Raw genomic sequence first — 72089 nt, 5'->3', positions numbered from 1 at the left:
TATCCTGACTCAGCATGATTAGAACCAGAGAACACAGCACACTACAAGCACATAGCCATGTGCCATGTGCCATTGCTGAGTCAGTGTCTCCCACACCCATCTAAGAAAGCTAAGGGATCTCTAGGACTAACTGATAAAGAAGAAATAAAGTTGCACCTGGTTCAGAGATAAGCTACCTTGGAATGTGGGTACAAGTTGAAAATGGATGACAGCTGCACAACAAGCCCACTCAGAGGTCACCTCTAAAGGCAGTGCTGAAGACAAGTTTTCCCAATGGACAGATCTAAGTAGTATATCTAGTGCACTTTGCATGACAAAAGAGGTGACCTGAGTTTACTCTTCATAAGAATTCATAGGCCATGGGAAATATATTGGCTAGAGAGCCTTGGAGGAGAATAATTGGAAAACTGGGAACAAGGAGGTCTCAGATAGAGGCATTTAGCTTGATGGATGGTAATTATCACAATGTGTGAAGATCTTTCCATTGCATGTTAATGCTTGGTAGAAAGCATTTGCAATGAAACAAGAGCTAAACTGCTAAAAGGCCAATATTAAACAGTTAGTAATGGCAGTAGTTACAGACTTGGTCAGTAGGAACCCCCATAGCATCCACTGTAAGACAAAAATTTACTGTACAACACAGGAAAGGGTGGGACAGACCCAAGAAAATGGGATTCACTAGCATTATCACAAACTGCAACCACAGAAGCTGCCACACTTCATAGTGTTAGAACTGCCCGCCGCAGGCACATCTGAAGTATAAGCTTGGAAGAAATATTTTATGTTAATGAGGTATCATCATTAAGGATACATTATATACTTTAAATTGTATACCTTTATATGATGTTATGTCTACAAAACGTAGACTACATGGGTCAGGGAAACAAGGATAGAAGTGGGAGAAGCCTAGCTTACCATTGCTTGCAGTGGTATGCTTGGGGATGCCGTGTTTCCTGTCACCCCAACACTGTGCTCTGTGGGCATGATGCTCATTTCCTAGTAGAAAATGTTTCCACCAGGGAACACAGCAAAACTCCGATTGAACATTTTAGAATATTGGTGTCAAGGGCAAAAATAGAGATCACCAGACTGTCAGAGTAATTAACCCCGGTCTTTAGGAGGAAGTAAAGATGCTGTTAAACAATGGGTAGTAGGATGAATATATTTTGCATAATGCAATTCACTTGGGTACCAATTAGGTACCAATTCTTTGTTTAATTTTAATAATAAATGGGCAGCCTCTCTGAACTAAGAAAGACCTATGATTAAGGACTTAGCAATCTCCAGGATGAGAATCTGGGTCACATCCCCAGGTAAGCAACCAAGACCTGCAGAAGTGATAGCTGTGGCTGGAGAAAATTGAGAATTGATAGGAGAGGGAATGAGATGATGAATATCAGTTGTATCTCTCAGGCTGTGCAGCAGTAAGAGCATTAGTTTTTCCCACTAACATTTTAAATTTCCCCCAGGAAGAAAAGCTCACCAGATCGGGGCTGCTCACAGAGCTTACGCAAAAATAGTAGGCTGGGCAGCACCAGGGATGGACCATGATGGATGCTGCAAGGTGCTGTCCAAATTCCATTTTAGGAATAAACACTTATTACTCCAGCTCCTGGCTGTGCTATAGGCAGACACTCTCAGCTTTCAACTTTTTCAGGGATTAACTGGGCTGAGAAGCTTCTATTTAAGGTCACACAGATTGATGCAGGTAAAAGAGCTCAGACCTTTCAGCAGAAATCATGAGATTTCCAAAGTGTTATCCCTTCTTTAAAACTCCCCTCTGTGTTGCTGAGCCTCTCTGTAAGACTGCGTCACAGCTCGGCCTCTGCCAAATCCTGATTTCTTCCCTTCCTTTTCATGATGATTTTCATTTAAGAGTTTGCTTTCTAAGCAAACAAACCTGCAATAGTTCAAGGAAGTAAAAGAACAGACTATATGAGTCAGGGGGCTATAATATAATACAGGGTCTTTAGGAAGGATCTACTTTGATTTTGGTGAATGTAAAATTTAAAAATTTTTTAATTTGATCAAAAAATAACTAAACTATAAAAATAGTGGAGGAAATCTCGGGATTTTTTTAAAATTAATTTTTATTTTATTTGAACAGAAAGATATGCCCTTACACAAAGTCTAAAAGCCATCAAATATTGATAAAATCGATGGCATAAAAATAAAAAAGAAAGTGAAATAGTCATAGAAAAACAGCTCTGCCAATTGGATAAAGTACAAATATTAAAAGGAAAAAATCCTCCCATATCACAGAGAAATTCGTTTAGGTTATACAGAAGTAGTTCTGACAGTTTAATAAAATAGGATAAAGATGATTGATTTGAGAAATCCTGGGAGTTTGTCTTGTAAATCTTGTTGGAAGAGAGAGACAAAAGAAAAGGCTAAGAATAAGCCTACAGCCTGTGACTCTTGCCCTAAGTTAGAGACGAAAGGGAGAATATACTGGCATGCTCTTTTTGATAGACACATGATAGATAGTTGAGAGTAGATTTCTAGCAAACAATTAAATGTACAGTTTTGAAGCTTAAGAAAGAAGTATGAACAATGTAGCAGTAGAACTATGGTCCTGGAACCATATGTGGGCACCAACAATCCACAGTACAAGTTACTTCTCTATGGCTCAGAATCCTTATGCTTACTATGGAAATATTAATGATTACCTCAAATTGTTATGACAATTATGATTTAATAGATACAAAACACTGAAAGAAGTACCCAACATATAGTCAGTACAAAATGCACATTAACTGTTATTAGTCTTAGTAATATAGATACTGGAATTATCAAAATATAGGCATTTGATGATTGAAGGCACTGGTAAGAATAGGGTAGAATAAAAAGAGAATAATCTTGGTTATGGAGACGAAGAAATGTGTGGATTACATGGCACTCTTAAATATTATGACCTAATCAGTAAGAAAAAATTTTGAAAAATGGAATACAACAAGTGTGAGTAAAGAAGGAGCAAATACTTAAGTGCCAAAGCCTTGGAGTCTACAAGTAAGGTGAGTACTAAAATGCATTTATAGGATTGAGTACTTATATTTATTTTCAGTATCATAACTATACATAATCTCCATTTAGATCACTTTTAATAATACCACAGAACAGTGTATTTGAACAATAATTGGGTTTCTGAATTATGCTTTAGGTTTCCAACCCAACCATACCAAGATATTCATACTCCTAATTTTCAAAACCACACATGAAGATTAGTAGAAAATGGCAAATTCAAGTAAAGAATATCAATTAATGATATTATTAAAAAATTATTTTAACCACTTTTCAATTTCTAAAGAAAATAATCCACCTCCAAAGATAAGTGAACATTTCTCTTAATCCAATTGCAAGATGTTAAAAATCATTTCCTGTATGTCTTCATGAAAGTTCAGTACTTAAAACTGCAGATGTAATGCCTACACTTATTTACAGATAATGAAGTGTAGTGACTGTATGGCTTACAAATATCTACTGCTTCATTCTCTCCAAGAGTCCCTTTTAAAATTAAGAACAAATACTGTATCAAAATTGTATGTAAAATTATATGAAAATTTCCAGTAAAAAGAGTAAGTCTGTCCTGTGAATAAACCATACGAAATCTTCTTTAAAGATATTTTAATTAGTTTGGTATTTCTAAATTTATGCTAAAAGGAAACTTTTTATAGGAAATAAAATTCCCGATAAAACATTTTCTTGATTTTTATGTATATATGATTATTTACTTGAATAATCATATATATTATATATACATACATAACTATATATCCATGTGTATAATCACATAAACTATAACCACACACATACACAGACATATATAAAATGTATAATTATTTAGTTTTGGGGTAATTGTAGCTTTATATATTTTATCAGTTTCTTCTCTGCTCTCTGAATTTTAGCTCCCCCTCTTTTTAAATGAATTTTTCAGAGTTGAAAGCCTAATTCATTTCTATTTCTAATTTATTAATAAACCTCTAAACCAGGAACTATTGGCAAATATTTATATGTAACATTTTCATTGAAAAATAGTTCTAAAATAACTTGTAATTTACATTTTTATTTTCCCTTTACTACTGTGGAAGATGAAAGATTACCTTCCCTGTTCTTCCCATCCTGAACTAAATTCGTTTTTCTTTACTTTATCCTCTCTATAGAAGGGTATTTTTTTTACTAAATCATTATGCAAATTGCACATAATTATTACTTTTCAATATTATTTACAGGTAAAATGAATTAATCTTCAAAGGTTCACATAAGAACTGGAAAACTTTAGTCAATACAGCCAACGTGTTGCATAATTTGCCATATTCATTTTTATTTATTTTTGGAAATGCTCTTCTACGACACACACATTGCTCTCCTTCAATATAAATTATTGCTTTCTGAGTCTGCTGCAATTCATGGGCAATGTCATTGGCAATTGAATTTGAAAGTACTATGAAAATTCCCTTTCACTCGCTCATTTTTTGCTACTCTGTTTCGGGTTCTCATATATTCTTTTTATAATTTGGTCCCCCACTTTGGTGGAGCATAGCCTGCAGCAACTTTTAGAAAATGTTATATGGGAATATCCTACACAGTTGAAAGTGTCTTTATTCCACCAACACACTTGATTGAAAATTTGGTCATGTATTTAGTTCTAGGCTAAAATCTTTTTTTCCCACTGTTAGAATTTTAAAGGACTATATCTACTGACTTCTATGTTTACATATGACCTCCTTCTTTCCTCCTCTCTGCATAAATTTAGACTCTTCTGAAAATTGCCATCTGCCCATGATCCTCTGAAATTTCATGATGATTTCTGCCTGTCCCCTTTGGTGTGTATCTTTAGTGTGTAAAATCTGTATTTTGCTGTTTACCATTCAGTCATGGCATCTAGTTAATAGTCTAGAATACTTGGATAGTGAACAGTCCTTTCCGTTTTATTTGTATATGACTATTATAATCCATCAATCTATAAACCAATATATAAAGGATATACTTCTCTACATCTATTTACAATAGTGGAGTCATAACTGGATAATTACAAAGGAAAGCTCCCAGTCCAAGAGGGGAAGACAGAAAACACAGCAGATACTGGTCTCTAACACGGTCCAATCCCTGACTTGGAAGTTCAGTAATTCCCTTACTAAATCCTTATCAGAGGCAGAAGCTCGGCCCTCAGGAAGGGATTATTTTGTCCACTGTCCTCCACAGGCTCTAGGTATGACCTTGTCTTAAATCAAAGATAAGTCACAGCTTCTGCTAGGCCTTCAGGTAAGCATCTCACCGCTTACATTTCAAGGGTCACTCAGGAGGAAATCACTATAGGGAGTTTGGATAACTAGTGAATGAGATTTGAAAAGCATATTGGTGTCACTAGATAGAACTATCAGACGGGAAAAAAAAAAGTATAGCACCTAGTTGAACTGTCATAATCCTTCAACTAAAATTCAGATATTATAGCAATTTAAGAAATATAAACAAAACAAAATTCAGTCAACTGAAAATAGGACCCCAATTTAATCCTCTGATCAGTACTATAGTAGTGAGAGATTTAAATCAAACATGAATTATGCCCAATAACATGCTAGCATGAATCCAGTTGACTGATTTTTTTCCCCTTTGTCTGGTTTGGCACATTTAAGCACTGCCTAAATTCTTTTAGCCAGCTATCCTCAAGAGAGTTTAAAAATATATGAGCAGCTAAATACCATTCTTAAGTTCAAATTCTTAATGATACGTTTCTTAAGAAATATTTTTTAGGGTCATTCTGATTAGAACAAAGCTACCTAAGAGGCATCTCCGTATAAGATTCATGATACAATTCATTTTAAATTCCATCATGGTATTAATACTTTATCCTGCTATAGGCAGTATGTGTTGAAATTGCACAGAGACATTATCTTGGTACAGGAGAAGAAGAATGAATACTAGTAATGAAATACATGAAACCGAAGAAGTTAGACATGGAAAAGTCTCATGGACCATTGCTGCTATGTCCTCCCAAGTCACACAACCAAGATTAAGGAAAACTATGAAATATCAAAAGCTTAATAAAGTGTGTTTCATACAAATAGTTACGAAAAACAACTTTCTGATAGAATTTAAGGGATAAAAAAGCTCAGATCATGACTTTAAGTAGAGTATAGTAATATTTGCACTTAAAGCTTCTCAGGCATTTGGAAAGGCATTCTCAGACAATGATTTAGATTACAGTGAGGTTGTCTAAGGCCACTATGTGAAATTTATTAGCCTACATAGGACATTTTTCTACATAGACAATTTCTGTAAAGTTTTTTTATTCTCTGATTGTCATTTTCCCATATGAAGAACGTCTTTATCTGTAAGAAACTAAAGGAACTGGTTCGTTGCTAGAAAGAACTAAGGGAATGTTATAGTAGGATTAATATTCTTTCTATCTGGCATTTCACTGTTTGAAACATATTACAAATAATATTATTTAATAACAAATAAGAGTATGAGGGGTCATTAGTTTAAGTATAATATTTTAAAGACAAAATACAGGGAAAAAGAGCCAAATGAATGTCTCTGAGGATGTAATTAAAATTTAAGAATTTTTCATAGCCTCGAAAAGCTAAATAAGATATAAATAGTAAGTATTAAAGGAATAAGGTAAATTTTTATTTTGCAAATATATGGTATCAAGCATTTCGTTTGAGGGGCATAGGATGTAAGTTTCTCAGAAATAGAAGTAGAATTTAAACACTTCATGCTCATTTTATCTGCCCTAATCTAAACATCAGGGAAACAACCTTTCCTTGAAAAAAAAACTGTTTCTGATAGAATCAAAAAGACATTGCCTCTTGTTAAATATATATATATATGAATGAAAAATATGCCCAGGTACATGGAGAGAATACAAAGACATAGAGACTTAGCATAAAAAAATAATGATAAATAGCATCACATCAAGTTGAAGAAACATGACGAGCACAGCAGCAGGTTTAGACTTGAGTCCACAGATAACAGATTATAGAGCACATTAGTTAGAGTGAACTTTAGACTTCAAAACAAGGTTGCCCACAGACAACAACAAAGTATTTGGCTACAAATATCTTTAAAGATATAAAATGTATACACAGCTTTGATTGCTTAAAAGTATGTTTTTAAAACAAAGCTTTTGAAAATTCTAATAGCTTCCCAAGTACTACACTGAATAAATCAGAAATATATGGGGCGGGGAGCTACCAAATGATTCCAGTTATTTAAACAAAGGGAAAAAACAACAGGTAATCCTATCTTTCTACTCTGCTTATATGATGTAGACAAGTCTTTTTTATTAAGATTCTCCACTGATAAAAATCACACATATCCTAACCTTGTATTTGATTTCTTCTTAAATTAGGAAATTTGGGAAGATCAAAATTTTAATTAATCACCTGTTTTTTGTGAGCAAGGAGTCAGAGAAACCCTCTTCATATTGTGTTATAGTTTGTCATTTGCCCTGGATAAAGGGAGAATAATTGTACATAGGGATGAGCAGGATTTACAGCTGGGATATTTCGTATGTTGTACAAGTGATGCTGTGAGAGTCTCTTTGCAGATGTGGAATGTTACACATGGACACAGGTGCTCACAGCCCTGACCAAATTCCTATTGAGAGATGAAAGCCTGAAAATATAGTTGAGTACTGACAGTAGTGAGGTGCTCTTGGAACAAGTTTAACTTCTGAATGTGCCAATTGATGTGGCAATATGGAGAAACAGGAAATTCTGATTTCATTTCTTGGCCTTAATTTCCCTGTTCATTCTGCTTTATCTGTATACTTTTTTCCTGATGTTCATCAAACGCTGTAAGTATGGAGGTGTAAGCGCTGGAGTTGTTCTTCCAGAGCTGTCCACATGGCTTAGCAACCTCAGGTATCAATTCATTCAGGCTCCTAAACAGCTATTACTTTCTCAAAGAGCCTCAACTTGAACACTTTATTTAAAATAGTGCCCCTGTTATTTTTTTAAAATTTATTTCACAGTCCTCATCCTTTTTTATCTGTTTAGTTTGGTTATTGTCTGTTTTATTCCTCCTGAATACATTCTCCACTGGAGCAAGAACTTTGTTGGCCTTATTCAGTGCATTAATGTGATATTATGGAACTTCCTGATACTTCCAACAAATATTTGTCATTACTTAATCATTCAATGAAAAGCACCACACATGCAAGCAGTTCATCCATTCAGTGGTAAAATGCTTAGTGTTGTTTTTATTATGCGTTGGAGTCCATGCTAGTTTCAACTGAGTATCAAATCTCTCCATGAAACACCCTATTTGTGCAGTATCAATCCATTGATAAATTCAGTGAGGCATATGTTTGGTCATGAACTCCTCACCATATGTTGGCAAAAGTATTTTGAAAATTCCAAAAAATAAGTGTTAATGAAAAATGTTAAATTCCATTTGGACAATATATGACAAATCTGTGAGATACAGAGAGAGAGCTTAGTTTGGGTATGCTGTCATTGGAAGAGCCACTGTTACTGTTCTGAGTCCTCCCTTTACAAGCACAGAATCCCTTGACTTTGTGCTCTGAATACACATTAGAATAAAGATTAAAATGGCAGGTAGGAAAAAGAAGCAAAATCACATATGTAAATTCTATCTAACCAATAATTGCATTAATGTGAATTAGATAACCACTCCAATAGAAAGACAGATACTGAAAAAATGGCTGGAGCCCATTCTGCTAAGTGAAGTATCACAAGAATGGAAAAACAAGCACCCTATGTACTCACCATCAAATTGGTATTAATGGATCAACATTTATGTGCACATACAATAGTAACCTTCATTAGTGTTGGGCAGGTGGGGAGGGAGGAGGAGATGGATATATTCACACCTAATGGGTGTGGGGGATGGACACACTTGAAGCTCTGACTCGGGCAAAGCAAAGGCAATATCGGCAACCTAAACATTTGTATCCCTGTAATATGCTGAAATAAAAAAAGAAAAAGAAAAAAATGGATAAATTATATGATCCAACTTTATGCTGACAAGACATAATTCGCATTCAAAGACCAAACAGGTTGAAAGTATAAGGATGAATGAAAAATGATATTCCATACAGAAATCACTGTATGGAATATCAGTGGAGGACAGTAGGAATAACTATCTTGATTCAACCTGTGCCACTCTGGGGATTCTGGCTGCTTCATGTCATCCCAGGATCTGAAAATATTTCTTCTGGTTTTCTTCCTTTGATTAAAATGGTAGGTATCCTGCGGAAGGAAAAGGTCCATCCCTTGCAGTGTCTTTGCTCAGTTCCCTGAGAGGCAGAAGAGCCAAGCTCATGATCAAATTCTGATCCCTGGGAGAGGCTGAGTCCGTCTACCAGGTATCATGATCCTGTTCACTTGATCTGTGACTTTGCTGTATTGTATGGCATTTTTCCTCCATATTGTAAGCCTCTGATTCACAAATTTCTGAGAAGAAAATATTATCAAACACCATCTCTATAACAGACACTTTCCTAGGTGCTTGGAATTCAACAGTAAACAAAATAGAAAAAAAATCATGCCCTTAAGTTTTTACATTCTAATGGGAAAAATTTGCTATCGCTTGCGCAGGCACTTGGACCCTGGACCTTCAGATTAAAAGTGTGAATGGTCCAGTGTACCTGGTACTCTGTGCATAATTGAACATGGACTATACTTCTCTCCTGAAGAGAGAAAAAGCCTTAAATAAATAAAAATGTACTGATTTGTAATATATGTTTAATGAGGCCCATAGTCAAGAAAACAGGGAGAAAATAATTATACCTAGAATTTAGATTCAAAGGTACAAAGTGACAATGGGGAATTCAGACCAACACTGGAGTAATAGGAAGAAAAAATATTATATTTAGGAAGGAATACATTGAGAAAAATATGTATAATTTTCAGAGAGAAAGCAGATTTCAAAAATAGTCATATCTGCACAGCTTGACATTTTTTGTACAATCCATCTTAAGGAAGCTGCTGTGTTTTGTCATATCCAAGGGCAATTTTGAGCTGGAGGAGCAAGGCATGATAGCACCCCAACTTCACATCTTTTTCTCATTATATATCCAGCTTGATGCAAGTCCTGCCTGAGTGACACGTACATTCCTTCTCTGTCTCTCAGGCCTTGTCTCCACTTCCTCCTAATCTACACCCTCCACCTGATTCATGTTTTGCCCTCACTCAAGCCACCTTACTGCTCTGAGTACATGCTAAATTCATTACTGTTTACATTTAGTTTAACTTCTCCATGAAGTGTACAAACAACAAGAAAGATTCAAAACATTTGTTAAATACTTACAGATTCTACTTAGAAGTTACATTTCAATTCATATTTTTAAGTACAAGAGACTGAAATCACTTAGTATAATATGCTAATTTTTGTTTTTTAAAATTGTATCTTAATAGATATTTTAGTATAGCAAGTAAGAGAGTGCAGGATGAGGTGGGGGCAAAATAATTGTCTAAGTGAAAGAAGGAGGCATATTTTGGTTGTTTCCAGTTTGGGGCTCTTATAAAAGCTGCTATGGACACGTTTGCATGTGTTTTTTAGTGACTATAAGTACTCATTTTGGCTGTAATAGAAAGGTTGTGTCATGGGGTATATGCATGTTAAATTTTAATAATTCTACCAAACATTCTTCTAACATGGGTATATATCATTAGAATTATTGATAATTGGTCTCTTATTTTTAGTTATTATTGGTACATAAGAGTTGTATATCTTTATAGGGTACATGTGATGTTTTGATACAGGCATACAATGTGAATTAATCAAATCAGGGTAATTGTAGTATCATCACATCAGGCATTTAACATTTCTTTGTGTTATTATTGAAGTTTGGTTTCATTCAGATGACAGCACTTTCTCGCATGTACCTCTTACTTACAAATTGAAATCACAACTTTATGCTCCTTATAGATGAGAAAAAGAAGAGAGGTCAACATAATCTTTCTCTCCATCATAAAATGCTTCAAGATCAGGAAACATGCTTTATTCAACGCTCTCGTATAGCACTGGGGCTATCATACTGTGGATCCTTAGTAAATAATTTTGAATGGTGAAATTTTAACCCAGTTTTGCTTCCAGATTCAACACCCCCTCTTCCTTCTATCAGTCTGTCTTGGGGATATAACTAAGATTTAAACACTAAGCTCATGGAATGGACTCTCTATCCCATTTTGATAATCATTTGTGTCATAATCACAACTGTGTAATAAAATATTTGTAATTAATTTAGACAAATGATTTTTCATGTGTAGTCCATCTATGCTATCTATGTCTTGGACTTTGTCACCATTCAAGACTTTGCAATCTACAGATGTTAAAATAAGAAAGTCTAGCTACTTGTCTTTTTGCTCTTCCTGTCCTTTAGAATTTCCTGAATTCATCATGACCTCATGTCAGTCTATCTAGTTCAATGTCATAGCCTTTTATCCTGTGAAATTTTTGCTTTTTTATCTCACAGTTTCTGTAAGGCAGGAGTCCAGGTATGCGTGGCTGGTTTCTTTTGTAAATGAAAATATGCCAAGGAGAAGACAATTTTGTTCAATTTCCTTTTTCTACTTCTATCTCAAGAAACAGTGTTTCATAGTATGTGAAAGCTCTTAGTGTGATTTTTTTAAATGTATAAGAACTTTGACGTATTTGTATACTGATGTGTTTCATTTTGTAAAAGACTTAGTCAAAATGTTGGTGACATATCCAAGGGTTATTACCAGTTCAGTTAAAGATGGGCATACATCTTTGTACTTTTGTCTTTTATTTTATTTTAGTTTATTTAATTTTCTTTTCTGTTTAGTTAATATGTCCTTTATTTTATACTTCATGCTACTGTGTTCCATAGAAAATATATATTCATTTATTTAGCTACATAAAAAGTGCCCTCTTAAATCCTATGTAATAAATTGCTTTTCCATTCAAGTTCTACAATAAAATATTAGAAATAATCACCCTAACATGGTACAAACCTCATACCAAATTCCTTGTTCAATGAGACAGAGGCATTGCATTGTTTTCAAGTGCTGGCAACTTTCCTATACCAACCATAAGTGCCCCAGATGGGTTTCTGATTCTGTCCTTTACAATTTAGTACCCTCTGCTGAAATATATCTGACTTTTATTGAATCTGGTCATATTTTTCTACCATCAGTATTCCATTCATCATTAGCTCCTGCAGCATCCACACCACCTGTTTGCTCCATCTGTGCTCTTTCTGTGTCGGTTGCTTGCATCCTTTCCTTGCTTAGTTTTGTATCTACGCACTGATTAGCTGCAAATGAAGCCTTTTGCTTCCAGTCTGCCAAAAGTGCACTGGGAATCTTTAGCTCATTTTTCTTTCCATGATCTTGCTTTTCATAAAATGAATGAAACCTTTAGTCTTTTCATGCAGTTGTAATGCCTACTGACAGCTTTGTAAATTAATTATTTAGAAGCATGCAGTTGGTTCAAAGTGAGTGCAGATCAGGGTACACTATTTGTGCTTTGAGCAAGCCATGGGTATTTTGAAACTCCTGCCACTGCCATTATTTAGAGATCTCCAGTGGCATAAATACTTCCATAAGTTATTTCAACCACTATTGACAGAAAGTACACATGAACCCACTTTTTTATTTTAATTAGTTATCTTTCACAATCCCGAGATATATCTTTGAGGGCTAATCAATATTTTTTTCTGGGAAAAAGTTTTAAAAATATAGAGACATTGGATTAAATAATTTTTCAAGTACAGTATTAACCACTTTGCTAAATATATTTTACTTAGCCATCTGAAAAGAAGATACAGTTGCTTCATTATGTCATGTATTTATAGAATTATTCATTCGCTTAATTATTTAGTAAATATTTAAGAAGTTTCTGCAATATGGAATGCATTGCATTGGATGCCTACTGTGAAAGAACTCACAGGTTAGTGGAAAACAGAACAGGATGCACAATTCCTCTGATAGAGCTTTAAACATGGAACAATGGCTACTTATAAGAGAGCCTGACCTACACCTGGGAGGAGAATTGTCTATGAATTAAGGGGGTGAAGGAAATTTTACACAAGAGATTCTAGCAATGGAAGTGTAATTAATTGACTTAGTGAGACATTGAACTTCTTTGAAACATAAAGGTGGAAAAAAAAATCCTGTCACTCCTTTAAATGTACTCTTTTTTTTTTTTTTTTTTTGAGACAGAGTCTCACTCTGTTGCCTGGGCTAGAGTGAGTGCCGTGGCGTCAGCCTAGCTCACAGCAACCTCAAAACTCCTGGGCTCAAGCGATCCTTCTGCCTCAGCCTCCCGAGTAGCTGGGACTACAGGCATGCGCCACCATGCCCGGCTAATTTTTTCTATATATATTTTAGTTGGCCAGATAATTTCTTTCTATTTTTTAGTAGAGACGGGGTCTCACTCTTGCTCAGGCTGGTCTCAAACTCCTGACCTCGAGCAATCCTCCCACCTCAGCCTCCCAGAGTGCTAGGATTACAGGCGTGAGCCACCACGCCCGGCCTAAATGTACTCTTTATAATTACCTTTTCCCCGGGAGTTGAGATTCATCTATTCACAACTTGACCAGGTTTCATAATTTATCAGTTATCTACATTTACTATTATAGTCCCATTTCAGTATTTAATTCTTAGTCTTATTTATTGTCTTTTTATTTCATTCTATCTAATACTCTTATCAAAAACCATTTGATGAATTAATGAATTCACACTAAGATGTACATGAAAGTGTGAAAATAACGTAACCACTCTGGTAACCACCACATAACTAAGAGATGACTAAGCCAATCTCCTAGGATCCTCCTGACATTAGATCCTTTCTCATATCTCCCGCCTTAGCATCTCATTCCTCAGAAGTAAGTATGGCTACAATTTTGTATCTAACTACTTCTCATTCTTTAAAATAGATTTACCACATATGGTATGTATGCATCCCAAAACAATATATTTATTTACTTTTGCATGCTTTAAAATTTTATGTAATTAGTGTCACTATATTTTCTGCAGTTTGCTTCCCCCCCCAACTCCGTGTTACATTTAAAAGGCTAGTCAATGTTATGTTCAACTGTAGCTTATTTGGTTTTCACAACTGTGTCGTATCCCACCATTTCTCTATGACAGAGGATTTCAAACTTTCTACCATGATAGGAGGTTACACAATATATTTTACATTTTTCTTTGTAATTGTAACTGATATGTAGGGTGAAATTTTGAGAACATGTGAATATGTTTTTTTTTCTGTTTACCCTTTTTAACTTTGATAATGATTTAGTTTTGCTGTTAATGTTTTTTGTTTTTACTATCTTCCAGTTAGAAGGTAGCTAACTATTTTTTATACTTGTCAAGACTTTTACTTTTAATGGGATATTTATTTGGGAGGTTATAACATACTTAGATTTAATTCTACCAACATCCTTCATGCTTCATTTGTGCAACTTTTATTATGTGTGTTTTCTTCTTTTACAATAATTCATACATTTTTTCTCTTAGACTTTTCAATTTTTCCCTATGTATTTGAAATTATACTTTTTCTATTATTTAGTTAATTTTCAAGCTATTTTAACATTAACAGTTAGCAAAGTCTAAAGTTAATCAGTATCTTTTATCCTCTTCCTTGATATATTCATACAAGGACTATAGAATGCTTAACTTTGGTTAACTTACCAATGTTCACGATATTTTGTCCAAAAATTTTAGTTCATCATGGATTTTAATCCCACAAATTAGACAACTATTACTGTTGTTTATTGAGTGACTGATTATTTTGATTTACTCATGCATTTTCCAGAGTCTTTGATTACCATTCCCTCTTGCAACTCAGATCTTTTTGGGGTTATTTTATTTCTTGGCAAAATAGTACTTTCAGAAATTTATATTGTGCTGTGTATGATACATTCTCTAAGGGTTTATTTGTAAGAAAATGTTATTTCATACATTTTCATGAAAGACAGGTTTACAAATTATAAAATCCTAGGTTGATAATTTTTTTTGTGTGTGTTTTCTGTTTTTGTTTTTGTTTCGAGGATATTGAAAGTGTCACCCTACTGGTGTTGCTTTCAGTCTAAGTTCTTATATGGTAGGTGAACTCTCCTTTCCTTCTAGCTACCATTATTACTGGTGGATTATATTTGTGATCTTAAGGTGCAACAGATTTTATAATCAAGACCTCCAAAGCATACAACCTAAATAAAACTTCTGATAAGTTTTATCACATAAAATCAAGTGTTTATGCTAAAACAACCAACACCACAGCAATGAAGCCACAAAGAGATAAGCTGCAGATGGAAGAATGTGCAAACCAAACCAAACCAAAAAAATATTAGTATTTGGAATACACACAGAATTGCTATGACTCAATAAGAAAAAGACAAAATACTCAGTCAAAATATGGCAAACAATATGAACTAGAACTAGATATTCACAGAAAATGAAGTTCAAATAGCCAATAAATGAACACATTATAAAAGAGTCTACTTCCTAAAGGAATACAAATTAAAACAAGAAGATATTATTAATAAAAATTTTAAAATATATATGAAAATCCATGCATTGACAAGCATGTGAAGAGAAGAAATTCTCATACATTACTATATTATATATTTATATTTATTTATATATTGTTGCTGTTGTGGTAAGAACACTTAACATGAGGTCTACACTCTTAATAAAATGTTAATACAGAATATAGAAGATAGTACTGTTAACCATAGGTACAATGTTGTACAGCAAATCTCTAGAACTTTTTCATCTTGCATAATTAAAACTTTGTATTCATTGGATAGCAACTCCCCACTTCCCCCTTTGCCAAGCCCCTGGCAACTACATTCTACTCTCTGTTTCTATCAGTTTGACTTTTTTGATATCTTATATAAGTGGAATCATGTGGTATTTGTCCCCCTGTGGCTGAATTATTTCACTTAGCCTTATGTCCTCTAGGTTCATCCATATTGTTGCATTTGGCAGGATTTCCTTCTTTTTTAAGACTAATATCCTATTGTATGTATGTAGCATGTTTTGTTTATCCATTCATCCATCAATGGACACGTAAGTAGTTCCCATATCTTGGCATCGTAAATAATGCTGCAATGAACATGAAAATACAGGCATATCTTCAAGATCCTAATTTAATTTTTTTATTGTATACCCAGAAATCGGATTATTAGATCATATGGTAGTTTTTTGGGTTTTTTTTTTCAGTTTTTTGAAAAAACCTCCATACTGTTTTCCCAGCTGGCACTTTCTATTAAACCTTTTTTTGGAAATAATTTTAGATTAACATGCAGTTATAATGCAGACAGACCTTTTGCATCCTTTACCCAGTTTCTCCACAGGTAAACACTTGAAAAACCATAGTACAATATCACAAGCAGAAAAGTGACATTGATGCAATTAACCTCTCTTATTCACCTTTCTCCAGTTGTCCATGTACTCATTTTTGTGTGTAGGTGTGTGTGTGATCACACACACATATGGGTATACAGGTGTATGTTTAGTTATATGCAGTTTTATTGGCGGTACAGATTGGTGTATCCAACATCACTTTCTATCACCACAAAGATTCCTTTTATAAACTCACATATATCCCTCCTACACCTCTACCTCAACTGCCCTGTCATGATCCACTGGCTCCTATCACTCTGTTCTCAATCTTTATACAAAGAAATCATATACAAAAAATCACATGATATGTAATCCACTGGGGTTGGCTTGTATCACTCAGCATAGTTCTCTTGAGAGCCATCCAAGCCGTTATGTGTATCAATGTTTGTTTCTTTTTATTGCTGAAGTAAGTCTTCATATGGATATAGCACAGTTTTTTTTCATTTGATTTTTTTTAATCCAGTCAACAGTTGAAGGACATTGGGATGCTTCCAGTATTTGTTAATATAAATAAAGCTGTCATGAACATTTGTGTATATGTGAACATATGTTTTCATTTCTCTGGGATAAATGCCTGGGAGTGCAATTGCCAGGTTGTATGGTACTTACAGTTTTTATAAAAAAACTGTTAAAATGTTTTTGAGTGCCTGTACTATTTTATTTTTGCATTGGTAATGCATCAGTGATTCTTACCAGCATCTAGGGTTATCACTATTATTTTTAAAATTTTATTTTAGCCATTCAAAGAGGTATATAGTGATATTTAGTTTCCACTTTAATTTGCATTTTCCCAATGTCTAGTGATGGTGACCATCTTTTTATGTGTTCATTTGCCATTTGTATATCCTCTTTGGTGGAATGTTAATGTATTTTTTCCATTTTTTAATTTGATTATTTGTTTTTTAACTGTTACGTTCTGAGAGTACTTTATATATACTAGATACTAGTTCTTTATAAGTCATGTGGTTTGCAGTTATTTTTCCCAATCTGCAGCTTGGCTTTCCTGTTCCTATCAGGGTCATAGGCAGAGAAAAAAACTTAATTTTGATAAGGTCCATTTCATCAGTTTTTCTATTTATGGATTTTGCTTTTGTTGTCAAATATAAGAAATATTTTATAAGCTATAGGTCCTGAGGATTTGTTTTTAAAAGCTTTGTTGTTTTGTATTTTACATTTTTCATTTAAGTTCATGGCCCGTTTTGACTTAATTTGAGAATAGGATATAAAGATTAAGTTGAGGTTCATATTTGTGCCCAGGCATGTCCATTTGCCCCAGCACTATTTAGTGATAAATCCATCCTTCCTTCATTCAGTTGTTTACACATTTTTGTAAAAAATCAGTTGAACATATTTGTGTGGGTCCATTTCGAAGTTCTCTGTTTTGTTCTGTTAATATGGGCCTGTTCCTTCTCCAATAGCACAGTCTTGAGACCTGTTTTATATAATAAAGTTTAATATTTAATAGAGTAATTCCTCCCATTCCATTCTATTTCCCAGTGTTTTTGCTATTCAAGTTCCTTTGTTTTTCCTTATGCATTTTGAATGATTTGTCTATTTCCAAAAAAACACACCTTTCTAGAATTCTGATAAGGATTGTGTTAAATTTATAAATCAATTTTGAGGTTTTCCTTTTTATCCTCTTGGTTTTGTATACCTCCCTTTATGTATACAGCCATCCCCAGTGCCCAACTAAACCAGTCTTCTGGACCAGGGATTTAGTGGGACCTTGGTGATGTTGCTGGTTGGCCCGTTCTGTACTGGCACACATCAACAACCCTGTGGGTGATGTGTCTGTCTACAGATGCTAGAAGTGATTTCCAGTTTATGGAGCATTTAGACAAAATTACAAAATCTCAAAAAGTTTATCCATTTAGTGGTGAAATTTAAGAAAAAAATATAAAACTTCCCTCACTTGTAGATGTTTCTCATTTCTTTAATTTTCTTAAATGGTGACATTTGAATTTTGTTCAGTCCCAATGTCCAAGTCATCATTTCTAACACTTAAATGTCATTTAATTTGTGGTGACATAGTAGTTTATATAAAAATACAAATTAGATAAATATATAAAGAACTTAGCTTGTGATTATCAAGAGGCACATGCACTATATTCATCATCTTTCTCCTTTTTTTCCCCTCATCTAATAGAGTTCAGTAAAGAAAAAACAGACTCCAAGTTTCATCTTTGAGTCTTTCCAATAAATAACATAGGCCATCCTATGTTAAGGTTTTTGAGAAAAACATTCATTGTAAGATTTTAATATATCATGAAAAATGTAACCTACATAAAAGCAGATTATCAAATAATGAATTATTGTTCTGGCCAGAATAAAACAGGAGTAATCCTAAGGCAAGACTCTTGACAAATATCAGACATTTCTTTGCAAACACCTGTATTTTGCAGGTGTAAGTATAGCATAGCTTGTGGAAACAATCAATCTTTTGGACAGGAGTATCTGTCAGGAGGTTAAGAGACATACAGAAGTACTGAGTACCATGATGAATCATTTCAAAGCAACTAAAAATTAACACAGTTTTATAGGAGCAACTACAGCTAAAGGTAAGAATATTCTTGACATAAATTTATCACACCTCAGAAAAGCATGAATTCATTAATAGTTACTTATAAAAGATGTAGAGTTTGTCAAACTAGCTTTGATGACTTTCAAAGACAGAGAGGATCAGTCATACCAATTCACCCTTTAAAAATCAGGTCAATTGCATGTGTATATTAATGTAATTTAGAGTAAATAATCTTAAATTATTTATTTTCTTTTGTTTATTTGTTTTTGTTTTATTTCAGAATATTATGGGGGTATAAACATGTTGGTTACAAGTAATGCCTTTGCCTCCGCATATTGTCATCTAATCTTCGACAAAGCAGACAAAAATATACATTGGGTAAAAGAATCTCTATTTAATAAATTATTCCTAAAGTGGGATAATATGAGCCATTCTAAGTTCTCTGTTGGAGACATAAGAAAAAAGAAAGACATCAAATAATATTTTAACATGCCCCGTCCTTTAAACACAAAGAGAAGCGTAGTGCTCCTTAAAAGTGTTCCTTACAAATTAAGGAACACTAGGCATGGTGGCGCATGCCTAAAATCCCAGCACTTTGGAAGGACATGGAGGGAGGACCACTTGAGGCCAAGAGTTCAAGACCATCTTGGACAACATAGGAAGACCCCATAGTGACTTTTATAGCTTTTCTCCCCTGCACTGGGTCTAGGCATAGAGGATTTTCTAACTACTGTTGCAAACCTCTACTAAAATAATTTGTCTGCTGACAAGTCTTTTAAGTCTCTTGTGAATTTGCCAAAGTAATTTAGTGACTGCAGACACATTGATTTATCCAATACCTGTTAACCTTTAAAACTATACATTTATTTATAATATGGAATTAATTTTTGGTTTTGAAATATTCTCCTGTTAAATTTAACTTAATTAAAATATATAATTTATTTAACATTCTGCTCATTTTTATCACACAGTCACTTTTTACTTGTGAGCAATATCTAAACAATAACCTATGGGCTCTTTACGAGCAGCTCTAATAAGACAGACACTCTTCTAACATTTATTTATTTATTTTATTATTATTATTTATTTTTTAATTGATAAGTAAAAATTATTTATATTTATGGTGCACAATATGGTGTTTTGATATGTATGTACATTGTGGAATAACTAAAGCAAACTTTTTAAGACGTGCATTATCTCACATGCTTACCATTTTTTTGCGGTGAGAACACTTTTTTTTTATTCTTATTTCAGCATATTGTGGGGATACAAAAGTTTAGGTTACGTATATTTCCCTTGCCCCCCCAGCCCCTGAGTCAGAGCTTCAAACATGTCCATCCCCTAGACAGTGCACATTGCATTCATTATGTATGTATACACCCATCCCCTCTGCCTCCCACATCTGCCCGACACCCCATCAATGTTATTTCTAAATGTGCTCTTAGGTGAGGATCAGTGAAACCAATTTGATGGTGAGTACATGTGGTATGTTCTCACCTTGGCTTTTAAGCATCTTCATGATCTGACACTTAACTAATTCCCCAACTTCATCCCTTGTTTGTGATCTCTGTTTTCCAACTTTAGTGGTATTGTTTTCTTCTCTTAAATACATCAGTTTCTTTAGATTAAGCATCTACATTCCTCTTTTTCCTTGAAAAACTAATAACCATTATTGTAAAATATAAAATAATGTATTTGCTAACTTCACAGTGCTATATTTATTATATTTTAGAGAATAACTAAAGGTATATTCTTTAGTAGGACTTTCACTTTCAGCATGATTTGATATTTGATTAGAGACCTGAAAAATTAGTGCCAACTATATATGGTATAATTTCCTAAGCAATAGGAACAGAGAATGCAAAAACTTATGATGAGAACAAGACAGTCAATCAGGGTGTAGCAACAGGCAAATAATGCACATCTATTTAAACACATAGTTGCTACTAGATAACTATTAGAAATATGCTTCAGTATATTTTTCACAGAAGCCTATGTAAATATTATAGATGTTGTCTGCATAAAAATAGTCATTGAAAAACAATATTGAGAAGTGATGGTCGGGAAATAGGAATAAGTAAAAATGCAATACTTTCTCCTATTTCACACCTAACAGTCAATCCACAAGGTCTAAAATCAAAACATCAATTTAATGAATGACAACAAGCTCTGCATTAGTTTAATTCCCTTTTTTTTAATTAGGAGGAATTTAGGAGAAGTAATATCCTTATTTTCTGAAGAAATATTTATCATAATTTTAACAATTTGTTTTGCCCAATTTTTATTTTTCTGCTCAATTAAAATAAAACTGATTAATTGCTGTCAAATTTTAAATAGTATAATTTCATTTTAGTAAACTCATCTATGCATGTATTTATTTCTCTATCATCGTTCTCTTTCTTCCCTTATTATGCATATAAATATATATATATATTTATCTCAACAATGATGTTACCTTAGTGTTAAAAACAATTATTTGTAAATGATGGGATTTATATTAACATATATGAGGGCTCTAATAATTATTTTTGTATTCCAATTTCTTTTAATGAATAGGTATTATCTATATAAAACATTTAAAACTTTCATTTCATTATTTTAAGGACTATCCATTTTTCAGAAAAAGTATTATGAGTGCCAAATTTATGCTAAGGGTTTTGTTTAGAAAGCAGGACATTCCTTCCACTGGGGTGGTGAGAAAAAGCCTCATAGAAGAGGGAGGACTATCACAGTTCTTGAATAGTATATAAAATTCAGTGATAGACAATAAAGTATTGCAGGCAAAGGGCCAAGCACAAGGGAAAAAAAGATATAACAGATTTTTTAAATATTCTTGAGAAATATGTAGTAAATAAACAATTGAGCTTCAACAGCAGTTTCATTTAAAGAGCTATTGGTTGAACAGGCAGGAAAATGTGGATTGGGACTAACATGCCAACAGCTGAGGCATCAAGAGTTCAAGTCCCCTCCCTCAGGTTTCACATTTAATAGCTGATGAAGACACCAGCAACCCATTTGGTGTCAATCAAGGGCACTCCATGGTATTCTTCAGGAGGCCTGGAGTCACTGAATATCTCTACGTGGGAAAACCAACCAGCATTTTGAAGCACTTTTGTGGGTACTCTCTTGAGAGAGTATGGCAAGGATGAGAAGAAAGAGTATGTATGGGGGCTTAGTCAAGGCTGACATCCATGGAAAAGATGAGAAAACTAAAGCTCTGGCTGTTTTTCAATCTGACCTATTCGCAGATTTCACCAGGTATATATTTCCTCCCACAAATTTAAGTCAATTTAACTTTCTGACACATCATTACATCCTTAAATGGACTAAGACCTGAGTTTCTAATAGCTATCTTATATTCTACTTAAAGGTGGCATGAAGTTTTTGATATATCCCAGGTTTTAATATGCAAAGTGGTTGAAGGGCAGAAGAAAAAGTTGGAGTTGGAAATTTCTAATGCTAAGCTTAACTTTTCTGACACCAAGGTATTTGTATCTAGAGAAAGTCAATTTTCCAAATAATGGCAATTTTTTTCTAGTATGGATGTATGTGCATGTGAATGAGTGTGTGTAATTTTATTAACTATTCATTTTCCAGCTCCATTTTGCTCTTGAAGAAGCAAATTTAAAAATACATACTATTTTATGGTTAGCGATGCACAAAGCAACAGAATCTGTCTTCTAAACTAGTTAGCTTTTATAGTGGATTATTAAACAGATGGTTTTAGTAAAGAGATGATCACTGTGAACCAGTATAATTTACTACAAACAAATAAATCACAGGAAACAAGTCAATTTCCTTTGACAAAAGGGTTGCTAGACTGATTGGCCAATAAAGCATTATAGAGATGGTAAAAAAAAAAAATATTCATATGAGGTTTCATCAATTATACTCTCATTCCCTAGGGCTTTAGTTCCCAGTTTGGAAGCCATATCCCATATCCCTTTGTTCCATCTTTGGGAATCAGAGGAAAAAAGAGAAGAGATGATAGAGATAGAGAGAGAGAGAGATGACAGGAAATGAGGGAGGAACAAAAGAAAGGAGGGGGAGAGAGAAAGAAACTAATTACCTCTGAGTTTAGTGCATATAAAATTGTCCTCAAGCCTCTTTTCTGACTAACTTGGCTTCTAATAATAAGACAGTTTGGAAATGTGGTGCAGCAAAAGATTTAAACATGTGCTTTAAAAGGATTGCACAGCACCTGCAGGAAATGCTAATGAATCAAAATGTAATGCCTTACCCAAATTCCATAGATTCCATATTCAAATCGTACGCAATGAAGATATACATTAGGCCATTCTGGAAAGCTTTTTAAATGGGAAAAGAAACAAAAACCTCAGAAAGTCTAAAGTATCTTTGTGTTTCGTCTCATGATTTTAGATGAAAAATGATGCTTGACATGACTGTCTGAATAAGTCTGAAAGATAACCTTGTAAATCACATCTATTTAGTAATTAAAAGTCATGGTTTTTTGAAATACTGATATTAAATGTGCCGTTTTTACACCTGTTATGCTTTATTCCCAACTCTACAGCTTAGTAATCGCTTTTAATTTGTTTAGTTGAAAGAAGATTGATATGGTTTTTCAGAAATTTTAGTTTAATAATCTCAAACCTTGAGAATTTCTGTTCTTCTATCTGCCTAAAATTTAGAATTATTATTTTACTCACAGATGGCCACTATGTTTTAGAACACTAAAACATTAGGTAAGTGACAACAGCAAATGAGATCATCAGAAAATTAGAATGCATAAATATATTCAGGATGGCATGAACTTATTCACACAGATATATTCAGTACTTCAGCACAAATTACTTTATTTCACACTTTCACAATTTTTTCTTCTAGGTCATTTTTTTCTTCACTGAAATGAGTTTGTCCCCAAAATATGTGTAAGTTCTATCTGCTGGGACAAAGACATTCTAATGTCTTTTTATGCATACTCAGAACTGTGCTTCCAAAGAAATCATCAATTTTTTCATTTTTATTTAGAATAAATCTGAACAAATAAGAGAACATAAGAATGGATGTTGTATGTTTATCCCTTTATAGCTAGAATATATTCTTCCCTCAAGGAGGGAAGAAATGAGATGCATGGCATGGTAAATTATAATCACCAGTGAGCAATTAATAGTTTCCATTTTCCCTTTCCCACAAAGCTGTAATGATCAGCTCATTTGTGTCAGGCAGTAAGCCTAAACTCTGAAGTCTTTAGATTTTTTTACTTTCTGCTATGCTATATTAATGCAGAAAATGGAAAAATAATTAATTTCAAAATCTACTGGGCCCTTATGTAATTGCTTCCTTCAATGGTTATTTTTTAAATACCTATGGCACATGCTTGGGAATTAGATTAAAAGATTGAATGTGTATTTATTTAGCTCTTAAAATTCACATGCAATGCCACACCCTCCATGTAACCTTCCTTGAACTTCACTCCCTCACTCCCATGTTACTGCAGATACAGTAACTCTTTTTTCTCTGAATGCCGGATGATTATACATACTGTTCTTAAGTCCTATTATATAAAATAGATGGAAAGAGAATAAATGAGATGCAGGAAAAAGAAGAGGATAAGAGAGAAAAGAGAAAGTGTATCTTCTACTATTTTTTGAGACTATTAAGGAGTAAGGCCCTGTATTGCACCTTGACTGCTTAACACAGAGCCTATCAGACAGCAGGAGGTAAGGAGCCTCCATAAAGACAAGGATGAAGATTTGAGTGCTTTCTGATATCTATTACAGTGAGAAAGAAAATGTCTCGACAATAATTTCTAACAAAATTCTAAATTATATGTAAATACATTGAGATGTAGTCAGTGTCTCCATGACTTTCCCAAGTTTACATAAGTAATTGGTAGTTCTGGGACTAGAATTCAGGTTTTGGATATGAATTAGACTTTCAACATTACTACCCTGCTCTGTCACTAAAATTAGAGAAAAGTTTTATGATATAAATTTTATAATTATAAAATATCATAAGTTTTTTTCTAATTTTTTCTTAAAATTAACATCTATACAGACCCTGGAGATAAGAGAGGCTCTAGTGTGATAGCTCTAGGAAATGCCATCCTGAAATATCCCATGTGTTTGCTTCATCTGTTATTGCATATGTTTCCAAAAGTTGATGTAGAGTTTCATTAACTCTACAATGCTTTAAAGATCCAACAGCATGAGAAACAGGAGATTGAAAGGTGTTTTGTATTGTAATATGTTCATTGTCAACTGTTTGAATTTGCAAATACCTTTTGAAACTTGGAGGAGAAACATAGACACCTTAGATGTTATAAAAATCAAGTTGATTTGTATTCTCCTTACTTACTACAAAGAAATTTTAAGGGTATTTGGGTACTGAAAATCATAGCATAAGAATGTGTCCCTGTTGCTCAGTTTAGAATAAATTCTATAACAGATTAGTTCAATCTTCACAAGATATTTTTAAATCAGTTTTGGTTGTTCAAAGAGTGCTTAGAAAAAGTTTCTGCTTAAAATGTCTCTTTTGGGGCCATTATTTAAAAAAATGATTCTGTGAAAATAACCTATCAGAAAAATTTTATATTTTAATATATGAATTAACAACACTATGGAACATTATTTATTAATATAAAGGTGAATGGGAAAATATTGCATTGAACAAATTCAATGTTCCCTGTGTCCATATTATTTAGTCATAGTAAATAGGTCAGAAATTTGTGGAAGATTAGTTGGGAAGTCAAAAATTTCATAGGAGTTTGAGAGATATTTCTTCAGTCTAAGAATTATTTTGTACTTTATGATTAAAAGCATTTTTCACTATTTAATATATTCAAAAAGTATCTAAAGAATATCTTTCATATACAGTCATCCCTCAATATCCATGGGGGATTTTTTCCAGGACCTCCAATGGATAGCAAAATCTGAGGATACTCATGTCCCTGATATAAAATAGCATAGTATTTGCATATAACCTACAGACACCCTCATGTATAATTTAAATCATGTCTAGATTACTTATAATACCTAATACAATGTAAATGCTATGTAAATATTGTCATAGTGTATTGTTTAGGGAATGGTGACAAGAAAAAAAATCTATGTATGTTTTCAGAACAACACGGTTTTTTAAAAATATTTTCAATCTGCAGTTGGTTGAATATACAGACACAGAATCCAACTGATACAGAAGGCTGACTGTACTTGTCACTATTTGACATGTTGGGGATATCACAATAAAATAGAAAGTCACAGTCCCTAAGGAAGCTTATATTCTATCCGGTAGTAAGAGACCATAAACATTAAACAAATGAGTAAAAACTAATGAAATGTCAAGAGGGAAATAATACATAGCCTGAAATTACATAGAATGTCTTGGAGGAGATGTGGTTTGGGCTTTCTCAAATAGGATATTCAAGGTACACATCTCTCTGAAAAGGTAACATTTTATATAGGAAATGAAGAATAGGAAGTGACCAGTAATAAGGAGAAATTGGGAAAGAGCATCTTAATCAGATAGAATGAAGAACAGAGGGTAAATATATAAGTGAATTATACAGCTGATGAGTATTTATCACCCTTTCCTCAAGAATGTTCTATGAAATTTTGTGAAAACCACACACATACACACTACAATTACATATATGATCAAAAAAGCTTGGAAAATATTATTGGAGTGGTTATTCTTTTGCATATTAAAGAATCTAAGAAATTTAGCAAGAAAAAACCCCATTAATTTTACCAACATTTTCAACATTTTTTAACTATGAACTTCCCCAATGTTTTTGATAACTATTACAAGTCAATGTCCAAAGAACCAGAAAAAAAATGATATGAGTAAATTGTCATCATAATTATCATCATCATCATCATCATTGTGGGTATGTGGAAGCATCTATGTGTGGGGGGATTTTGAATAGAGGTGAGTTTCAATGAGTTTATAAAGTGCATCACTATGGAGTCATTTTGAATGCCATTATTATTCGTCTGAGTCATTTAGATTTTTTCTCCTACATTTTTAACAGATATTTCCTCACTGATCCATACTTCACTGGTTAAATCCCAGTTCATTCATTCCTTTCTTTTTTCCTAGAGGACTGCAACAGTCCCGGAATAGGAGTCCTTACATTTATAATTTTTTGTTTCTTAAATGTATCCTTTCCCAGCTTACAGCACTATCTGTAAAAATGCAAATCTGACGATATAATTTTTTCTTTAAAACATCTCGTCTCTCACGGTAAATCCTAATGCCTTAACATTTTACGTAAGATCCTGCATGAACTAACTTCCACCGTTAGTTTACACGCCAGGAACTCTAGTTACATCTCACTCTTGTATAAATGCGTCTGTTCCTATGCTCACATCTACTTGAAACACCCTTTGCTATCATTTCCCCTACACCATTTCTTTTTTTTTTTTTTTTGAGACAGAGTCTCACTTTGTTGCCCGGGCTAGAGTGAGTGCCGTGGCATCAGCCTAGCTCACAGCAACCTCAGACTCCTGGGCTTAAGTGATCCTACTGCCTCAGCCTCCCGAGTAGCGGGGACTACAGGCATGAGCCACCATGCCCGGCTAATTTTTTTGTATATATATTTTTAGTTGGCCAGACAATTTCTTTCTATTTTTGGTAGAGAACGGGGTCTCACTCTTGCTCAGGCTGGTCTCGAACTCCTGACCTCGAGCGATCCACCCGCCTCGGCCTCCCTCGGTGAGCCACCGCGCCTGGCCTTCCCCTACACCATTTCTTTGATCTAGGTAATTCCTACTGCTCTATTATCATCATCGTCGTCATCATCATCATCACTGACATGTACATTGGGTATGTGGCAGGTCCTAGAGGGGCAGTAAATTGTTTAAAAAGCAGGCTGCAGTTTTGGACTGTCTTTGTTCAAATCACAAATCTATCTTTTATACCTCCTTTTTACCTCTGTTTCCTGATTTGCAATGTGGGACTAATCATACTTCCTATTTTTAGATATACTGAATGAATTATACAAATTAATCTTGTAAAGAGCTTACATGAGTACTTACCACATAGTAAGTAGCTACTATTATTTTGCTAAGTCCTTCATATGCTTTATTCCATTTAAGCCCCATTATACGCACATGATTTATCAATCTGTGCATATGAGGAAACAGAGGTTTAGTAGTTTGCACTAGATATAGTTATCATAGGGAGTAAATAGTAGAGCTTGGTTATGAGCCCACCTCTGTCTAATATCAAAACTTGTGCCTTTAACTTCTCTAATCTCTCCAGCTAATGCTGTGTTGGGATATTGCCTTTAAAAAAATACTTGCTAATGTGTTTGTTTTCTTAACTTCCAAAAACTTTACCCATATTCCTATTATTATATTTTATTATCTGAGTATGTAACTATCTCCGTCAATGACATTTTGGAGCCTTGAGAATAAAAGCAGTGTCTTTTTTTCCTTTGTACTCCCTTCTCATAACAAGGCAACTTTCATGTAATAAGCAGTCAATTTATGTTTTTATTGACAAATCATGGTTGTATGCATTTATGGGTTACAATGTGATGTTTTGATATATGTATACAATGAGGCATGATTAAATCAAGCTAATTATCATATCCATCACCTCGACTACCTATCATTTTTTATGGTGAGACATAAATGAATAAATGGCTGGCTGGCTGGATGACGTTATCAGAAATCAGCCTTCAGGATAACTGATGAGTTTACTAAGATGTGTGTGCGTGTGTGTATAATTTGAATCTAACAGAGATGTTTCTGTAATAAAATGCTATTTTTCACATTCTTTATGAACAGTTAGTTATAGAAATATAGTTTTTACTAGTTTATTTAGCTTCATTACATCTAAAAAGAAATTATCCCTCACATTTCCTACAGGTGTACAGTAGATAACTAATTTCCATTATACAAAGTGATAATTTATTGAGCATGCTCACACATTTTTTTAAAAAGAAGACTAATTAAGCTTTTTTTTACCTACCTCACCTAATCCAAATACTAATCATTTTATAAGGTTGACAAAACTGCAAATGTTAACAAGCTTAAGAGGGGAAAAGAAAACCTTGATTAAATAATGGAAAACCTAATAGTTATATAAGAAACAAACATACCTTGTAACATAGCTCCCCCAATTATATTAAATTCTTCCTGTGCAGTGAGATGCTCCAATATGTAACATCACCAGTTACATATTATAAGCTTGGTTACACTATGTTTTTGCCTGTTGACACTATTGTCATCAGCTCCCTTACCTTACTATCTTTGTCTGTGTATATACACAACCCTCAACCCCTTCTCATCAATGTATTCATTTCTTTTATAAAACTTAATTTCTTGGATTTCAACTGGAGTGAGCACTAAAGTGAAGGAAATCAGTAATTTCAGTCTGCTTCCTTTATGCCTGATCTTCATAATATAGAAATGAAATCAGAACTTCCCATGTTGGTCAGTTTTAGATGAATTCTTGGTGATTAATTAATACAGACATTTGAAAATACTATAAAACAATGGAAGTCTACAGAAATATCACATTAATTCACTTACTCAAGAAGTAAAACATCTTTTCTCATCAATATTTCATGTAAGACAAGGAGCATTTGGCATAGATGCAACACCCTAAGTGGGCTATCATTGTCAAGGAACTTAGATAAATCTGAGACTTCCCTAATTAGTATAAATAAGTTATGGCATGTGCTCTAATTTCTTTCAGGCATTGCTTCTCATGCTAACAACACTATGATATTAATCTGAATAATGATATTGATGATTTGGTGCCAAATCCAATACAACAAATATTTTAAGCTTAATGTACACAGTGAATCATTTACATATTATCATGAATAATACAGAGATGCATGAAGGAATCAATTTTTTAAATCAAATACTTTATATTCTTTTACAGATTAAATTGATATACCAGTTATAGTGCTCAGTTTCTCTTTACATGTCATACAAATAGTGACTAAGATATACACAAAATGTTTAAAATGTTTACATAGGCAAAAGATGGAATTAAGAAAATGTGCCCTAATGGTACAATAGCATACTTTATAGTAATGAGAATTAGTGATCTATGATTAAACATAACAACATGCATCCACCATAACCAATAAGCAAGACAGGCTACACACAATGGTCAAAAACTTCATGATTCCACTTATTATAATTTAAAAACAGACAAAACTCGTCCTTAGTGTTAGAAATAAGTATAATGTTTTCCTTTGAGAGGGAAATGACTTCAAGGAAACAGGAGGCATTCTGGGTTATTAGAGCGTTTTTTTTTTTTCCTTGACCCAAAAGCTAGTTACACAGGTGTGTTCACTTTGCAGAAATTTATGGATCTGTACATTTCTGATGCTATATTTCAAAAATGTATTACAAAACACATAACTAGCACTAAGTGGAGGCATCAGTTATTTCAATAACATTTACAAGGCACAGAAAATAATTTATTCCAAATTAAGAGAAATAATGTACAATTTTGCAATCATTAAACTTCTTATTTTTTGGAAACTCTTGGTTTGTTTAAAAATAAAGGGAATAATGCTGAGAAAATTAATGTTAACTAAAGCTATTATTTGGAACAGAAGAAAAACTATCAGTTTTTATTAAGATTGAATATGATACACTGAATCAAATAGGTAGAAATTAGGGACTATATTATATTTTTTGTTTCACTGATTCTGAATAAGAAAAACAAAAATTGTTTGTCTTCAGATAAATGTGTGGAACTGCAGAGATATGTCTTCCTCATGTTCCACACAATTGATTTCTAGGATAGCAGACTGACCTCATTTTAATTAGAAAATAAATATTTTCATGGTACATTAAATTTAATATTTTGTGAATTTATATATAATTTCTAATTAATTCCTCATAACTTCACTGACCTCCTTTTTCATGATGTGATGAATATATTACTGTTTTACTGAGTAGTGTTTTTATAAACTATAATCTAAAAATCAGTGTTATTGAGTCTATTTCTTAAGTTTTTTCTAAGTAATGGTGAATTTCATTTGAAGTAATGCTTCTTTGGGTACTTTGTAGGTTTTTGTATAGGCTTATTTTACATTTAAATATTGAGTTCAATAAGAATTATTCAGCCTAATACTTCTTTTCTAATTGAATAAGGAAAGCCTGCATAAAAAATATATGAATATGATACATGCATAATACATACACATACATTTTGTAATATGTATACAAAATGCACATTGATAAACCAGGTAAGAAATCAAATCAGTAGAGATGCCCATAACAAAGATAGAATGTTTGTGATTTCATCTCTGGAAAGCTCCAGGTCTCCAGAGAATTTGATTTGCAGAAATCTGGAAAGACGGGGCCAACAGTCTCACAATATCACTCTCCATCTTAAGTAGCAATACAATTGAGTTAATGTTGGTGAAACTATTATTTTTTTCAATTCCATGGTTTTATTTTTAAAAACATTGTGTTATATGCTTGTATCAAAATATAACATGTACTCCATGAATATGTACAATTATTATGTATCAATAAAAAATAAAAAACATTGTTTTTATTTAATGTAGCTGTAATTATCCTTCGTAGTCTATCATTATTCTTTGCATCACATTTCCATCCTCTTGTTTACAAGTGTGACCATTATCCAAAATATTTTGAACTGGATCATTTAATCAAAATCCAGCTAAAGTCAGGAATCATAAAAACTACACAGAGATCTCAAATATTTTCTGTTAACTCAAAACATTTATCTGTGTATTTATTCACCAAAATAACACCATTTTATATAACATGGGGACCTTTTTCATTGTATTAATAATACTACTGCTCTATTTTGGTTCTGACTCATAGCTCTAGCATACATCACACATACATCATCTACAGTTGCCAACTCAGGGTTCTTTAAAGTGTTGTATAACTGTGAGCATTTTACCCTTTAATGGTCGTATAATACAAGTAGTTTAACAATTTTAAATTCAGTGCCATGACTTACTAAGAACTTTCAAGGGATCAGTTTTTTTAATAGAACCATTTATTCTTTTTTAAAAAAAAATTGGTTCATGTAAGACTAAATTATGTAATTGCCATAACAAGAACAGAAGGCACAAACTAGTTTGGGAACAAATGTGACTAATTCTCAATAAACATACAGCTCAACTGCAGAAAGTAGAGGTCACTAGCACATTAGAGAGTGGCCCATGAGCAGTGAAAACACAGCTTGCCAAGGGCACCATTCCATATGCTTCAGAAGAAATGGAGTGGGCAGGTTGATCTAGGGAATCAGTTAAAATAGGTCTGCTAGGACAAGTTTCAACCATACATGACTCATTTTCATTAAAATATGAACATACATTGTCTCTTCTTTTGAATCAGAAAAACATGACTGTTTCGCCTAAGATATATCTCAAAGCCCTAAAAGGATAGCTAAGCCTCTAAAAAATTTTTATGTCAGCTCCTGAGGCTGACAAGTCTGAGAGTGGGGAACATTAGAATCATTATGAGGGCAAGTTCATCACCCAAAGGGCAGATCACTTCAGGGTTTGGATGATTCTATCTCCATACTTAGTATAAATATCATGGCAATGCCACCAAAGCTCCACGTAGGCAATGCCACCAAAGCTCCACGTAGGCAATGCAAAGAGGTCAATATGATCTGGAACATGAACTCCTTATAGAGAGGCAAAGGAGTTCTTCTGCCCTTTATTCCTTTGCAGATAATAATTTAGAAGACAAATATCCAAAAATGCAGTGAGTTGATATTACAAAAGAAATATCACCAGGCAAAACTGCCTGGCAATTAAAAACAAAACAAAACAAAAACAAAAACACTTTAAAATATGTGCACCTTGGAGATATTCTAATTTACCTGATGCCAGAGGGATTGAAATGAATGATGACATAGCTGTCCCTAGACCCTGTGCATGTCTATGTTATTATTCCTTTCATCCTTCAGTATAATTGTTGACTATTCTCTCACCAACTAGAAAGCAACTGCTTGAGAGAGAAAATTGTCTTTTTCTTTGAGTATCCAATATCTTCTTTAATGAATAATAGATGTTGGTTTACAGAAAAAAAATGAAATTGGGATATTTATCAAGCAGTTTGTGTAGACAGAGATTAAAGAATACTATTCCTGAGCTAGAAAACAACTTTTCCTTGATACCTAAGGATAAATTAAAGAAATAACTATCTACAGATAAAGAGATAAAACCTTGGAAATATTGTTATAATATTCCAGAACTCTTAAAATAGAAAATTTTTATGTGAAATCTTATTGTAGACTTGAAAAAAAATTGAAATTAGAATGTTATTTAAAGTATTCACATATGAAAGTTAGCATAAGTTACTCATGATTTAAGCTCTTATATAGTTATAAAGACAAATAATATAAAAAATACAAGTAAAACTACAAAATCAGTTAAATACATTATGCTATGAATATAATTATCAAAATGATAAATTTTAATAAAATTAAAATTAACAGGTTTAATAAAATCATTCATATCATTAATTAAATTAAATATTAGTTAAATAGGGTTCATTGTGTTTTGTCATAATTTAATCAGGAACAACCTGTTGCATACTATGTATATGCACTTAAGCTTTTAAATTTCATTTACCTTTAAGTTTTGATCAAGAGGACAGTCATTTATATGAACACTATTATCATAGTCATTGCATTTTCTTTCCTACAATGTCATGTTTAACCACTAAGCAAATAGTCCACAACCTTTTGGGCACCAGCGACCAGTTTCATAGAAGACAATTTTTCCACAGACCGGGGGTCGGAGGGATGGTTTGGGGATGATACAAGAACATTACATTTATTGTGCAGTCAAATGTCTCTGCTAATGCTAATCTGTATTTGCAGCCACTCCCCAGCCCCAGCGCCAGAGCATCACCACCTCAGTTCCACCTCAGATCACCAGGCATTAGATTCTCATGAAGAGCACATAACCTAGATCCCCTGCATGCAGTTTGTAGTAGGATTCATGTTCCTATGAGAGTCTAATGCCGCCACTGATCTGACAGGAGGAGGAGCATATGTGGTGATACAGTGATACGAGTGATGGCAAGCAGCTGTAAATACAAATGAAGCTTAGCTCACTTGTCAGCTGCTCACCGGGCTGTGCTTCCTAACAGGCCACGGACTGGATTGGTCCACAGCCCAGAGTTTGGAGACTGCAGCACTAAGCCATTTATCAATTCAGTAGTGACTTACAAAATATAATATTGAAAAGTATAATTTCTAATGAAAATCCTCATTTGACACAATAATTTTAGTGTAGTAAAATTGCATATATAAATGACTCAAATTATTTCAAAAATATAACACTTTGTATTCACACATATCTTGAAGAGATAGGCATTACTCTTCCCATTTTACAGACAAGAAAACTGAGGCTCATTAGTGATTTAACTAAGCTAATAAATGCCAGAGAAAAGATTCAAAACCAAATTATTTAACTAAAGATATATATTTTCTTAAGATAATTCTCTGTAATATCTGAATGTTGAACGAGCTTCCTAACACCACACTGCCAATTACAAAGTTAGAATAAGAACCCTTGTCTCTAGACTTTTAAATCAAAACTCTTTTTCCTATACTGTCTTCTGATCTAATTTATTTTACTGCGCATTTATGGCAGTTGAGTTATGAATATGCCCTTTTTATTTGGTCTATTTGTTCTCATGGTACAGGAATTGTTTGCTAATTTTATCTGAAATGACATTTGCAAATAGGATACTTGAGATAGTGGTAAAAAGAATAAAATAATCAGCTTTTGGCAGTAATGGAAAATGTATTTAAATTGCAGAATATGTTTCATTATAAAATGTTAAAGTAAAAGATCACAGCACACCAAAAAATCTTTGTATTTGATTTAGTACTACTGTCATTGGTGGTAGGCATGACTTATTAAAGTAGTAAAATAAATCTGTAAAACTTGATGTGAGGAAATTATGTAGCATTTATTATGCTGAGCCTGTTTCTGTAATAGAAAACATTGTAGACATGTGGTCAAATAGTAGTAGACATTATAAGCACTGGATAATTGTTACTATTTTTATTTAGAGGAATTAAAAGTTACAAAATGAAAATATTATTAGAGGGAAAAATACATTTCTAAACAAGGCCAAATATTAATAAATTATAGTTAAATTTATGTTGGGTGAATCCAGAAAACTTATGGTGGAAGTTTAAGGATAAATAAATTCATTAGTTCCCATTTTACAGATATAGTCCAAAGAAAAAATTTTCAGAGTTTTTCATTAGCTCCTATTGCAAAATAATTCTCAAGAAAAGAATGAGAAATTGGAACAAGTAAGGAGCAGGAAAGGGAACTATTAGGTATCCAAAACAGTATATAAAATGCTTCATTTACATTGTCTTATTTAATGGAATAATTAATAAATATTTTTGCTCTGTAGATTTACCTCACCGAAGATATGTGATTGTGGCTGTTGGTGAAAAATTATAAAACATATTAATCAATAATAAATATAAATAGAATCTCCTAGGGCTTTTTTAATTTATAAAGTATGTTCATGTGCCTTGTTTAGTTAATTCTTATAATAGTCTTGAGAGATAATATTACAGGCTATTTACAGAATAGAAATCAATACTTTGTGAGTCCAATGGAGGCCAGATTTCTGAAGCCAGAGTGTTTCTGTAAGAGAAGCTTGTGAACAAATAAAATCTTTATAACTGGAGAACCTAGGATGCTGGCAGGATAGCAAAGAGACTGAAAATGGGAACTCAATCAGATAACACCAAAGAAAGAAAGGGAAAACCCAGTCAGTAAAGCATAGGACACAATGTTTTTAAAAGGATTTATAAAAAATATTGAAAATATGAAAAAAAATAAAGTCATAAATACTTCTGTTAATGTGAACAAAGGGAAGGAAAAGATCCAGGACAAGATTTCATGCTAAAGTTTTTCTAGAAAGTTGAGCTACTGTCTTGAGTAATGACAGATGAGAGTGTTGAGGGTGTGGTTTACATAAATGGTGTATAAACTTAGAGGATGGGTTGTTAAGACATGGTGATTTAACACCAGTTTGTAAAACAGGAGGAAACAGGAATTTTGCTGAATTTCCCTTGTTATAGCATAAGAAAGAGAAAGTAAGGTAACAATCATGATCTTTGGGACAACTAAAGACACAAATCTTGTCCTTTACCTGGAAATTTCTATAGATCTGTGTCAAAGCCTAAGTACCTCAGAGGGAAAATACTTAAATAAAACCTATTCAGAGAGCTGTCAGTGTTATGCGGATGTCAGATTAAAAAAAAAAAATACCATCAGTTAAGTCAAATTCTAGATATGCCTGAAAATGGGAATAAACATCAAATAACTCCATCATTCTTAACTTATTTCAAATGAAGAGAAAGGAAATAATATAAATTATCATCATTAGAGGAACACCTGGGAATCAAATGTAACTTGGCTCCTTCTGGAGTCTCCATAATGCACACACTATATAGAGTATTTTAAATTTGATTGTCATTGGGAGGTTATTTCAATGGCTGAATTCTGCAAAACTAGTTTCAATTATAAAATTTGATTTAACTTAAATGAAACATAAAACATAATCATTGTTTACTAAAATATATATAGAGAGAAAATGTGTAATTAAAAATCAAAATAGAACCCTTCAGCCTCTATCTCCACTATCTTAAAATCATAAGTACATTGATCATCTCCATGCCATGGTAATTCAATTCATCATGACAGATTCATAGATTTTACAGATTTACAGAGTTACAGATTTGGAGGACTATTACAGCTAGACTTTCAATTTGTAGCCCAGATGTAAGAGAGGAGGAGATGCTAATTATTTCATATCTTTTTCTACTAAAACATCATAGTATAAAAATATTTACAATCACAGCCATACAACCTTTCTATTAATATGAATGAAAGCTAAGAGGATGGCAATACTTTTCTATGCAAATTTTTGGCAAATGGCTACCACAAAGGAGCCAGGAAACAGTGTTTTCAGTGCATTTCATGTCAATTCAACCTTGTTCTTCTTTTGTGGAGCAGTTAATTTACCAACATTGTTAGGTAAGTCTATGTTTAAAGGACTTTCTTAAACTGGTACATCATTCATTTTACAATTCGTATTAGAAATGCATTTAATCTTATAATTGATAATTTAGGGGAAGAAATACTGTATTTTGAAATTAGTGAGCTCTATGCCACAACAATAAATACAAAAACGCTTTTTGTTTTTGAAATTATTACTCAACCCATATGAAGATATACTACTATGATGGACCGAGAAGAAAAATGGTTCTCACTGAAGAAAACAAGTTTGATGCCAGTTTTTGTAAGGCTCGCCTTGTGTGCAAGTAGGCAGATGATTGGATGGATAGGGAAGTAGGTAGATATAGTAGGTATTAAACTATTTGCCATAGTCAAGAGAATACTGTAATTGGTCAAGAGAATACCATGACCTAGGTCTCACTGAATTGATATTAGAGTTTGTCCTCAAGTAGCACAATAAAGACTAATTCCTCTTCTCTTTCCTAAATAATGTGATTCTTTTTCCTTGACTTGCACTTTACCTATACATTGTAACTTCATGAAAGAAGGGTCACACTGATTCAGAAAATGCAGTTTTAAATAACACAATGTCTCAGTATCACAAACTTAATAGACAAAACAATTTTAAAAATACAGACAGAAAAACAATTGCAAAAAGAAATTAGACATACCCCACAAAAATGCCTATGCTTTCACTATATAATATGCAACTCAACAAATTAGAATTTAACTGATTAAAAATTAAATATCAATAGAAATAAACTCTACCTAGAAATTATTCCTAATTTTGCTTCTTTTATATTCTTATAACTAAGATTTACTTCTGAAAAATACTGTAACAAGTGTGACTTTGAATTTTGGGACACAATTGACTATTAAAGAATACAGAATTTTGTAATTAGTAATATTCAAAAGGAAGTCTTTTGTGATTGGATCTTGAATTATTTAATTTTCTTTCTATTGTAATCTTCAATCCACTTCACATTCATCAAGTCCTAAAGGGCATAATTAACGAGGAAAATAAACCATGGCAGGCTATTGCTATAGAATACAAAGCAAATATGGCAAGAAACATGTTAATATGAGGCTACATCAAGGTTTAATAGTGACATATAACACAATGCTGCTATTTAATCATTTTAATCTGCATTCAATATTCTCATTATACACAGGTCACAATGACCTATCTAGGCTTTGGATGGTGTTCAAATTCATCAAATCCGAAAAACTTAGGGAGACCATGTTATCAGGGTTAAGCAAGAGATCAGGACATTTGTACAGGACGTCATTCTTCTTGGCAGTACAGAGGAGCATAAATTCATTAAACCAGAATGTATACTAAAGACTTTCTATATGCAAATTTAGACTCTCGGAGAATCACCATCAGTTTATGTCATTTCTGCACTTAAAGAACAGGAGGAGTAGACTATACATTTCTCAAACACTGTGATCACGCTTTATGTAACTGGATTTACAGCCTGTAACTGCAAATCATAGTATGGATTACTACATATGTGTGAAATCAAATTAGACATCAATGAGGAAGAGAAAATGATACAATACTAGGAAATTCGTATGAGCGTGTTAGGGGGGCGGTAAGAATAAGAGGTAAGTAATAGGTAGTAATTATCTGATGCCTAAATGAAGAGATAATTGACCACCGTGAGCTCTAGATTCAGAAGGAAGGGACATAGGAATGAGAAATAGACTAGTGCATGCACGTAAGGATCTAGCTGTTAGCAGGCTGGCTTCTAAATGGCCAACTGCAGGGAAATGAATTATTATTGAAGCTTATGATCTCAATAGGATTTATGTCTATGCATCCAGAAACAGTACTTCAAGACAGAAACAAAGCTCCTGTCACTTGTTATCAATGCATGTTATAATAATGATAATATAAAGTCTTTGGCATTCAGCCACTATCAGAATGGTGTATGTTGTAAGATGTCTTCTTTTCTCCATTAAGGGTATAGAAATTTTATTGATTTTTCTCTTCTTTGAACTCTTGCTGGATGGCCTATGTTTACCTGATGGCTTGTCAAGGTTGTTGATATGACCTGGGGCCACGCAGTGACGGAAAGCTAACTGAGGTAGGCTGTTAGCAGATTATTCATAGCTAAGGACAAAACAGATGAGATCATTCTCTGAGCAGGGTCCTCTGTAATTTGTGAGACTCAAGAAGAGCCCTGTTTTGTTCAGCAAAAAGACCTCCCTGAAAAATGTTAAAGAAGTTTTATGGGACATTTTGCTAAAAGTGCTGGACAACATCAGGAGATCTACAATTCAAGGTTCAAAAATCCATGAGTCTGAGACCTGTGAACAAAGAGAACATCATGTTTCTCCAATAATGAAATTCAAAATTCCCGTCATATATAAAGGAGTATCTGTCTCTATAACAGCAGGATAGTTGAAAGTATCCTTAAGCCAATTAGTTTCCCTGTGTTGTAGATTTGCACTGCATTGCTGTTTCAACAGCTCATTACTACATTAATGAATACGGCTCCAGAGACAGGCATTTGTACAATTGGTGAAAGTTCGACCTCTCCAAAAGTGAACTCCTAATTACTTCTTCATGCAGAGCATTAATTTAAAGGTTATTGCTCATTCTATAAGCCAGATGTAAAACGCCTTATTGATTCACCCGGATTTAAAATAACAATGAGCGATGTCAGTGCTTAATGACTAGATTCCTTTGTTACCAAAATACATCTGTAATATTAAATTCTGACTGATCTCTAAATAGCAATATTTTATAAATACAAAATCTAATATTTGATCATTTGGCCTCAGAAGCTAAATTGCAATTTTTCAGAGTGTCTGACACATACTAGTCATAATGTAAATATTTCTTAATGAAATTACGAAAGCTAGTTAAGGACAGAACAATTCAAGAAAAATAAATAAATGAGTTATTTTGTTTATTATAAATGTAATTTTAAATATTAGAGGTGTCTACAAAAACAAAAAATTTAATTAGTAATTGTAACAAAAATAGTATTGTTACAACAGTTATTGGATTTCTCAAACTCAATATTGCTTTCACATGTATTTGTTATTGTTGCATTTTCTTTTAATGATTTCATTTTGAACTGTACACGTTCTTGAGTTTTGGTTTAACAATATAAAATACAATGTCTTGTATTGTCAAGAAGAAAATAACAATGTCTTTCTCGGAAACACTCTGTAATAAATTCATTGGCAATAATAAATAAAGTTAAAATACCTTAATTAAATAAAATTTTGTTTTTCATTGTTGGAATTACTGACATTATTAATAAATTGAAAGGGTTCTATATCAATATTCAATCTGTAACTTGTTTCCTGGTATTTCAAATGATCTGTACAGAAGAGGACACTTTTGCTGACCCTTGGTTTACCTCAAAGCCATAGGCTTTAAAGGAATCAAGTGAAATTGCAGATCTCAAGTCAGTGGCCTTGAAACAGCTATAGCTATGCTTATTGCCTGACACATCCATCAGGCACTACATGTGATTGATTGCGCTGTTTCTGAGGCTTTGGAACTGATCACCAGAATGAAGGATTTTTCCGTCTGCATTAAAGCACAAAGTCATTTTAAAGACCAATTTTAGGAAGGTGAGCAATAACTGTCATCAACAACTAAAATTTCACGACCACTTGAAAATTGGCACAGAAGCCCAAAATATGAAAAGAAGAACAGGTTTCAGGTGACTGTCTGACACTTTACTGAGAATTCATGGTGCATTTATTAATACACTTTCAATTAAAGTCTCTTTATAATGACAGCCTTTCTTTCTGTGATTTTGGCCTGATATTTTTGTTCCTTTGTGAAAGTATTGTATATCTTCTTGAGTAAGGAAACTTTTATAAAGCCTGACTTTTGCACTATTGTACAGGGTTTAATATGATCTTTATTCTTTCATTATCTGTCCTCAAAAGCCAGGTCTCTTTACATTTTCAGTTCAAATAAGGCAGGTTTGCACAGCAGATATAACTTGGCACAAAGCATTCAGATTCTCAGATCCCTCTAAGAAAAAATGACTGTATGGATGAAATAAAGTACCATATAGCCTTATGCTTCTGGAACATTCTGCAAGAGCCACCTGTCAATAAACATTGCTGAGTTTACTTTTCTCTTTGCCCTGAAACTTTATTTTTCACTATTCTCATTGCCTCATTCTTCTTGTTTTCCTTTGTCTTTATTCATATACATTTACTTTGGAATTCAATTATACTATATCTGTAATCTTTTTGCCAACCAGATTGAAAGAGTATTCCTACTTTTGTTGATGTTTTAGGTTTTAAGAAGTTTTATGATGTTTACAGAAATAGTGCAGCAATTATTTTATCATAAATGTATAAATAACAAAGAGTAGAATGAAATAGCCCCACTACCCAGATTCATTAAGGTATAAGCATATAAAATGAGTTAAATATATTAAAGTGAAATGACAGTTAATAGGTTACCCAAGCAAATATGGGCTTTATTCCTAGGTTTCATCATTCATTTTGACATCTCAAAACAAGATAATTTGCCTGCCTAAATCTCAGTTCCCCCTCCTTAAATGTGTAAATAATGCCAAATTAATATACTCATGAATATCAAATGTCAAAATATTTGAAATATATGATAAGGGGAGTGGAACATAGTAGGTGCTCAATTATTGCTTCAATTTTAATTTCTCCCATTAGCGTTTGAACAAAGGAGACCTTTGTTCTGATAGAATCTATAATATCAAGTCAATCTTTTCTACAGACTCCATTTATAGTTATTATGAAAAGACTTTGGAATGGGTAAAATTAACAGCAAACTATCATAGTGTTGGAATCATTTTTATATTTTGGATAATCTGTTTTATGCAGGCTAGCATAAGTATGCATGAATAACATATATATTTTATTAAAATTAAATGAGATATACATATCAGACAAAATTGTATATGAATTTATTCAAAAGACTATCATTATATGGTATGTAAGTTTGTGGCCCAATTTAATGCAAACCCTACAAAGAAACAATCACTGAAAAAATATACATACACACAATGAACTTGAGTAACTATGGGAATTCTAAAATTGAGCTTCACAATTGCCACTTATACTAGTTTAAATACAGGAGCTTTGGCCATTCCGATTATCAATCACAGTGTTTATGTTAAAACGATAAGAAGTTCCTGATATATTCAGAGTTAGTAAAGCAATCCAATAATCATGTCTCAAATCATAAATAAATGGGGCAGCATTGTTTAAATTCTCTAGTAAAATATTTATCTAGATTATTTGAAATTCTGTTCATATAGTCAACAATTTCAGGAGAAAATTCTTTATTTTTAAATTTATTTATAAAAAACATAAAAATAAATGATCACAGAATAATTCAGTCTTACATTATTGAATCATTATGCAACTATGATCATAAATATAGACTTATACATTTTTAGAGTGTCTGATTTTAAATGGACAATTCCTTTTGATAGCTGTTTAATAGCAAATATGCACAAATAGGTAGCTACAAAAATTGCTATATATCTTGAAAAGTCAATTTTAAAACTATAATGTGAGGAATGATTGTTCAGTTGTACCTGAATCAGGTTCTTCTACTATTAACAATCAGACATATGTCCTGTGGCTTTTTCCATTTGAATTGCAAGTTGCAGAAAGGATAATATAATTCAAAGAGCTCAAAAGAGACCTAAGTATTCAATTGGGGTTGTTCATTTATTTCTGACAGGATTCAAATGTAGTTCCAGAATTTTGAAAAGGTATTCTAATCATGTATGAAAACTAGTCAAGGAAAAATCACCACACTTTACATCTTATTATGCATTCTGGAAAAAATTTGTTTCAGATATAGGAATACCATAATCAACACAAACAAGTTCACAGAAGTAGAACACAATGATTCTCCTTTGTATCTCTCAAAAAAATCCCCATAGAGAAAAATAATTTAATATGGTATGCTAAAGAAAAAACTATATATACCCATTAAACCCCTGTAGTTCACTTCAGTAAAACAGTGAACTGGGCCGCAGAGCACTGGACTCCAAACCCAAACTTGCCACAAAATCTTTCAAACTGAATATACTAAAGGAAACCTCTCAGTGCTTTTGGATTTCACTTTTTAAATCTATGACAAAGAGTTTTAGAGTTCATTCTTTTTTTGTACATATGAAACAGAATTAAATGATTCCTGCAACCATTTTAATTCTGTAATGATTTAAATTACTAAATTATAAAATGTAGTAATTCAGTTATAGGAAAAGGAAAGTTCTCCGATTTATTTCTAACAAGCACAATTCAAAAGTTTACTTAGATGTTCTTGAATATAAATCGAATATTTCCTTACAAATTAAAGTTTTTATTGTTGTTTATTTGTTTTACCTTTTGAAATGGGGACTTTTGGCCTGGTATTCTCATATCTGCTCAAAAGTAAAATCAGCATACCCTTACATTAGAAAAATGATATTAATACCACATCGTGTTTCTCCTATCTTGGTCTTGGGAGTTCAATCGTGCCCTGTGAAATTCCTACTCTATACAAAAACCTACTAAAACAGTATTAAAATAAATCTGATTTCAAATCCCATGTTACTTCTACTCACTATAATGTTCCCTATTATAACTGCCTCCTTCTAAATTCAACTGGACTGTCATTGCTATCTAAACATTATTAGAATGTCAACTTGATCTCATCCCATTTTGCCTTTTAGGAACTGTTTTTATCAATCTTTGTCATTCATGTTCATCCTTTTCACATTTCTATTTAGCGAATAGCACAGTGACAAGTATATACTAAAACCACAGTAATTAACAGTAGAATTTATTAGAAAAATCCACATTAGTATTTCCCATCACCTACTCTGTCATTTGAAAAGCAATAAAAACCATTAAAAAAAATTCCCCATTTACTTCGATGAAAAAGCCCAAAGAGTGGTCCTTGTTGTTAGAGGTCCCTTCTCTCACATTCCAATTGGTTAACCCCTGGGAATCTAGGTACTCTGCTGCCATCAATCTAGTAAGTCTTGTAATACACCATTGACTTTCAAAAACTCAAGTGAGTGACATGTTCTTCAGGTCTCTTTTTTCATGACCACTCAAAAAATTGTCCTAGTGAATATGCCATCCTTCTTAAAGGGCTCTCATCTGTTGCTTTCACAATGCAACATTGTTGCAACTGGTGTGGATCTCTGCAGATTCTTAAGGAACAGATACCGGACACTCTTCTCTCATTTTTACAAAGTATTACATAATTCTTATTTGTGTGTAGTATAGTGTCTCTCTCCAAAGTTCTGATGTTATTCCCAAGATTCTTCATGCACGCTAAAGGGCTTTGGATATAGTCTTGCTTTAATACATCGACTCTGAAGAAGAGAAGAACTGGAGTGTCTCCTCATTCTGTTGTAGTCCTAACAGTCATCCTAATCTAATGCTTTTACTGCTGGCTTCAAGTCCTTTTCATTCACTCACACTGCTTGTCCATTATTCCCAAAGTTCAAACTGCTGGGGTGGCTAAGTCTGGAGGGACCCTATGAAAATCTACATTCTTAGACTAAGTTTGGGTTCAAATCCTCTTATGGTGTGATTCCTTTGAAATCCCAATATCTGGTTTTTGTTTGTATGTTTTGATTTTTTGGCCATCTGTCCTAAGTCAGGAGCATGCCAATCTCTCTGGGAGTTTTTAGTGTTATTGTATCACAAAATGGAAGGGATACTCTCAAGCCTATTTCTTTCAGGAGACTCCCTAACTTCTGTGCAGATTTCTGCCCCTCCTTCCTCCTGACCAACTTCTCCCAAAAGGTATCAACGTGAGGAAGGGAAATCTCTGTCAGGCCAGTCAAGATCCAATGAAGCGACTGATTACTTAACTGGAATTTGCAAACAAAAAAGGAAACAGTGTCCTGACAGCTCACTTGGGCTTTCTGGATTTAGTTCTGTTCTCAATCGCCATTCAGAAAGAAGTATTTCCTCATCCCACTGTGGTGGAGATGTTCTTCCTACTTGAATCTGATGCTTTAAAGTGACATTCTATTTTACCCCAGACCTAAAAGAAACTGAAGAGAGAGAAAGGAAGACAGAGAGAGAAAAGAGAGAGACAGAGATACAAATACAGTATAGATATATATTCCTAAACAAATTCTGTCACAGGATTATGTCTTTGTTTCTTCATTTTTCTACCTCTGAATACTCTGTTTATTCTTTCCAGTCTCACTTACAAAACATAAGTATTTTCCTATATTAGGATATATTGTTTGCACATTTCTTTTTGTTTATTGTATTTTTTCTATTGATAATCCCATCCACTTTTAGAGCTTCAAAGCATATTTATATGGAAGTCTCCAAAATACGTGTTTCTTACTTAAGTCTGACTCTTGCGTCTCATCTCTCCATTTTTCTCCTGGAAATCATAATCAGACTTTCAAGTACCACTAACTGAATATATCCCAAAAGAAACTTACTATACCTTCACCTATCAGAGCAAAGATATAGAGTCATTGAAGAGACGCGCAGGCCAGCAAGACTAGAAACTGATATAATCAAAGTAGAATAACATAGCTAATCAAAGGATGCTCCACTGAAAGGGAGGTGAATTGTCAGTCATAAAGGAGAAAGATTAATGACTGATAGAAGTTTGTCAATGCAATTAAAACAGTGTCCAAGAGAAAGCATACCTAGGACCAAGGACGCAACTTATATAAATTGGGCATATCCTTTTAAGGCAGATGGACACATTAGGTTATTTTAGTGAGACTACATTACATATTTGAAACCTAGAATTTCGTGTCTTGTTTTGTTTCTCTGCTGACAACCAGTCTTCTGATTATACCTTATTTTCCCATGTTGTGTGCCTATAGGGAGAGAAAACGCTACTCAGAGAATTGTGCTTGGTCTCCCTGGCAGTTGTAATTATAATTGTTAATTAAAATATTGGCATTCTGATTTCATAGATCAGTCTTATGAGATTGGTAAATGCAAATCTATTACTAAGAGATGGTTCCTGTTTCTGCTTATTCACAAATTTCAATCCCTCAACATCAAGACTCAGTGTCAACATGAACCATGGGAAATTCACTGACAGCAGTTCTTAAAATGCATTCTGTGAAAGGCCAGGTGATTAAAAAAAAGATGTTTAAAAATACTACATATGCTGTTGTAGACTATGTCTACTTTTCAAATAGCCCAGTGTGCAGTAACCTATTAAAAAGAAAAAGTCTATATATAGACACCTATCATTAAGTTACTATTTCCTAAACTCATTTTGACTGAAGAGGGTTTTTTCTCTTGTAATCAGACTTTCCAGTACCCCTAACTCAATGTGTCCCAAAACAAACTTACCAAACCTTCACCTGTGAGAGCAAAGATATATTAATACAAAGTCAGTGAATAGTATCCCTGGCTCCTAAGGCAATTATACCCTGCTGAGGCCAACAGAGACAGCCAGCTCTCATACCCTAAAAGGCAAATACCTCGTCTCTTATACACACCTACAAGAACAATAACAACATGATCTTATACCGTTCTGTTCTCAAAGTGCTTTGTAACCTTGGAATATGTAATAAACCAATATCATACTTCTTCACATTCTGACTATGTAAGCTCGGTGCTTAATCGTTTTATAAAACAATTGAAATATACATTGTATAATAAATTTATTTATTTAATAAATTAAATCAATATATGTCTTTCTGTGTGTATTTATATTTGTATTTATTGGGCACTCAAAATAAATTTATGGAATCAATAGGTCTAATCTACAATCATTTTAAGTAGAATAAATTGGGTATTTCTTTTTTGGACTTAGTTTTCTCTCTACATTCAAAAAGTTAAACTTACTTTCCTCAGTGAAATTGATGACAATGATATTCTACCATGATTTAATATGATTCAAGCAAGTCTAGCTATCATTAATATTAGCACTCTAGTAACTACCTTATCAAAGGTAAGGATTTTATATACAATGTCCCATTTATGTTCAAAAGGTATAGTACATACAATGTTGAAACCAATGTTTCTACTATTGATTGCTCTCCATGTACACATTTTAAGCATTAGATAGTTTAGAGTTTTCTGTTGTTGTTTTTGTTTTATTGACAGATAGTTCAAATTCTAGGAAGAACTTTAACAGCTTCAGTATGTAGGCCACAGAAGCCTACAAGGCTGATATTAGAAAAGAATAAGCTAGAATTGGAGTTATAACATCAATTGAAATGCAATTAATAATAGATAGTAGTGTTTTCCATATCACTTTCCTTGGGATACATATGCTTCCTGTCAGTAGCATAACCTACATATTTAGAAAAATTACTAAGACTATTATAAATTAGTTGATTGTTTCTAAATATTGATTTGCACTAATTTTCATCATCCAGACTGGAATTTTTGAGTTCCCTTGAACTTCACTTTAAAATACACCCACAAAAATTTTGTGAATTCTAAATACAACATATATTTTTGCAATTTATATATCGCTGTATATTCGTCAGATTATATATTTTAATTGGAAGAATTCCCTGCCATTTGTTCCTCATCAAATCACCATTAATTGGTTTATATTGGCCTCTCCAAATCAGTTGCTTGACTGTCTTTTTATCCAATTACCTACTTGCTTTTGAATTAACTCTATGAACTATATTACCTTCTCTAATAGGTTTTACTAAATGGAGGCTTGGGGAAATTGCATGCCTGAATGTAGAGTACATTTTAGAGTGATTTGCTATTCATGCATTCAATATTCAAGTTTTTCATTTTTCGTTTTGGCTTTCTAGATTGTTACACTAGAGCTATTCAGTGGGACATCAATTAAATTCTTATACAGGCAGAATGAAACAATAGGTTCATATCCCCCAAAATTGTCAATCATTATAAAGCATCTGCCTAGAATGTGGTTTTAAAATAACTGTTAAGGCCAGTTCCAGGCTCAACAGGAAAGACTGTGATGCCTTTTATGAGTACAGGACAGTGCTACAAATGCACTTAATGAAATATTATTTCATTCTTTCAGATACTTCTTAGTGTTTAACCTACCCCAAGAACTGGGAAAAACCCTAGAAACTTGAAGCCAATATTATAACAACTCTTATTTACAGAGCCAAAGAGTTTTAGCTTGTAGGCTACAATTCCAACACAGCCACTTATTAGCTGTGTAGCCAGTGTGTGCCTCAATTTCTTCATCTGTCAAATTGGATAATAATATGAATGCCTACCTCATAGCATTGTTGTAAGGACATAAAATAATACATATAAAGTGCTTAAAAGAGTAAGCCCTCAGAAAGTGTTGGCATCATCACTATCATCGTCATCATCATCATCATCATCATCATTTGTTCAAGATCACAGGATTAGTCAAAGAATAGGAACTGACAGACTGGAAAACTTCCATCCACAGCCTGAAGGGTAAACACTGTGGAGTTAAGCTGATTCATTTCATCCCTTTTGGTAATATTTCTCCCATCTTCACATCATGCCAGGTAGGAGTTTTGTTGAAAGAAACTTGAAATTAAAATAAGATTAAGCAATGCTGTGCTGGGGCAAAGAACTTTTCTTGGCCTATGTAAATTGGTACAAAGTTGATGACCTTAGTCTGGAGGTAGACCTAAATATTCCATCAGCTGTTTCCAGTTTTAATTTTTGACACCACCAGAACGATATTATCATCTTCTGAGTTGTGGCCAGCCAGACTTGTGTTTGTCTTCTTTTAGGAAACTTCATCCACGCATAACTGTTATATTTTCAAGCTATCAGCACCTTTCACACACTTTCACTGTGTTAAGGAAACTTGTAGCCTTATCGATCTGCCTTCCTCAGGGCAGAATCAAAAAACAAAAACCCAGTTCCCAGGTTTCCTTGCAGCTAAAACATGGGTGCTTGGACTAGGGTAGCCATTCAGTCACATGCTGCTGAATCTTTGGTTTGGAAACAACCAACCTGAGGAGACAAGGTTGAGGATAGGCAGCAGAGGCATGCAGCAGTCAGGGACAGCCGTTGCAGTGGTTTCCTCTTGTGTCCAGTGGGCAACAGCAGCAGTTTCCTCATCAGGCCCATCCCATGCACGGCCCTAAGATCGTTCCTGTAAGTTTAGATTCAACTAGCCTTACATGTTCAGACTCCAGCACTCCCTATAATTCTGTGAGCTACCCAATAGCCATGAAACAAAATTTGTTTTTGAATTAAAAATAATATATACATACATATTTTCTCAATGTAATAGATTTAAAATACACAAGGAAAGTTGTAGCACTCTTTTCACTTTTTGTTAAAATTTTAAAAGCATTGTATCAGAATATTTTTAAATATATACCATCAAAACTGCAGGGTCTTTTTCAATTTATGATTCTGGAAATCAGAAAAACAGTGACTATTGACAATAGTCATATAAAGGTACATTGATGATCTAGTAATATCAGTCAATTTTCCAGCAATATTTGGACTTTTTGAATTGTTTATGCACAGGATGAATTTTCTTTATTGTACGTATCTCCTGTTTCCGAGAAGAATGAACAGATTTTTGCCAAGCAAAATCCTAAAAACTGTGTAGAGCTCTCTCTCTCTCTCAGTCCATGTCATATTTCATTGAAAGCTACTGGTCTTTTTTTTTTTATAAGCACACTAAAAGAGGGACAGATTAAGGATAGCTTTTATGGGATTTATGGGATTGGTTCATTCATTTTTGTATGTGTAGAAAGGTAAGAAAGAAAATGAGTATGAAAGAAAGATAAGAATGCTAAGAAGATTTACTGGTTCCTATTCTATCTTAATTCTCCAAACCCCAACTTCAATAGTTCTGAGTCTACTACTTATTAAAAAAAAAGACTAGTGCAGTTTGCAGTTTAGACCATGTAGTTTCAAGAGTAGTTTTCCCAAAGAGCCTGTGGTAGCTATCTTCATGAATATCCATCTTGGTTTTGTCTCATTATTTTGTGTTGTGATCAGAAGTCTGGCCTTTTAATTCTGTGTGTGGGTTTCAGTTCAAGTTCAACCATGTAAACTGTAAGGCCTAAGGTCAGTGGCTTAATTTTCTCCTGAGCTGCATTTTATCAACTTAGATAATAATATAGAAAGACATTAATAGTGCTTATCCCACAGGTGTGTTATGAGGAGTAATTAAGGTAATCTGTATGACATATCCAGAATTTGTGACTCAGAACAAGCTCTCAATACATTTTAGCTACTATTTTACTATAAAAAAAATCTACATCCTGTTTTTCAATACGTTTACTCCATCTTTCATCTTTGCAATGAATTGTTATTGTTATGGCCTGTGTGGGGGCAAGTGCTTTGGTTCCACTGTCACAGGGAGACTGGGTGCAGAGGCATCGATGAGAGTGTATTTACTTTGGAAAGGCCAGAGATCATCCTGCTCATCTCTCAGCTCAGTGGAATGATAAGCAAATGTGGGATCTTCAATAAAGCCACACGCCTTCCTGGGTCACTTTCATCAAACCACCATCAAAACGAGGCTGTAGCATCCTGACAACTGTCTTATTGTGATAGCGTGGCTGCTAGAGCTCCATTTTTCATTTTTTTAAAGAGATCCTGGGATACTGAGTTTAGCCACTATGTATCGTCAAACTACAAAATGCTTTTGTAAAAATGAAAAAAAAAATCAGTGGGCTTTACTTTCTTACATTCTCTTTGATTTAACAACATTCGTTGCATTGGCTACCAAGTAACAACTACCGTTAAAGTCACTTCCATAAGGCAAGAAATAATTGGGCAGATATTACAAGGTTATAGAGATTTCTGGGCAAGTTCAATCTTATCAGTTAAAACATTTATGGAATGAAAATGATATGCTTCACAATGTTGGAGAAGCATAGCTGAGAAAACATTTATTTCTCAGTGTTTATGCATCACTTTTTATTATTTGATTCCAGCATAATCATACTGGTTTATAGCTCACTTACATAAAATGGCATATGACCATAAGTACAGACAGACACATTCACATCAGATTTTATGTTATGGCATTCAGGCAACAAAAAATCAGAAACATATTATCAAGAATTATGAAAGGCTCACTGTGCCAGGACAATGATTTAAGCAATTAAGTGCTATCTATTGGTGTTTAATGCCTCAATATTTCAGTTAACATACAATGAGGCACATGCATATAATTCTTTAAAATGTGCAGAAAGGTATATGGTCTCATTATACTCTGCATATCAACTCATGTTGACTAGGGAATATGAAAAATTACATGATAAGCTCTCCAAGTATTTCATATGCATAACCACTTTAGGGAATATTTTAGTCAGCAGTCTCCAGAGAAATAGAACCAATAGGGGATACAGATATAGCTATAGCTATAGATATATAGATATACACACATATATACCTATATACACATGGATATGTCAGTAACAGGAATTGGCTCACATAGTTATGGAGGTCAAGAAGACCCACAATCTGTCATCCGCAAATTGGAGAACCAGAAAAATCAGTGATATAATTCAGTCCAAATCCAAATGCCTAAGAATGGAGAGGGGGCAATGGTGTTAAGTCCTGGTCTGACTCCAAAGGCTCAAGAACAAGGATTGTCGATGTCTGAGGGCAAGAGAAGATGAGAAGATGATGTCTCAGCTCAGGAAGAGAGATAAAATTAGCTCTTTTCTGCCTTTTTGTTCTAATCAGACCCTTAACGGATCAGATGGTGCTGCCCGCATGGGTGAGAATGGATCTCTTTACTCAGTCCACTGGGTCAAATGCTAATCTTCTCAGGAGACACTCTTGCATACAAACCCAGAAATGATGTTTACCAGCTATCTGAGCATCTCTTAGCCAGGTCAAATTGACACATAAAATTTCACACTGCAGAAAGATGGAAAATGTGTAAAATTTCTAAAGACTTAAACATGATTATTAGTATTTGTCTTTTTGAAAACACTTTCTTTAAATAATCAACCTAAAAATTAGATTGTTTAGCATTTTTACATATCAGAAATAATAAAAAGAACAAGTGATGTGGATAACAGCAGGATGGCAGCATTTCTCTGTTAGAAAAATAAGTTGTCATTCAGTTGAAAATTGTTGAGTTATGATTTCCTATGTACTAAAATCCTATGGAGGATGCTGTGGGGGTATGAATGTAACTGCATGTTCAAATTTGGAGCTCTAAGATACTAAACCAATGTATTAATTCAACAAATCTCTATTGTACATGTACTAAATTCTAGGGTCTATACTAGGTGCTACAAATAATAACAGTGAGAACAAACAACAAATATCCCAACCTCCTGAGCCAAACAAGAGGAGAATTAGGAGTTAATAATATCATGAATCAAATTTATAATTATAAATTGTAATAAATGTCATGATGTAGAAGTAGATGGCCATTATGAACACAAGAAAGGGTAGAACTTGATTTTGTCTGAACGGTCTAGAAAGAGGTAACCAAGAATGTAGTGTTTGAGCTGAGATGAGAAGCAAGATAGAAAGTATTTGGGAGAATGAGGTGGTGGAAACAGGTTGGGGAATGATGATGGGAAAAGTTTCCTCTCTCGCCCAGAAAGTATGCAATACAGTGAGCTTAAAGGAAGCATAGCTTATTAAAGGAATTGAAATAAACTTGTTTGCAAGCCACAGAGCCAGAGGAAATTGATGCTAGCTCAATCTACAGATTTCAAACAGGACTTACTATTCAGGTATTATAGGTTGCCTTTAGTACTATATGTCTGTTCTTCATTCTAAGAACCAACGGGAACAAAACAGGGTATAAAACAGGGGGTGGAGTGATCAGATTTATGGTTTTAACAACTTCTATCATCTTATTCACATGAATAAACCCTCAAAGACAACAACTTGTTAAATTCCCTGTGTCTTTAAGGATCTGTTAAAATATCTGAATAGACACTCCAAACCATAAATATTTGCACAGACATCCAGAATACGTGCACTCTCAGAGTTTATAGAGCTCCTGAAGCTGTTGATCTTCACGTCAGAAATTCCTACACTGTAGTAAAATGGTATGTGGAGTCTTAGAACAAATGGTCAGGCCCCTGGACATAGAAACTAAGACCTTACAGAAAAGATCTAAGGAGGAAGGACATGAAAACCAAATAATTTTTATTGGGATTAAAAAAAAGTCTAAAAATATTAACCTTACTTTAGGACATAAAGAAAGAGTTTTGAGGACTGGATGGCTTACACTGAGCTCATTAGTTCAGTGAATATAAACCCCAATTTAGGTCCCAGGTAGATTACTACTAACCTAGTACGTTAATTAAAAACACAAAAAATATGAAAAACCAGGGCCCCTTTTGTCGTCTTTGCCCTGTTGACCTCTCAGCCAAATTATCTCCATATATCTAGACAAGCACTTTTTTCTTGGCCTATGTCCTAAATATTTTCAGTTCATACAGATACCCAATTATTTTGTAAGCTGATTCATATCCCTTAAAATTCTTTTTCACTTCTATTTTCCATCTTCTTTTTCCTTCTTCTCTTCCTTCTTCTTTTCTTCCTTTTTCTCTTTCTTCTTTCTTTGTCTGTATATTTGCCCTTGCTCCTTAAATCTGATGCCCAAACTGTTCTTCCAGTACTGTCTATGGCTCTACAGCCTCAAAATGCCACGATCTCTTCCTTCAGACCTTGTTTGTCCAAGCTATTCCACACACAGCCTTGTCTAAGCCAACAGCACAGCTTGAGAGTGTGGAGTGTGGGTTCATTTCAAGTTTTCTCTGGTTGCGGTGACAAAGAACTGATGGTGAATTCAAAACTATGGATGAAGGGGCAGAAAAAAGAGCACAGAAGCTGAGTGTTTTAGAAATAACATTGAAATCGAATGAACATGTTTAAAGAGTTATCATACTTAGAGATTCTGTGTTTCGTGTGTGTTTCTTTGATTTTCAGTAAAGTCAATAACATAAATTTCCATGATACAGGTTCCACCAGAGATGCTGGAACTCTGGTGGCAAATCCAAACCACCATCAGAATAAGAGCAGAAGAGTTCCTTGGTAGGGCAGGAGCTAAATACATCTAAGGTTGTGGCATGCTTACAAAGAAACGAATCTACCAAGGAGAGAACCCTGTAATGAGGTGACTGCCAGATTCTAGGAGAGGTAATGAGTTTTGGAAATCGGTAGTGCAAGTGGTAGGAAAACAAAAATTATAACTAAATTTGACAGACCTTAAATATAGAACAATTGTTTAGGAGAAGATACAGAAAAATACTGAACCTCTGTGAAAAGAAATGTGTTTGTATTATTGACATTGAAAAATAAATCAAAGATTAGCTCAGGGAAGGAAAAAAATGAGTTAAATTTTGGATAACATGAGTTTAAAATGTTTATGGAAGATTCTGGTAAAATGTACAGCAAGCTATGTTTAGTAAGGTAAGTTTGCTGCTCGGGAGTAATGTCAAGGACAGAGATAGATTTCAAAGTCATCTTATTAATATATACGTAATTAGTAATGCCAAAGTAACTAGTTGTGTAGACAAAGAAACCAGTGCAGATAAGGAGTGATAAGAAGGTCAGAGTCAGAATAAGAAAGTAGAAGGATGTTTACATAACAGAACCAGAGGAGATAAAGAGTATGATTGATGAGGTCATACTAGTTCTAGGAATTTAAAATATTGTGAAAGCCAACATAGAAGGATTTCTAGGAAGCTGGGTCTCAACAGTGTCAAATAGTCCAGACACATCAATGAGCATGAGCACTCAGAAATTTAATCACCAGGAAGTAACTGGGGCTTTTTAAAGAACAGGTTCAATGGACTAATGGTGATAAAAATGCTACGGCATTAAAGAATGGGTAGTCGCTAAAAGACATGAGATGGTGAGTGTACACTGCTTTTGAGAGTTTTTTCATCTGTTGTGGAAAACACAAGATAAAACAATGCATGGTTTCTAAAATGAGTGAGATTTGAGTGTTTTTTTAAATGTCTGAATGGAAAGATGAAAGAAAGGAAGTGTTTTTAAAGATGCAAGCAAGAGAAAATACTTGAAGGATTAGGATATCAAAGAAAAACACTGAATAGAGTGCACAGATCAAGAACACAGAAAACAGTTTAGCCTTAAAGAGCAGAATGGCTAAACCCTGAGTGATATAAAGAGAATATCTATACATATAAACATGCAAATTAAGCATAAAATAGCTTTCATGTGGATGATAAAGAATGTGGGAAAACCCTGGAAAATTACCCAGGGAACATTTCAAAAGGATTTTAAGAGCAGGTATTATTGCAATAAATAGGTAAATCTATCTTCTCTAGTCAGGGCACTGATTTACCCTCTTTTGATCTGTATTGATATGGATATGTACTAACATCATTTCATATCAAAGCACACATTATAGACAACTAACAAAGATAAAATAATCCATCACGACAGCTGAAGGGAAGAGGGGTGAGTGCAGTATGTATCTTTTTAAATCATCATGGGTGTCTTTCATGAAGAGAACCAAAAGGCACACACTGTGGCAGGTCAGGAGCCATTCAAACTTAAATAAGTCAAAAGAAAAATTTAGGAGCCCCTTTCAAGGCAATACAAATCCCAATAATAAAAGGTTCTTTAAATACATCAAAAAGACTGATTCATTCAGCAAGCATTTATCCTGTACCTATTCCATGAAGACCTGGGGAAAATCATTGATTTAAAGATTCCTAAAAGAAAAAACATGGAATTGTTACCCCAAATATCAAGGTTTGGTTGCCTGGCGGGTAACAAATGACTCTTTAGGAGAAAACGGCTTTTGGAAGAGCTTTTATCACTTGTAGCAAGTGAGGAGAGCACTGGAAATACTTTTTAAAGTAGTGTCTCCCTGAGGGATAGTGTGGCATGAGCTGTTCATGGGCTAACAGAGAAAGAAGAAGATGTGTCATTATATGTAAGGGCATGTTTTTAACATGCATGTGTGGTTAGTTGTCATGTTCCCACACAGGTCGTGTGTTCTGGTAATGAAGCTATAGCTCTTCACGGGGTGGAGACTTCAGCGTGGAAATGAGTAAAGGTTATTGAGTTTATTTACAGACAGTCAGGGTCTGTCAGGGGCCAGTTTGAGTCAACTAAATAGCCACAGTCCTTATAAACAAAGGCTGTGGAACAGGTTGATAGTTTAAGTTGGTCAAATTTTTATATTTTCCAGAGACTCTCTTTCCTTTTTATAAAACTTCCCTTAGAAATATCTTATTTTCTATTTGTAAGGGATCAGGGGTAGTTTTTGTCTGCTAAGTAGTCATATGCCCCATAAAATAAGGCTGTCAAACAGGTTGATTGTTCAAATTGGTTGAATTCTTATATTCTCTGGAGACTCTCTCTTTCTACTTACAAAATGAAGGACAGAAGTGAAAATTTCACCCATTTTTATTTTTAAAAAATTATCAGACAGTCCCCCAACTAAATTTTCTTTAGTGTTGCATGACATATTTTTAAACAATTTTTAAATTGTGAAATAATTTTAGATTAATAGAAGAGCTTCAAAGAGAGTACTGAGAGTCCACATACACATTTTCCCAACCTTCCTAATATTAACATTTTACATGAACATGGCGCAGTTGTCAAAATTAAGAAATTAACTTTGCATTAATACTATTAACTAAACTAGAAATTTTATTTGGATTTAACACATTTTTACATTAATGTGTTTTTTCTGCTTCTATACAATAGGCAGAAGAGGTGACTTCCACAGACTGAATCCTATAAGAAATCCCCAGATCCTTGAGGATAGAGCAGGTGGCACGAAAGCTAATGTAGATCCTAAGAAGTTAACATATCCTGGTGAAACAATACCTTTACCACACATGCAAGAGACTTGTGTGCCTCATTTCCACATATTTCAATGTTATCAATTCTATAATAAAACATTGTTATCTTAAACAAAGAGGAAAGAGACAAAAATTCTATGCACAACAATTATCTCTTCTTAACTTCTTTACAAAAACTATCTTTATCCATTGACTATTATTCAGAATATCCTAAAGGCTCAAATGGTAACTCCATATAAAAAAGTAATGTTTAATTCTATTCTGAACTGGTGCCTCTACATTTAGGCATAATAAATCTATGTCCATACAGTGAGTGCTAAATGAAGTAATCAAGTGATAAAATCTCAGGGTATATTAGGTGAGGTATGCCCCATATTACTAGCTATTGCTCACACTCAAATCAGACTCCTATCTGCCCTCCTTTTGATGGTGTGACATGAACATTACAGATCTTGAAGAGCTCTTTTCACCCTCATATGGGCAAAAACCAACCCAATGCTAAGAGCGTTATCTAGCTTTCTTTCAATCTGTGCCAGATCTCAGGTTTTCTTAGCCATCCTGTTTACTTTGAATATATTTCTACTGTATAGAACTATATTATATGGTTTCTGTTTTTCATTATTACCAGTTTTGGAAAGTTTTTAAAATATGGTTGGTTTTTTGGCTAATCTTGAAGCTTGGGTCAAGATAGGACTATTTGCAATAGTCCTAAATGTTTGTATAAATCCTTCATGATATTTTATAAGATATGCTTTAATCATTATGTGAAAATGAGGTTTTGGTTGGATAAAGAGGAAATCATTACCTTATCTTTTCTACATACAGTATTCTAAAATTCAGAAAAGACATTAAAATAAAATTCCTTTCCCGGTTCTCATGCTTATAAATCAATCCATCAATCAATGAAATGTAAAAATTTTGATCAACAGGATAATAAATGGCTAGTAATTCAAAAAGGACTACAGAAGCTTAGACAAATATCATGTATTTCCTCCCTTCAAATGCGGACCCTATATTCTATCTTCTAGTAATGATTGAATAAATAGTTTGTATCACATTATCATTCCTGCCATCAAAAATTACAAATTCTAAAAAAATATAAAAATCAACTATCTGAAGGTCCTAGAGGGCATATAATAACAACCAGAAACTGAATGATATATGTTCCTTACAGGATGGAATTCACAGTGGTTAACACTCAATTGTTATCTACTTTTCCTCTGGAGATACTCACTGAGAGGCACAGTAGTCAAGTAAGGAAGGACCCAGCTGACACGTGGGAGGGACCCGGTCCTTAGCATGTGGAGTCCTCAGGGGACTCCAAGGACAGGGTGACTTCAATAATTAGACTGACTGGTTACCTCTGATATTTAGAATTACTGGCTCCTCTTTTCTCCATAGTTTTACACACTCAATTCTTATTCCTCTTGCGCTGTATTTGTGCTGGCTGTTAGCAGACCTGCTAGGTAGACAATTGTTTCCATACCATTTCATCCATTTCACTTAAGATGAGTTTGACTATGTAAAGTAAAATATACATATTTTTATACATATATATATGTATATAAACACTTTTTCAAACCATCAATTCTATGAAGGCTTTAGCAAGTGACTCAGATCCATGACCTTGGTTGGGTCATGAAGCATTTTCTGATTCATGCCCTTCATTCATACAAGTAGTTACTGATTGAATTTACACACACCATGTATTCATTCATTTGATCTAAAATTTACTTAAATGAATGCATTAAAGAATGTTTTCAAAAATGAAGTATGTCATCAACATCATGTTTTATTTTTACTCATACAACATCTACAACCATCAGACCACGACAATTTGATGCATTTTATATAGAAAGAGTATGAATCCCTCTCTGTCCTAAGATCACCTCCTGGAGTTGTTATTCAGAATGGAGAAAAGTAGTGATTACTAGCATAAAGGACTCAGAATTAGACTTTGGTCTCCCAAAGCAGTAATCACGTCACTTCTACAAACTGTTTAACCTGTTGAGTGTGAGATTGCTTTGGCATCTATTATAATTAAATTTGGCATTGATTTGGCCTAGAAGAATAAAATATTGTATATTATTACATGAAAATTCTAATTTTCTTATTGCTAATATGTTATTTAACAAACCATCAAAGATTATGTTTCTAAACATATAAAAGCTAATTACCTATTGACAAAGACTGGAGTTATCTATTCATGAGTCAGCAAAGCCTGCTCTTAACTCACGGCTTTTGCAGCAGCTCTTTCCTGTACACCTTTTCTGCATATCCTACAGCTCATTTCTTCATTTTCTTCAGGTCTTATTCTTAAATAAAAGGTCACTTTTTCAGTGAGTCCTTCCCAAAAAAATCCTAGTTAAAACTGCAGCTATCTACCCTGAATTTCCCAGTACTTTCCCAGCTTTTTTTCTACTCATTACTCTTAGGACCATTTGACATACTGTATAACTACTAATTTATTGATGTATGATATGTCTCCATGCACTGGAATGTAATCTCTAAGGAACTTTGGTCTTTTACGTTCACTGCTACATCTCAGCCTAGAACAATGCTTGGCACATAGTTCACATTACATAAATATTTGTTAAGCAAGTGAACATTCTGTGTAACTCTAGTTAAAGTGTTAATGGATACTGTGAGGTCAAGACTTTGACTTAATTAACTTCAATGTGTAAATTAATTTAAATTCCTTCTTCATGCATAATTGTATTTTTGAAATAATAAAGCATATGACAATTGAAGAAAATGAAATTTTTTCTTATTATAAAAACTGATTTCATTTGAGGATGAAAATTAATTTACCACATAACTATTTTCTTTGAAATATTATACATGGATAACTTCTAGACAGTTGAGGAATGCATGGTTATATTAAATAAGTTTCAACACAATCTAGACTCTATTACATTGATATGAGAAAATGTTGCCAGCATATGAAAAAATTAGCTAAGTTTTAATACTTAAGTGATTAGCAGACAGTATATAAAGCATAATTAATGCATAATAATTATTGTTTTTCAATAAACTATTAACATTGGTTTGTATTCTTCCAAAAATATATAATTAATATACTTATAAAATAATATAAAGCGTACCAAAGATATTTTCAATCTAAATATAAGTAAAAAAGATACTATTTATATAGGTACTAGCAATGTGCAATATACATTAGGATCTTGATCAAGGGTATAAAAACATTTTTTCTTGGTTTATGCATGAAAGACAAACATAGTTCTCTAAGACATGAGCTATGCAAAATTTTGAGTAAAATGCAATTACAATTATTGAGAATTATGTTGACAGCCTATTCAAAATTTCACGGTTTTTACAGCAAATGCTTCAAATTATGAACTAAATTTGGTGTTCAACTAAACGAAGAAATCTTTCTGTACAAAAGTTATCTGAAATGTGACAATAGGCAAAAGATATCATTAAGGGTCCTTTAGATGCTGCTCTAGGCTTGTACCTCTGATTGACTCACTATTGAATAAGCTATTGGATAACACTGTAACATCTGATTTGAACTTAGATTTTATTGTTTTGTAGAAGTGCAAATATTTTTTACCCAGAAATAATCAAAAAGTATTTATGACTCTGTCAGCCGTTATCCAGTTTTATGTCTAATTCATCAAACTTAACACTTCTTTATTAAATGCCTATACATATTCAGCTCCTCAAATGTATTTTGAGCCAGTTTCAACATTTTACTAGTTCTCTCATTAATTGATGAATTGAATAAAGTCTTTGAGATGTGTTCATTTTATATTTTCAAGAGAATCTTCATTTTAACTTTTTCTCCCTGTGTAATATGTATTCGCTGTTAACAATTATACATTGTACAAACATACAAATATATATGTATGCACATACATATATTTGTATAATTGGCATATTAACACCAATATGTAAGGTTTGATATATATATATATATATATTTTTTTTTTTTTGAGACAGAGTCTCACTCTGTTGCCCAGGCTAGAGTGAGTGCCGTGGCATCATCCTAGCTCACAGCAACCTCAAACTCCTGGACTCAAGCAATCCTCCTGCCTCAGCCTCCCGAGTAGCTGGGACTACAAGCATGCGCCCCCATGCGCGGCTAATTATTTCTATATTAGTAGAGACGGGATCTTGCTCTTGCTCAGGCTGGTCTCAAACTCCTGAGCTCAAACAATCCGCCCACCTCGGCCTCCCAGAGTGCTAGTATTACAGGCATGAGCCACCGCGCCCGGCCGGTTTGATATATTTTGACATATTTATACAACCATAATACCATCTCCTAAGTTAGTAAACATATTCAACACTAAGTTTGGATGTTTAAATCCCAGCTGCTTGACTTTCCCTTAAGTTAGTCCCTTAAATCTCCGAATTCAGGTTGCCTATTGATAATGGAGGATGAGTCTTATATTTATAGGAAAAGAATGTTGTGAGAAACAAATGAGAGAATAAATGCAAAAGTACAAGTTTCCACAAATATATTTAAGGCATAAAGAATTAGCTACCACATGCATATAGCCTATTATTTAATTTTTTTAAATTATCTATAATAATAAAGTAATAATTATAACTAATATACAGTGACTTAAGTGCCTAGTATTGTTCTAAGCATTTTACACATATTAACCAATTTAGTTTTTAATGATTTAATTGACCAATTTAATTCAATTTACAGGTGAGACAGACAATATAAAGAAAGAACAAAAACCATATTCAAGAATTTCTGACAGTGTAGAAGCATTTGGCTAGGGAGAATAAAGATTTATATCTTAATTACCTATGACAGTATTGTATACATGACAGGGTTTCAAAAACATTTATTAAAAACTACGATGCCAATGATTAAATATTTAATTGAATATAACCAGTGCTTAAAATCTTAGTCCTTATTTTCTTTCCTTCCCATGAAATTGTTTCAGTGTAAAATTTAATTATTACTTCTTAAGCTAGTTACCACATCTTGATATTTCCTGCATATTTTTGGCTGAACTACAACCTCATGGATGATCAAAATTATCATATATTTAAAGAGACCTGATTTTGATGTTAACAGATTTTATAGTTTAAAAAGTTACATGATATATGATCTTTTGTGGCTGACTTATTAATTTAATGTAATGTTTTTAAAGTTCATCCACACTGTGGCATATATCAATACTTCATTCTTTTTTAAGGCTGAATAACATTCCATTATATGTATATCCACAGTTGGTATATTCATTTACTCAGTCATGGGCATTTTGGTTGTTTTCACCTTTTGGTTATTGTAAATTGTACTTCTATGAACATTTGTGTACAAGTGTTTGATTATTTGTTTTCCATGTTGGGCGATATATACATAGGAGTGGAATTACTATGTATGATAATTCTGTTTAACTTTTTGAGTCACTGTTAAATGTTATATGAAATATTCCAAGTTGGTAAACTTTTAGAGGCAGAAAGGAGACTAGTGGTTGCTAACAGTTTGGAGGAGGAAGGAATAAAGGATGACTGCTTAAAGAGCATACAATTAGGGCTCTCCAGAGAAGCAGAACCAATAGGATATATCCATATCAATATTTATGTCTATATATCCATCTAGAAAGGGATTAACCATAAAGAATTGACTCATGCGATGGTGGAGGCTGAGAAGTCCCACCATCTCCTGGCTTCAGCTTGAAGACCCAGGAAAGCCAGTGGTGTAATTCAGTCCCAGTCCTAATTTGCCTTCCCTCCATGCAGTGGTGCCAAAACTACCACCTGTGGACTTACAAGATGCCTTGTAATATAATTCAAGTTTAGCAATGGCCCTGTGTACATGAAATTCATTGGTCTTACCACATTACCATCATTCCAAAGCAACTGGCTTGAAAGAACTGTCAAGTGGATTTTTGGAGATGCATTACAGTGCCAGCTAGGTGGTAATATCTTGCAAGGCTGGGACAGCTTCTCCAGGAGGCCCTGAACCAACCTTCAACATATGGTGCTGTTTTTCCCATAGCCAGAATTCACAGGTCGAGAAACCAAAGGGTGGAAACGGGGTAACAATTACCCCTGGTGATCCAATAGGATGACCACTTTCACCACTGCTATTTAACATAGTACTACAAGTTCTAGCTAGAGCAATCAAACAAGAGAAAGAAATGAAGGGCATCCAAATTGGAAAGGAAGAAGTCAAATGATCCTTGTTCATTGATGATATGATATTATATATAGAGAAACCTAAAGATTCCACAAAAGAATCTATTAGAATTAATAAATTCTGCAAAGTTGCAGGATGCAAAATCAACATACAAAACTCAGTCATATGTCTATATGCCAACAGTAAACAATCTGAAAAAGAAATGAGGAAACTAATCCCATATACAATAGCTACACATAAAATAAAATACTTAGGAATAAACTTAACCAAAAAGGTGAAAATCCTATAATTAAAATCATAAAAGCTTAATTAAAGATATTGAAAGAGGACACAAAAAATGGAAAAATATTCCACGCTCATAGATTGGAAGAATCCATATTGTCAAAATGTCCACACTACCCAAAGCAATCTACAAAGTCAGTGCAACCTCCATCAAAATGCCAAAGACATTCTTCACAGAAGTTTTAAAAAATAATCCTTAAATTTATATGTAACCACAAAAGACCCAGAATAGCCACAGCCATCCTGAGCAAAAAGAACAAAACTGGAGGCATCACTTTCCCTGACTTCAAATTATACTACAGAACAGTAGTACCCAAAACAGCATGGTACTGGCATAAAAACAGACACACAGACCAATGAAATAGAATACAGAACACAGAAATAAAATCACACATCTTTAGTGAACTTATCTTCAACAAAGGTGTCAAGAACATACATTGGGGAAAGGCCAGTCTCTTCAATTGATGGTGCTGCGAAAACTGGATATCCATATGGAGAAGAATGAAACTAGATCCTTATCTTTCACTGTATACAAAAATAAAATGAAAATGAAATAGATACCTAAATCTAAGACCTGAAACCATGAAACTACTAAAATAACACATTGGGAAAATGTTTCAGGATATTGATCTGGGCAATGGTTTCTTGACTAATACCCCCAAAGCACAGCCATCCAAAGCAAAATTGGACAAATGATGTCACAACAAGCTAAAAAGTTTCTGCACAGCAAAAGAAACAATCAACAAAGGGAAGACACATTCCACAGAATGGGAGAAATTATTTGCAAACTACTTATCTGACATGGATAATAACTAGAATATATAAGGAAATCCAACAACTAAATAGGAAAAAATCAAATAATCTGGGCAAAGGATCTCAATAGACATTTCTCAAAAGAAGACATACAAATGGCCAACAGGTGTATCAAATAATACTCAGCATGTTTAGTTATCAGAGAAATGAAAATCAAACCTTTGAGATATCATCTGACCCCCATTAAAATGGCTTTTATTGAAAAGACAGGCAATAATGAACTCTGGCAAGGATGTGGACAAAGAGGAACCCTTGTACACTGTTGGTGAAAGTGTAAATTAATCAACCACTATGGAGATCAGTATGGAGGTTCTTCGAAAACTGAAAATAGAACTACCATATAATCCAGAAATCCCACAGCTGGGTGTCTTTCAAAGGAAGGGAATTGAGTATATTGAAAAGATATCTGTATTCCCATGTGTATTGCAGCACTGTTCACAATAGCCAAGATTTGGTTGGAATCAACCTAAGTTTCCATCAATGGATGAATGGATAAGGTACTTATACACAACGGAATATTGTGTAGTCACAGAAAAGAATGAAGTCCTGCCATTTGCAACAACATAGATGGAACTGGAGAACATTACGTTAAGTGAAATAAGCCAAGCACAGAAAAACAAATATTGCATGTTCTCACTGATATGTAAGAGTTAAATATTAAAAACAATTGATGTCATGGAGACATAGGATACTGTGATGGTTACCAGAGGCTGGGAAGGGTAGTGGGGAGGTGGGGATAAAGGATAAGGTGAGGATAGGTAATGGGTATGAAAATTAGAAATGATAAATGCCTGAGGTGCTAGATGCCCTAATTACCCCGATTTGATTAATTCACATTGTATGCCTGTATTAAAACATCACATGTGTGCTATAAAGATATACAACTATTATGTACCCATAATAATTTAACATAAAAATAAAGAAAAAAACAAAAAAATATAAATTGGTTTCTTAATAAAAGCTTATAATATTAAATTTCATTCAAATAACATTAAGTCTTCTTTAAATAATGATCTTCTTTAAATTTGAATAAGAATTTAAAATCAGGAAGATTACTTAAAATAGAACTGAATTCTGATAAAGGCCAATTGCTCAATTAATTCAACTTTCAAAAACTAGAAAATAAGTTACTGCATACTAAATCTAAATTAGTCAAAGACCTATGGGGACAACAGAAAATTAACCATTTGTGGTTCACTACCAGCAAGGACACTAACTTCATATATGAAGTCAAACAGAAATTATGACAAAGTTACATGATGATTATGAGAGATTACATGAATAATGGAAGTCTCAAATTAACCCGAGAGTCACTAGCAGGCAGAAGCTTCTCCATCCTGTCAATCTTAAATTCATTAAGAGATTCCGAATATACTGCCTCCATGGAGTGAATCCATTCATTCTAATATGTCAATCTCACTGAATGGTTTTCACTGTACCCTAAAAATGCCTTTATGTAGACACACATTTAATTAGAATCACTAAAAGATTGTTTTTCTTCCCTATACCTAAAAATCAAGACCATAGAAAAATTATGAAATTAAATTTATTACTTAAGGATTTGAAGTTTTGAGCAAATCAGAAAGTGACAAGATTGAAATGCAATAATAAAATTTATGATTAAAAATGAGGAGGTTTTGGATTCAACTAGCAGCTAGTCAGTCATGTGAAAATTGTATACGGTATTTACTACCCTAAATCAGGTACCACCAAAGTCAGCTAAAAGCAAGGCAAAGATAGTCGATTGAGATTTTCAGAAATAAAGGGTTGCAATTTTAGATCTGTTTTAATTATTATTCATTGATTTTAATACAGATATTCATCTTGTATGGCAAGGTATCAAAATAAGTCATGAGAATTTTGGTCAATTTATATACTTGGCTTAATTGATCTCTACTTAGGCAATATTCTATCTCAGGGTGATTGGCACAGGCCAGGACAAATCTGTGGTCTAGCTATGCCAGTGCAGCCTCATTTATTGTACTTGTCATACAAGTGTAACAAAGATGTCTTTGTGGTTTCCTTGCTTTAAGAACTGGACAAGCTGAGCTCCAATCTGTTGGTCTCAACAATTTTGAACCTTGGAATTTCACACCGAGTTAAAGTTCAATAACTATCCTCACATATCTGGAGCTCACATTGTTCTGATGACCTCTGGAGCTTTTCTTCTGCATTTCCAGAATCAGGTTAGTTGATGGATTTGTCTGCTCTCTTGCATGTTCTGTCCCTTGTGTGTGTCCTATATCTCAGGCCCAGGTAAGAAACCTAGTCACATCCTACCATTTTCAGACGCATATGCCATTCTTCAGCTTTCTAGCAAGAAAATTCTCTGCAACAGGATTTGCTGAAGATCATTGACATAGCTGAGTTGAGTGTGGCTTAAGTGAGGGAAGGGAGTAGGTTGGAGAAGGAAGGGAGGATATTTATGGAGAAGAGAATATCTGTAGAGACATAACCAACTTGACATTAGACACCTCTGTCCTTAAATATCTTTAAGGCACACATCAAGTGTCCTGATAATCTCTCTTCTCTCCTTCCTCTCAATCTCTCCTACCTAAAATTTCTCTTAATTCCAAATGCAAATAAAATTGATTTTTTTTCTTTTACTAAAACTATTTGCATGTCAGGGTTTTATTTTTCACTAAATTTTAATGAGTCATCAAGAGGTTAAAAGTGACATCATAATATCATAAAACAATCTTGGGTTTGGTTATGCCTATAAAATGTTAAGTCTATGTGTTTGGAGTTAATACTAAATTCACAGAGAAAACAGATATTAGTACTAAACAAGGGGAAAAGAATTTGAGAATGTTACATTTCCAAAATAAAAATGAGAGTGGAAACACAGTCAAAAACCTGTACAGAGGTTTAGACACAAAGCACATCTGTTTCCACTGTTAAAATGGTCCATTTAAACACAGAAATACTCCTCAACAAATATATTTTCTTGTAAATATGTCAAATAGGCACACTCTTATAAATGTTATTTTATGTCATTCATTTCTTCACGAAGAGTATTTTTGTTTGGATTCTGAAAGAGCCACCAGCAGTACTTTGTGGTTATTAAATATTTAGACAGCACATTGAATTGCGGAATTGAGAAAGCAATTATGTTTTCTATGTACTGGGCCACATGGAAAATAGGTATATTGGATAGGAGAACATCTCCTGATTTCTAAATATTCACACTGAGGAAAACATCGAATCATCTTTCACGTTGAAAAGTCATAGCACAATCAATTACAGACAGAATACCTATATTTACAATCATATTTTATATACATGCATACACGTGTATATATATTACTGAGCAGAGTAGATTTCAAAAGAATAGTTTATTTTCTTTTGGGGGTAAGGAGTTATTCATTTCAAAGAAGTGCTGAATTTCCCATATTTTGGCTGATGTTAGAAAGTGTGACACAAATCACATCCTGAGTCGATGATTTGCAGTACTAGGAACAGAATTTCACAATTGTATTATCCAGATGAGATTTTATCATTTATCCCTTCAGCTTTTCATTCACTCAGTTAACATATAGTTCTTCAACTTTGTCTTTAATAAGCCATCAATTATAAGATGCATTATTTTATGAATTACTAATAAAAGAAAAATACTATGAATTCAAATCCAGGGTAAATTAATAATCCTATGCAACATATGAATCAGTTGTATAGTCCTCTCATTACTTTGAGGTTTCTTTCATCTATTTCCAAGGGATTTTGTGATTTTTATCTCTATTTGGTTTACAATACCAGGCATGGGATTAGCAATCATTTTGCATATGTGTCAATAGTCAAACCTTATCTGCTTGTAGGTATTTTCCTTTCTTACCATAAAGCACTTGGATGTGGTTTTGCAAGACAATATGGGAAAACTATCATTGTTCCTATGAAGACTATTTGTTTCACTAATATTAATGATATGCTCCACTGCTCCCTTTCTTTCCCTGTCTGTGAACACAATAATGATGAAACATTGTTGCAATCTTTGAAAGATTTTAAATGACAATTAAACCAACAGATAAAGTGACAACAATGCATACTACTTGATTGTAGTGATGAAAATATAAACAAGTTGGGCCAAGTGCTCACAGGCATAGGAAAAGACAATTGGCTTAGCCCTGTCTTTTGGCCACTATGATTGTAAAATGCCATTGATTGTAAAATAATGCACATGTAACATGAAAAAAGAAACTGTTAAGAAATAATGTACTGTAGTATTTATTGAACTTCACCATGTGCCAGAAACTGTGCTAAGTATAGGAAGATTTCAAAGAAAAGTGGCTCATGCTCAAGACTTGTGTAGTAAAGTATTAATAGTATTAAATATATGTCCTCTATGAAAACATAGAAAATACACTGTGGTAAAAAAAAAAAAAAGTTTGCTGAAGTTTAGAATGTTTCCAGGCTCTTGACATAAAAATGTTACAAGAGAATGTCTTGGAAATATTTGTTATATATGTAGAGAAGTATATCTGTGAGATAAATTATTTATAAATTGCTGGGCCAGAGAATAGAGATTATGTGAGTTTATAATTTTGATAGACATGAATATAGGATTGGTTAAATAAGTTATGATATATTCATAGAATAGAATGTAAAACAGCCATTAAAGAGAATAAAACACTGTGGAAAATGGGTATAGAAATTTCTCAGAAAATTAAATGTAGAATTGCCATATGACCCAGCAATTCTACTTCTGGATATATATCCAGAAGAATTGAGGCAGGAACTCCAACAGATACTTGTACATCTGTGTTCATGGCAGCATTATTCACAAGAGCCAAAAGATGGAAACACCCGAAGTGTCCATTGACAGATAAATGGATAAATAAAATGTAGTATATACATACAATTGAATATTATTCAGCCTTAAAAAGAAGAAAATTCTCATACATGCTTACAACATGGATGAACCTTGAAGACATTACGCTAAGTGAAATAAAAGTCACAGAAAGACAAATACCATATGATTCCACTTATATGAAGTACTTAGAGTAGTCCAATTCATACTGACAGTCTTTCGTTGCCAATGGTGCATACGCAAACATCGTGAACATTCCTAAAACTCACCGGACTTTCTGTAAGAAATGCGGCAAGCACCAACCCCACAAAGTGACACAGTACAAGAAGGGCAAGGATTCTCTGTATGCCCAGGGAAAGCGGCGTTATGATAGGAAGCAGAGTGGCTATGGTGGGCAGACTAAGCTGATTTTCCAGAAAAAGGCTAAAACTACAAAGAAGATTGTGCTGAGGCTTGAGTGTGTCGAGCCCAGCTGCAGATCTAAGAAAACTGTGGCTATTAAGAGATGCAAGCATTTCGAACTGGGAGGAGATAAGAAGAGAAAGGGCCAAGTGATCCAGTTCTAAGAGTCTTTTGTTTTATTATGAAGACAATAAAATCTTGAGGTTATGTTAATTACTTCATTTGGTTACCGTTGGTCTTTTGGGAGGGAATAAACTAGAGCCATCGATAAAATTACCCTTGTGGGGAAATTAAAAAAAAAAAAAAAATCATACTGACAGAAAGTAGAATGATGGTTGCCAGGGGTTGGGGGAAGGAGAAAATGGGGAGCTGGTATTTAATGGATATGGAGTCTCAGTTTAAGAAGATGAAAAAGTTCTGGAGGGACAGTGATGGTTACACAACAATATGAATGTTCCTAATGCCACTGAACTGCACACTTAAAATTGGTTAAAATGGCAAATTTTATGTTATGTATACTTTACCACAATGAAAAAAATACTACACCCCCCCCCCAAAAAAAAAGTGTGCTGAAAGAATTCAAAGAGAATAGTCCTTCAAGGTGACAGGACCAAAACATACTTCAGCATAAAGGTATCATTTCATCTAACGTTGAAAGAATCATAGAATTTGCATAAGTGGGATGATGACTGGAAAGATATTTCAATACAAAAACAGATTGCCAGTCAAGGTTTGAAAGCATGAAAGCAAGGAGGATACTCAAAAATGGTGAGTGGGTTTATTTGCCTTAAGCTTAGCATATGAGAAGAGGTAATTACAAATGAGATCGGAACAGACTCTAAATAGGGAAGGATTCTTTACTGTATGATTAGAAAACAAGGTCAGTTTTTTCTGAGGTTACTAACTTATGACTAGAGACGTTTTTCCAGGAAGCCAAACCTACATTGTTGACTTATCTGAGCAAATATGGTAATTTGACAAAAGTTAGACTTTGGGTGCACAGCAATAGCCTCAACTGTAAGTGGAAAATGAGAACTATCCGGTGAGAGAGATGTTTTTCTCCATCTCTGTCCTCAATAACAGGTGGTACTTAGTAACAAAAGTAAATTAGAACAAATATCTTTCTACTGACAAGTCAAAAACTTTGAATGAGAGATTTGCTCCACAACAGAGGAGATTTGCCAATTCTTCTGGCAGAATGGGCAAAACTTATAGTCAGATTGGATAGCAAGAGCTTATAGAAAGGAAAATTAGGAAGACCAAAATACCTGCTAAATTTAGTAACAGTTTTGAGCACATATTTCTTTTCTTGTGAGTGGAGGTAAAAGTGCACAATAAGATAAACCTTTTCCAAAATACAGTTGGAAATTGTATTTCTCATGAATGTAGAAAAAAATGTAACTTGTAAATTGAGAAATAAAACACAAGGAAGCAACAGATCAACAATAGTTCCCCTTTTCCAGGGACTTGGCAAAATAAAAAAACTGCTGAGTTATTTATTGTCCTTAGGTAGCAGACAAACTAGAAGCAGAAGACCCCAAGCTTAAAAACGAACACATAGCTATGAAATTCATGAACTTGTCAAACCATTTCCCCATTCTGAAGCTTTCAAAAGACCTAGTAATTTGCTTAAATCAATTATGAAAAAATGTTTTGTATTTATTCGTTTATTTCATTGTCTCAGCACACACTAAAACATCATGGAATTTCGAAGGGAAAGAAATGCTTATGCATTTTTATCTTGTCTGTGTATCCATTGAAAATCCATTTGGTCAATCTTTGGGTGACTCAGTCCATTTAACAAAGAGTACTACACACAATAAAGGATAAGTCAAGGAATTCTTGACATTGAAATGCTCAGGTATTTTTTATTTATTGAAAAAAAAACTTTTGAAATGCCATTTTCAATCTTCAATTTTCCTTCTTTCTTAAATTACCCATTATTATTGCCACACAGCTTTCCACGAGTTTTCAAATACCATAGGCGTCCTTATTTAACCATCCAGACACTGAATAGCTGCTAATCAAGCCACAAAGCACAACCTGGGCCCACCAGAGGTGACCTGTAGGTCCCCTGGAACCTGCTCTATCTTATAATTGACACACTCATATCACCAAATTGTTAAAATGCAACAAAAAGTAGTTTCAATAGGAAATGTTTTCTATTCAAATGTCTGTAAGAACTAAAAACCTTCCAAAAAGCTTTTTATAAGGATGCAATCCATATGAACAGGTTAAGAGTTTATAACCTTTTAAAATGAGTTAAAATGCTTCAAAAGTTTTACAAAATAAGCATTCCAAAACACAAGGACTCACAAGCATCCAGAGCCAGCCCTTTATGTTGATTTGGCAGATGAATTTATTCAAATTTCAGGGGACACTAAACATGAAAATGTGCCCAATTCATTTGTCCTAAGAGAAATGCAAATTAAAACCACAGTGCCATACTGCTTCAAACATTGGTATGGCAAAAATGAAAAAGACAGAAAATATCAAATGTTGGCATATGTTTGGAGTAACAAGGATTTTTATATATTGCCCACACTCTTTTTAGGCTACTACAAAATTATTTCTAAAAAAACAACTAAATATGCAAACACATACTACACAATAATTCTCCCTGTAGAAACATACCCAAGGGAAATATATATGTTCATTAAAACAAAACAACAACAAAAATATGTATAATTCACAATATCTGAAAACTAGATATAACCTAAATGTTCACCAACAATGCAATAGATAAATACAGGGTGGCCTATTTACATAATAAGATGCTACTTAAAGAGAATGAGAGATTACAACTGTATGTAAAAATTTATATGAGCCTCATATAATATAAAGTCAGTGAAAAATGTATCTATGTATTTACTTATATAAAGAACAAAATGGGCAAAAGATATGCTATTAGACATCAGGATAGCAGCTATGCTTAAGACAGTAATAAATGCAAGAAAGTTACTAAGATGCTTATAATATTTTAATATTTGATTTCTACCTGTTTATACTGAGGTAGTGTGTTCATTTTGCAAAGATTCTATTTGAATGCTACAAATTCAATTTTAGCATGTACACTTTTTTGTATGCATATTATTTTTCATTTAAAAAGTAAAATTGTAAGAAAAA

The 72089-nt window shown here is 33.5% G+C and overlaps 1 protein-coding gene across 1 annotated transcript; it reads left to right on the top strand.

Annotated features, from left to right (window-relative positions):
* The first annotated feature begins 22003 nt into the window (after nt 1-22003).
* On the top strand, nt 22004-69179 carry LOC123621733 (60S ribosomal protein L36a-like). Its single transcript, XM_045527632.1, has 3 exons — nt 22004-22125; nt 22238-22352; nt 68777-69179. Exons 1-3 carry the CDS (start codon nt 22004-22006, stop codon nt 69125-69127), a joined length of 588 nt encoding a protein of 195 aa, XP_045383588.1. The 3' UTR covers nt 69128-69179.
* The last annotated feature ends 2910 nt before the right edge of the window (nt 69180-72089 follow it).

This window comes from Lemur catta, chromosome 16, assembly GCF_020740605.2.
Source record: "Lemur catta isolate mLemCat1 chromosome 16, mLemCat1.pri, whole genome shotgun sequence".
Taxonomy (NCBI): domain Eukaryota; kingdom Metazoa; phylum Chordata; class Mammalia; order Primates; family Lemuridae; genus Lemur; species Lemur catta.
Note: the sequence above shows the minus strand (reverse complement) of the source record. Positions and strands in the feature narration are given on the sequence as shown.

Bases quoted from the DNA above. Each gene is read 5' to 3' on its own strand.
- LOC123621733 (XM_045527632.1), top strand. From the start codon at position 22,004: ATGGCAAGGATGAGAAGAAAGAGTATGTATGGGGGCTTAGTCAAGGCT. The intron at 22,126-22,237 runs GTATATATTTCC...TTCTACTTAAAG, and splicing joins CTATTCGCAGATTTCACCAG to GTGGCATGAAGTTTTTGATA. The intron at 22,353-68,776 runs GTATTTGTATCT...TCATACTGACAG, and splicing joins TTAACTTTTCTGACACCAAG to TCTTTCGTTGCCAATGGTGC.